Consider the following 72089-nt stretch of genomic DNA (forward strand, 5'->3'; position numbering starts at 1 on the left):
TCAGATCTGTGATACGTTCACCGGTTGATCTGATGCTCCGTAATTTGTATACACCGGTTGAACTCCTGGATTGACTGAGTTGAAGCTGAAACTTAGTAACGCCGGTTAAACCGATGGGTAAAGATCCATTGAGCGTCGGTTTAACCGGTGAAGCCAAAAACCCTCACTCAGCTCACTCTTCTATGCTAAGTCCAATAAACTTATAAAATTCGAATTAACTCAAGTTAATGGACTTGCATAGGCGACTTTACCCCTCAAAGCAAATAGGATAGCTCACTAGCTTAGATAATTTTTCTTTTCAAACACAAGGAAAAGCCGCAAGAGAGACAAAACGCCAAATAAAATGTATGAGCCATGTCATAGGAATATTGAAGAAGGAAAGCTTCAAACTCATCATGACATTGCTCACTAGGCAATAGCGCACCTAACACTTTACTCTTTTCACTTTTCATGAATTAAGATCTTGTATATGAAGCAAGTCTCATTTTCATCAAGTGATCTCCTTTGTGACCCTTACGCATGCAATGATAGTGCAAGCTACAACCACATGCGGAAGTAAGGCAAACATGAAGTGCACATCTATATGACAAGAAATGCATAGCAAGAATTTAAATTCTACTTGTCAAGTTTGAACCCACGGGAAGCTTCTTCATGATGAGCCTTTCTACAAGCCTAGAGGAAAACAAGTGGACCACCACCTCTAGCTATACCCTTGCTCATCACTATCTTACCATGGTTAGACAAGTGTCCTGTATGTATGCATTTTTCTATATGACATGGCAACTTACATGACGTTTGCCGCATCTAACACATTAAGCTCATTCCTTAGCCTAACAAAAGTACTCTCGTCTAAAGGTTTTGTGAAAATATCCGCCAATTGCTCCTCGGATCTCACACCTTGAAGGAAATGTCCCCCTTGGCTTCGTGATCACGCAAGAAGTGATGGCGAATATCAATGTGCTTTGTGCGAGAGTGTTGAACCGGATTCTTGGCAATTTTTACGGCACTTTCATTGTCACAAAGGAGTGGTATCCTATCTAGTTTCACACCAAAGTGCAAAAGGGTTTGCTTCATATATAGGATTTGGGCACAACATGCACCGGCCGCTATATATTCCGCTTCCGCGGTGGACAAAGCCACAGAATTTTGCTTCTTACTCGACCAAGAAACTAGAGAACGCCCAAGCAAGTGGCAACCCCCAGAGGTACTCTTGCGATCCACACGGTTTCCGGCAAAATCCGAATCCGAGTATCCCAAGAGATCTAAGCTAGCGCCTTTGGGGTACCACAAGCCTATGCTAGGGGTGTGCTTGAGATACCGAAGGATCCTATTCACAGCCGAAAGATGTGATTCCTTTGGGTTAGCTTGAAAGCGGGCACACAAGCACACACTAAACATTATATCGGGCCTAGATGCGGTAAGGTAAAGCAAAGACCCTATCATAGAACGATAGAGGGATTGATCAACCGGTTTACCATCCACATCCAAGTCGAGATGCCCATTGGTTGCCATGGGTGTCTTGATGGGCTTGCACTCATCCATCTTGAACTTCTTCAAGATATCTTTAGTATACTTTTCTTGATGGATGAATGTCCCTTCCTTCATTTGTTTGACTTGAAAACCAAGGAAGAAGGTCAATTCGCCAATCATGGACATCTCAAATTCCCTAGACATCATGGTGGCAAACTCATGGCTTAGTAAATCATTAGTTGAGCCAAAGATAATATCGTCAACATAAATTTGACAAATGAAAAGATCCCTGTTGACGTCTTTTGTGAACAAAGTGGTGTCCATCCTCCCGATCTTGAAGCCTTGCATGATTAGGAAGTCACGAAGCCTCTCATACCAAGCCCTTGGAGCTTGTTTGAGCCCATAGAGTGCCTTGTGCAACCTATAAACATGGTTAGGATTCCTCGGATCTTCAAACCCGGGAGGTTGCTCAACATAAACAAGTTCGTTGATAACGCCATTTAAGAATGCACTTTTCACATCCATTTGATATAACTTAATGTTATGATGTGAAGAGTAAGCAAGAAGTATACGGATAGCTTCAAGTCTTCTGGCCGGAGCAAAAGTTTCACCAAAATCCAAACCTTCGACTTGAGAAAACCCTTTTGCCACAAGTCTTGCTTTGTTGCGTACCACCACCCCATGTTCATCTTGCTTGTTTTGAAAGACCCACTTTGTGCCGATGATGTTCTTGTCTTTCGGAGGAGCTTCGAGGACCCAAACTTCATTGCGGGTGAAATTGTTCAATTCTTCTTGCATGGCCATCACCCAATCCGAGTCCTCAAGCGCTTCCTCTATGCTAGTGGGTTCAATATAAGAAACAAAAGAGTGATGTTCGCAAAATGAAGCATGCTTAGAGCGAGTTCTTACTCCTTTGGAAGGACTACCAATGATTTGATCAATTGGATGATCCTTGGAGATGCGAGCATGCTTCACTAGCGGTACTTGCGTGGATGCTTGTTGGGGTGGATCATGGGTGACTTGTGCTTGTGGTGGAACATTTTGCTCTTCTTGTTCTTGGACTTGGGGTGTTGGCGTTGACACATTTTCTTGAGGTAGTGGATCATCTTTTTCTTGATCTTCATCCACTTGGGGTGCCGTGGAGGTGCTTGGTGTAGATGAGGAAGATCCTCCCCCTTGATCATTGCCTTCATGCACCTCTTCCGGCTTGATATCCCCAATGGACATATTCTTCAAGGCTTCATCAATCTCTTCACCACCTACATTTTCATAGCCAACAACCTCCTCTTGGGAGCCATTAGATTCATCAAACTCCACATCACATGTTTCTTCAACTAACCCGGAGGTTTGATTGAATACTCTATATGCTTTGGAGTTTGATGCATAACCAAGAAAGAAACCTTCATCACATCTACTCTCAAACTTACCGAGCTTTTTCTTCTTATAGATGAAGCATTTGCAACCAAAGACTCGAAAGTAGGATATATTTGGTTTTCTCCCAGTGATGAGCTCATATGGAGTTTTCTTGAGGAGTCGGTGAGGATACACTCTGTTGGATGCATGACACGCCGTGTTGATTGCTTCCGCCCAAAACTTCTTGGACGTGCCATAATCATCCAACATTGCTCTTGCTAGGGTGATGAGTGTCTTGTTCTTTCTTTCCACCACTCATTTTGTTGAGGCGTGTAGGTGGCGGAAAACTCATGCTTGACTCCTTCATCGCACCATTCTTCAATCTTCATATTCTTGAACTCGGTGCCGTTGTCACTCCGGATCTTCACAATTGGGGAGTTGTACTCCCTTTGAGCTTTTCTAGCAAATGTCTTGAAGATCTCCGGAGTTTCACCCTTATCGCCTAGAAACATGACCCAAGTGTAGCGTGAAAAATCATCAACGATTACTAGGCAATAGAGGTTACCACCAATGCTCTTGTATGTAGTTGGACCAAAGAGATCCATGTGTAGTAGCTCGAGCGGCTTGGAGGTAGACAACATTGTCTTGATGGGATGATGTGTTGCAACTTGCTTCCCAGCTTGACATGCTTTGCATAACTTGTTCTTGTCAAAAGTGATGTCCTTCAAGCCGGTGATCATCCCTCTCTTGTGGGCTTTCTTGAGGTTGCTCATGCCAATATGAGCAATTCTTCTATGCCAAAGCCACCCAAGAGACGACTTGGTGAAGAGGCATGTCATGGTGCTTATTTGCTTTGAAGAGAAATCTACTAAATAGATGTTGCCATGCCTAAACCCCGTGAATACCAATGACTTGTCTTTTTCATGAGTTACTACAACACCATTCTTGTCAAAGGCACACGTTAGTCCAAGATCACATAATTGAGCAATAGAAATAAGATTAAAACTAAGTGCTTCTACAAACAAGATATTTGAAATGGATAAATCTTTTGAAATTGCTATTCTACCCAAACCTAAGACTTTCCCCCTTGAGTTATCACCATAGGTGACATGTTCATGATCGCCGGGGTCTTCAAGAGAGGTGAACATGCTATCATTGCCGGTCATGTGTTGAGAGCAACCGCTATCAAGTACCCAATGTTTTCCACCGGCTTTGTAGTTCACCTACACACATGAGAATTCACTTTTAAGTTTTAGGAACCCAAACAAGCTTTGGGCCTTGCACATGTGTGACAAGAGCTTTTGGGACCCAAATTTGCTTGGGGAGCTTCTTCTTTGACTCCTTAGCAATTTTGCCAATGAACTTGGCCTTCACCTTGCCCTTCACTTTACTCAAGAGAAAATGGTTATTTTGAAACATTGATGAGTAATTCTTGGGTAAATTAGGAAGAGGACGTGATGGTAAAGTGCACCCCCTAGTGTGGTGCCCGGTGACTTGGCAATGTTGGCAATATGAACCAACTTCCTTGATGAAGCTAATCGTGATCTCCGGAGAACGAGTAGTAGCCATGTTTAGCTCCGGAAATGAACCAAGACCTCTCTTCCCATAGTCACGAGCATTGTTGAAGAGAATCTCCTTGTGGATGTATTCTCCTCTTGAGAGTTTCTCCACACTACTCTTGAGGCTTGCCACTTGATCCATCAATTCCTTTTCCCTAGAAGGAGCAAGCTCGGGCACAATATTAGTGGCATTAGCATTAATGAGTAGGTCATCACATGAAGTAGAAGCATTGACCTTTTCAAAAGTTTCATGAGCAAATTTCTCAAGACTTGGGTCAATTGCTTCATAGGCAAATTCAAGTTCTTGATACTTGTGAGCCAACTCCCTATGCTCTTGTTTGAGCCTTTTGTGGCTCTCTTCAACTTGCTTAGCAAGTACAAGTGACTCATTGTGCTTTTTGAGTAAGTCATTGTGCTTACCAAGCAAGTCGGAGTGGGCAAGCTCTAACTTGGCATGAGTGCTCTCAAGAATTTTAACTTTGCCCTTTTCCCTCTTGATGACGGATGTATACTCATTAATGAGGTTAGTGAATTCATTAGGATCAAACTCTTCATCACTATCATCTTCACTATCTACCTCACATACCTTGGTGTTACCTTTTGCCATGAGGCACATAGGAGGCAGAGGTAGTGGTGGTTCTTCATTGGTGAGGGCGATGGTGACGATGTCTTCTTCATCACTTGAATCTTCGCTTGATGAGACATCGGTCACCCACTCTTGTTTTTCCACCAAGAAGCTTTTCTTGGTGTGCCCTTTCTTCTTTGGAAAGAGCTTGGTCTTCTTGTCATGGGTCTTCTTCTTCCCAAGTCTCTTGTTTTTGTTCTTCCTTTCTTCTTCATCATCATCGCTTGAATCATGGCGATGCTTGCTCTTGTTATCCTTGTTTCTTTTGTTCGGCTTGGGGCAATTTGGACGGATGTGACCTTTTTCTCCACAATTGTAGCAAATTTTGTTCTTGACATCCATTGGTCGGAACATTCCCTTTTTAGAGTCAAAGTTGAAACCCTTCTTATTGATCTTGTCATTCAAGCGTGTGAACTTTCTCATCATGAGAGCAAGTTCTCCATCATCTTCAACATCGGATGAGCTTTCATGATGATCATTTTCTTCATTGCTTGAGCTTGAATCTTGCTTGATCATCTTGAGCTTGCAGGATTTGTTTATCTTGGTCTTTAGAGCAATTGATTTGCTTGAATTGGCTCTTCGGACATACCAAGAATACTCATTTCATGAGCACGAATTTCCCCCACAAGTTCTCCCACTTCCATTGTGTCAAGATTCTCTTTTTGAAGCATAGCATTGATGATGTTATACTTGGGCTTCGGGAGGAGCATGAGAATCTTGCGATTTATGGAGGCACTGTCAATTTTGGATATTTTAAGTGCATTAGTGTCCTTGACAATGACATTCAAGTGAGAATACATATCATTGCAATTTTCATGAGCTAGCATTTTAAAGGAATCATACTTAGCTCTAAACAAGTGATATTTTTGCTCACGAACTTTAGTGGAACCTTCATGAATTTCAATGAGCTCCTTCCAAATATCACTTGCTAAGTCCATGCCATTAACTCTAGCAAAGACTTCCTCACTAATGGCTTCGAAAATTGCATTTCTAGCCTTGGCATTCCATTTTAATTGTTCAGTGGTGGGAGTTTCGGTGAACCCGGTCTTAGTTGCCAACCACACTTCGGGGGCAATCGCATCAAGGTATGCGGCCATGCGAACTTTCTAATAAGCAAAGTTCTTGCCCTCGAAGTGAGGCGGCGAACCACCCATCTTGGCCATAGCTCTAGACGGTGAAGCCTAATGATCCAAATGAGCAACGAGGTTCTGATACCAATTGTAAGGATCGATGGACCAAGAGGGGGGTGAATTGGGCCTTTTTCAATTTCTAAAGCAAAGTAAAGCAACCTTAACCTATGCAATGCTAGTAAGGCACCAATTCACCAACCGGATAACTTAGCTACCTACACAAGCTAGGAGAGATAAAAAGAGAAGTAAAGCCTAGCAAGGTAGAGCAAAGATATGATCTCTAAGTCAAGCACATGAATAAATTGCATGAAAGAAAATGCTTGAATAAAGAGAGTGGACAAAAAACGACCGGATTTTTCCCATGGTATCGATGTGTTGGCACACACCCCTAATCCACGTTGTGACACTCACAAAGAGTCTTGTCACCTCCCAAGTCACCGAGACGAGGGCGCTCACTAAGAGTCTCCGTTCACCATCCCGGCGTGGTGGAGATCAAGCCACGTACAAACTTCTTCTCCGGGCTCCCACAATCCTTGGCAAGCTCCGCGAGAAACACCTCGATCACCAAGATCGCCTAGGTGATGCCAATCACCAAGAGTAACAAGCTAAGGCCTTCACTTGAGCAAGAACCGATCACCAAGAACGGATGCACACAAGCTTCTCTCTACTCAAGTCCTTAATCTTGCTTCTTGATTGATTGAATGAACAAGTATGTGAAATGATGAAGCTCAAGGTGGCTCTTGACTATAGTATGAGTGTTTCGATGTTGCCTGGTGTCAAGAGTAGCAAAATGACCCATTGGAGGGGTATATATAGGCAGCTCACACGAATAGAGCCGTTGGAGAAAAGCTGCCAGAAAACTGCGTAGCGCCGGTTAATCCGACGTACCTCCAATAGTCATCGTCGGTTTAACCGATGAATGTAAACTGCCCCTTCTGAAAACTAGCCGTTACAACTTGGGCAGATTAACCGACTTATCATCGGTTTAACCGGTGAGTGTAGTTGTCCACTGATCAACTGAAAACCAAGTCTTTGGACAACTGCACCGACGTTAACTCAAACCTGTCGTCGGTTTAACCGGTGTATAGAGCTTGAAATACCCTGGAAAAACCAACTCTGGACTAATGCACCGACGTTAAATTCAAACACGTCGGTTTAACCGGTGTATTGACTTGTCCAGACTTTGGTGACTTCGTTTAACCGACGTATAGAAATTTGAGATCGTCGGTTAAACCGGTGTTAAAGATTTTTTCTGATTTTGCCTTTTCTGATTTGAGTCTTGAATGAAATCCAAATATTCTTGAGATATGAGTTGGAAACCGCTTATTTGAACTTCTAGAAACCTGAGTGACCATTGTGTGCATCCATTTTCAAATGACCATGTCCATGCTCAAGTTACTTAGCCTTAACCCCTCTTAATAGTGCGATCACTACAAAACTATAAAACCTATACTAACCTAAGTGTCCTTCTCAAACTTATGACACTTAGGACTAGAAAGATCCTTAGTCTTGACATATAATTGAGTTGAATGCCGAGATCGCTTTTTTGAATAACGAAAGTTAGGGGCCTCTTTTGACATATGACCAAATGAGCGATAATGATCTATTAAGCTGCACAAACTCATTAGTCACAATAATGGTTGTCATTAATCACCGAAACATACCTTGAGGGCCTAGATGCTTACATCCGCATGTCTAGAATCCTAGCAAGAAAATATCCCTCATTTTTTAGGTAATTGAAGTGGGATTGACGAATATTATGTAAAAAATAATACTGTTTATTAGTGTCGCATAAAACAAAATGGGGCGTAGCCAAGTGGTAAGGCAGCGGGTTTTGATCCCGTTACTTGGAGGTTCGAATCCTTCCGTCCCAGATTTTTTCTAATGAAGCGAAAGATAGAATCATATTGTGCTCTGCACAACACAAAAAAAAGTTTATTAAAGAGAATATTATCTCTTATGAACTCATAGATTAGATGGATTTCGAAGCATTCATTTTCTTTCTCAGAAAAAAATCAAGTGTCAAGTCCAGTCAAATTTAATATCTTTATTTTCTTGATTAATAAGGTAAAACGCTGTATAGAAAATGAGACCTATCCCTTTATGATCGAGATCTATTTTTGTTTTGTTGTATTATTAGTAGAAAAGAAGGGTCCTTCTTTGGTTAAGCAAAAATGATCTCGATCTGTGATTCTTTAAATATCCAGAATGATTCATTTCGGTAAGGTTAAGGTAAGAACTATTCGTTGGATAGAATGGATTAAAAAAAATAGTACTTTTCTTATTTTTTATTTTTAGTTCTTTCTTTTACCTATTTTAGTTTTTTCTTTTACCTAAAAGAAAGAATGCTATAAGTAAAAGCAAAGACCTTAATTTTACTTTACAAAAAAAAATTCTTTCTTTTGTTATTCGAGTTGAAGAAGTGTGAGAATTTTATAACTACCCCAAAACTACCAATCTTTTCATTGACATAGCTTATTCGGTTAATAGTTAATTGTTTTTGTTATAGAAAAATATATGAATTAATTAAATTAATTCAACTGGAGTTTGTGTAACATCCCAGTTTTCATCACTATTGAAAGAAATGCAAAACAACCCTCTAGTTCCTTCTCCACTAAGCAAGAGTGGGATATTTTCAAGGCAACCCTCTAGTTCCTTCTCCACTAAGTAAGAGTGGGATATTTTCTATGGAATACTCTAGAATTAGTAATAAGTAAAATTTTGAAAATGCTAGGATATTTTGGAATTCTCTAGAAGGGGGACACTTGTCCTAAAACCATGGCTTCCCTTGACCTATAAAAAGAGCCCCCCCCTTTGCCATGGCATCCACCCATGAGCAAGGTAGATAAGTTGTGGTAAGGCTAGGAGGGTGAGTGCTGGACTAGCCACTTAAAGGTGTGTGTTCCTTCGTGACTTTGTCGCTCCAATAAGTTAAGTGTTAGTCTCCTGGTTCAACTTGAGTACTTAGTATATAGGTTGTGATTCATCTGTTGGTAGGCTCCACCTCGCCATAAATCGGGGTCGTCGCACACAATGCCGGCCGAGATATTTTTCCCGCCGCGCAAACTGCCTCACCTCATTTATAAAGGAAGCCGACGCACCTCCCTGCCGTCCCCACCCGCGCTCGCTTTCGCTCGCGCACGCGCGACACGCCGGCCCCACGACGGGACCGCACACTGCCGTCGGCACCGCGCCGTGCCGCCCACCTCCGCGTCCCCACCCTGCCCACGCCGCTGCAGCGTCCTCGCCGGCTTTGCCGCCTCGACGCTCGCGCCTTCAGCGCTGCCACTGTTTGAGTTGACGGCGAGCTACCGCAGCCCACACCGTCGCCCGTCCCTGTGCGATGCCGCTGCTGCTCTCCTCGCCTATAAAAGGAGCGAGGCCGTGATGAACTCCATTATCAGCCCAAGCACACCGAACCGCTTCACTACGCTAGCTGAACCACTTCTCCCGAGCCCAGTTCACTCACGAGACAAAGCTCCAACAATTGACCCTTTTCCTCGAGCTGTTCCACGCCAAGGTGAGATGGCAAGCAGCTCCCCGACCATTACCTCCGCAATACTAATAAAGGCCCAAAACACCCACCACGCCGTGAGCACCTAATCCAAATCATTCTATTTAAACACCAACCAATATTGTAAACCCAAATCTCCTTCGTATCAACTCCTTTTCACATAACTCTTTTTCCTAAACTCTCCTCAAATCATATACTATCTATTCCTCCTATTTCATCTCCATTTGAGCTTATTTTATAGCTTGCTTGTGTTTGTTTGCCGGTTGTGCTGTTTCCGCCCGTAGATCACGGAGTGACCGAGGAGGAGCCGGCCAAGGAGTATGAAGGCCAGTACAGCGGGCCGGAGCCAGAAGACCCGTACCGCGAGCACGAAGCCGCCGCCGACGACGCGTACGTAAGCGAAGGCAAGTTTCATTGACCCCTACGTGAGCGGTTGCATCCATGTGAGGACGTCTAGTTGTAGCCCTGGTTTAGGATCGATTACATATATCGGTGCTTGAGTGATTGAGTGTGCTCATACATGCATATGAGTAGTTATGCATATCCAGAGTTGAGACAAGGATATGAAGGGATTTGGCTGAGGCTAGGGCACCTGGGTATGCTGGAGCCGGCGCTACCGTGGTGGTAGACTGGCAGGTGAGTGCTACCGTGGAGGTAGGCTCGAGTTAACATGTTGAGGGATGGTTGCTGCCCTGGTGAACCATAAGGACCGAGTTGTTTTGACATCTCACCTAGCTTACTTTAGTACGACCACAGGTTCCGTTATGGGCCGGACTTAGCCTAATCCCACTGTTTAGCCTGACGGTCGCAGGGATGGTTCACGGGTATAGACCATTGGGGTCAGGGCCCGAGGGTTTGTGCGGCCGGGCTGGGGGCGTGACCATGGCTGGGTGTCGGCTATGTCGGTTGTCCGTTCGGGCAGTCGAGATTGTGGGTACAGTGTACGACCTCTGCAGAGTGTATAATCCATTCGAATGGTCCGTGTCCACGGAATGGACAGGCTACGGTGTGGTCCTGACAACTAGTGAGCTACCTACTGTGGGATGTGTCGGGAAGAGTTGCATACCATAAGTTGCATTACTAATGCATTGTGCTTAATGTGCGTCGTGCATGTCATTCCCCTCCCGTAGGGTAAGGTGGAACTTGCTGAGTACTTTTGTACTCACCCGTTTATGACTTATTGCAGAGGATCCTGATTTCGTGCCTGAAGAATGTGAGTAGTTCGTGTCCTATACCTAAGTCTGGAGTGGTGCCGTTGCAGTAGAAGCCACCATGTCAGATGTAGAGTTTACCCTTGCGTTTATCACGGCTACTGTTGTATTCCTAGTTTATATTATTATTGTAATCGAACGTATTAAATAAAGCTATGTATGACTGTGGCACCACTTGTGTAATGTATTTTCACCAGAGACTGTTTTTCTAGAGTTTAAATACATGTTTAGCTCCGGTTGTTTAGACCGGGGGCGTTTCAAGTGGTATCAGAGCCATGCTTGGCTGTAGGACACGAACAGGTAGTAACGGTGACCGTAGGAGCCCTAGGATGGTCAATCCTTGAAACGCTATTACTCCTTAAAATTTTATCCTTATTATGCTAACCCTACCTTTGTAAGTTAGATGGCGGATGACTGGACCACCACCTACTGCATCAACGAAGATGGATTCCCCAGGGTGCTTTATGCTGCCACGGTGCGACTAGGTATTCCGGAATGACCGGAGTACGTGGGTCGCAAGTTCATGGAGCATGGCACCGAAAGCTGTGAGGTCACCATCCATATTGGCGCTTGTGACAAATACTTAGAGATGCAACCCTGGAGTGTCACCGCCACTGGAGCCTGTATGCCTGACACCATTCAACTTGCAGCTCGCAAGGCACTACGGTACCTATGCCAGATGTTCGAATGGCACTTGGGTTCCACTCCCATGAAGTACTTCCCACTGTTGGATCGGAGCCGTCCTACTTGGGCAGCGAGGATCCGCAACCTGGAAAGTCCCGCAGGGACAGAGAAGAACCCCACAGTTGTCGCTATGTCGGGCTATTTGCTTAGCCTCGACGATTTGTGCGACTAACTGCATCAGCGTGTGAGAAATTTAATCCAGCGTGCTGAGGGAGCGGAGTCCTGTTGGCATAAGGCTAAGCTGGCCTTAGCTCAGGCAGAAGCCCGAGCGGCTGAAGCTAAAAGCCGCCTCGCCGTGGCCGAAGAAAACCTTAGGGAGCAGGCAGACCACCATAGCCAGATTCTTAGAGGTGTCTACCTAGTGGATCATGCCAAGCGTAAGGGACACCATTCCAGGACTGCCGCTGAGTCGCCAATCTTGGAGGGGATCCCGCTGTACCCTTTGTCCCAACCGCGCAGGAGGATTTGCGAATCAGTGCCGCCCACGCCTCCCGCATCTCCCCGAGATCCTGGAAATAGTGATCCCGAAGACCGTGTTGTAGGGTCCAGTACTCGAGTCGTCCCGGCCGACCCTTAAAAGTTGAGCCGCGTCATTGTAATCCGTCGTGTCATGTATCCCTGCTTGTTTGAATGAATGCTTGTGTGGTGCTTGAATGATTCATTTGTGTTGTGTGCTATCATATATATGCAAATCTACCCTAGTAATAAATTAGGAGAGCCACCTAATCTTATCCCTCCTTGATCGCAGATGTCCCGTCGTTCGAGCCGAGTCCAGGGACTCCATGCTCAGGAAGACGGTGACGAGGTCAACCCGAGAAACCAGGCCCCTCTGAATGTAGCCCCAGAAGTGCCAGAAAATGGACACCTACCGCCGCTACCTCCCCGTGCCCCAGCACCCATTGATCTGGCAGCCATACTGCAGCAACAGAACCAACTCCTTCAAGTTCTTGTGACCACTCTCACAGCTCAAGCTCAAGGCAATCTTGGCAACAATAGACCTGCAATGCATCATGGCAATGGCAGCAGAATTGCAGATTTCAACCGCTTGCAGCCACCTAAGTTTGGGGGATCTGATAACCCTATTGAGGCAGATGATTGGCTGCGAGAGATTGAAATAAAGCTCGAAGTCGTCCATGCAGATGATAGAGACAAGGTTTTGCTCGCAGTACAACAGTTAAGGGGACCAGCCCTTGCTTGGTGGCAGAGTTACTGGGAAATAAATGAAAACGCTAACGAGATGGTATGGGCTGACTTTGTCAAGATTTTCAGAGAACATCACATTCCCAGCAGTGTCATGAAGCTCAAGAGGGATGAGTTCAGAAAGCTTCGTCAAGGTGGAATGAATGTGACGGAGTATCTTCATAAGTTCACAGAGTTGTCTCGTTATGCACCAGAGGATATCAATGACGATGAAAAGAAGCAAGAAGCTTTTCTTGGTGGGCTTAACCCTAAAATCAGGACCTTGGTTGAAGTCACCACCCACAGTGACTTTAATGCCATGATCAACAGGGCTATCACCACTGAGAGAAATAGGAAGTCAGAACTCAGTGAGCGCAAACGACGGTTTGAAAGCAAGAAACCCCAGCAGATGGAGAAGTTCCAGAAGACTCAGTATCCGGCTCACTCAGGCCAGAGGAGCCAGGGTGCAATCTCATTCAAAATGCACCCCGGTTCTTTCCAAAAGCCAGCCCAGTCAGCTCCTGTTATGCAGACCCAGAATACCTCCCGCACCCAACCGAATGGTGGAAGTCAAGTGACCAATGTGAAAGCCTGTTTCCACTGCCGCGAAGTCGGACACTACAGGGCCAACTGTCCGTATCTCAATCAGCCAGCCCCTTCTATTTTCTCCAACTCTGTTCAAGGACCAAAGCAGCCGACGGGAGCCAACCGTACAACACCAGCTAGGAGCTAGCAACAGTCCTTCGGCAAGGCAAAGGTGAACCATGTGCATGCTGAAGAGGCAGAGGATACACCAGGAGTGATTTTTGGTGAGTTTCTAGTCAAATCAACTCTAGCCTCAGTACTCTTTGATTCTGGAGCGTCGCATTCCTTTATATCCTCCCACTTTGTGGAAAAGCATGATATCCCTACTATAACCCTTAAGAGGCCGCTAATGACATGTTCACCTGGAGGTCATATACCTTGCCACTTAGGCGTCTTAGATATCCCTATAAACCTAAGTGGGGTAGTATTTCTTGCCAACCTAGTAGTCCTTGCTTCCAAAGGGATAGATGTCATACTCGGTATGGACTGGCTCACCAAGCACCGAGGAAACATAGCTTGTGCTGAGAGAGCAGTGACAGTCACCAACCACCAAGGGTCAACAGTCACATGCCTAATCCAGTCTAGCCTATCAGACTCCATGGTGAACCACATTCAAGCAGAATCCCCAGAAGATGTGCTAATAGTTCAGGAATTCGCAGATGTGTTTCCAGATGAATTACTCGGCATGCCTCCAGAAAGAGATGTAGAGTTCACTATTGACTTAGTCCCTGGAACCAAGCCTATAGCAAAGAATGCCTATCGGTTAGCAGCCCCAGAGCTTGCCGAGTTAAAGAAGCAGCTCGAAGAGCTTCAACAAAAGGGATTTATTAGACCTGCTGCTTCTCCATGGGGAGCCCCAGTGCTCTTTGTGAAGAAGAAAGATGGAAGCATGAGACTTTGTGTGGACTACCGTGACCTGAATGCAGTCACCATCAAGAACAAGTACCCTCTGCCTCGGATCGATGACCTGTTCGATCAGCTGAAGGGAGCTAAGTTCTTCTCCAAGATAGATCTGAGGTCAGGTTATCATCAGCCCAGAGTGCGACCAGAGGACATCCCTAAGACAGCCTTTAGGACCCGTTATGGCCAGTATGAGTTCACAATGATTCCTTTTGGTCTAACTAATGCCCCTGCCTTTTTCATGACCCTCATGAATAAGGTGTTTATGGAGGAGTTAGATCGGTTTGTCGTGGTATTCATAGACGACATACTGGTCTACTCTAAGAGTGCTGAGGAGCATGGACAACATCTTAGAGTTGTGCTGGGAAAGCTCAGAAAACACCAGTTGTATGCCAAGTTTAGTAAGTGTGAATTCTGGATGCAGAGAGTCAGTTTCCTGGGTCACGTCTTAACAGCTGAAGGTGTTGAAGTGGACCCAGAAAAGGTCAAGGCAGTATCAGAATGGAAGCCACCAACCTCAGCCTCAGAGATCAGGAGTTTCTTGGGATTAGCCGGCTATTACCGGAGATTAATAGAAGGTTTCTCTAAGATAGCCCGACCTATGACCGAGTTGCTCCGAAAGGACACAAAGTTTGTCTGGTCTGAAGCTTGCGAGGGAAGTTTTCAAGAGTTGAAGAGGCAACTAACTTCTGCCCCAGTGTTAGTCTTGCCAGATAATCAGAAGAGCTTTGTCATTTATTGCGACGCATCCCGACAAGGATTGGGCTGTGTGCTTATGCAAGAAGGAAGAGTTGTGGCTTATGCCTCAAGATAGTTGAGAGTACATGAGCAGAACTACCCCACCCATGATTTAGAGTTAGCCGCAGTGGTGCATTCTCTCAAGATTTGGAGACATTATCTAATCGGGAACAAGTGTGAAATCTACACGGATCATAAGAGCTTGAAGTACATTTTCACCCAATCAGATCTCAACCTTAGACAGAGAAGACCCATGATTTAGAGTTAGCCGCAGTGGTGCATTCTCTCAAGATTTGGAGACATTATCTAATCGGGAACAAGTGTGAAATCTACACGGATCATAAGAGCTTGAAGTACATTTTCACCCAATCAGATCTCAACCTTAGACAGAGAAGATGGTTGGAGTTGATCAAAGACTATGATTTGGGAATTCATTACCACCCTGGAAAAGCTAATGTGGTGGCTGATGCGCTCAGTCGTAAAGCGTATTGCCATCACCTAGTTACGCAAGCCCCAGAGCTGAGTGAAGAAATGAGGAAGATGAACCTAAGGGTTATACGCCGCTCCTGCAACCACAATCTTAGTGTTCATCCCATCCTGGATGACCAGATCAAGGAAGCTCAGATGGAGGATGAAAGATTGGTATGGATTAAAGATTGCAACAGTGAAGGCAAAGCCCTAGATTTCAGGATAGATAAGGATGGAGTCTTGTGGTTCAAGAAAAGATTATGTGTGCCTAAGCAAGGTCATTTTCGCAGGACCATCTTGGATGAAGCCCATAACTCCACTTATTCCATTCACCCCGGCACTACGAAAATGTACCTGGACCTTAAGGAGAAGTATTGGTGGAATGGTATGAAGGGGGATATTGCTCGATTCGTAGCTCATTGTGATGTGTGCAAAAGGGTTAAGGCAGAGCACCAGAAACCCAGTGGATTACTCCAACCGTTGCCAATTCCAGTATGGAAGTGGGATGAAGTTAGTATGGATTTTATCACCGGTCTACCAAGAACCTAGAGCGGCCATGACTCGGTTTGGGTAATTGTCGATCGACTTACTAAGGTGGCACACTTCATCCCAGTACGTACCAACTATGGAGGGGATAAATTAGCCAAGTTATATATTGAGCGTATTGTGAAGTTGCATGGAGTACCTAAGAGGATTGTGTCAGATAGAGGCACCCAGTTCACTTCGAGATTCTGGGGCAGGTTACATGAAGCACTTGGTACAAAGTTGGACTTCAGTTCAGCATATCATCCCCAGACCGATGGCCAGACCGAAAGAGTTAATCAGATCCTTGAAGACATGCTAAGAGCCTGTGTTCTTACTTATGGCAAAAATTGGGAAGACAGTTTGCCATATGCGGAGTTCTCTTACAACAACAGCTACCAGTCCAGTTTGAAGATGTCGCCGTTTGAAGCCCTCTACGGGAGGAAGTGCCGCACACCTCTCATATGGACTGAAGTCGGTGACCGCATTATTGAGGGCCCAGATTTTATTAAAGAAGCAGAAGACAAGATAGCAGAAATCAGAGAGAATCTAAAGGCAGCTCAGTCCCGCCAGAAAAGTTATGCCGATAAAAGAAGACGTACTCTCAGCTTTGAAGTTGGGGACTATGTGTACCTTAAAGTTTCCCAATCCGCGGCACACGCAGATTCCAGGTACAAGGAAAGTTGGCTCCACGTTACATTGGACCTTTCCCAATTATCAAGAAAGTGGGAGCGGTAGACTATAAGCTTCAGTTGCCAGCAGAGATGTCAGATGTACACGATGTATTCCACGTGTCCCAACTCAGAAAGTGTCTGCGAGTACTAGATGAACAAGTGGCCCCAGAAACAATCGACCTGCAGGATGATCTCAGATACCAAGAAGTACCAGTAAAAATTTTAGATACTGTGACGCGAAGAACCCGCAAGTCAGCAGTCAAAATTTGTCGAGTCCAGTGGAGTAGACATTCGGAAGCAGCTTCATCTTGGGAGAGAGAAGACGCACTCCGAGTCGAGTTCCCCAGTCTCTTTAGTGGTGAAGCTGAATCTCGGGGACGAGATTCAACCTAAGTGGGGTAGGTTTGTAACATCCCAGTTTTCATCACTATTGAAAGAAATGCAAAACAACCCTCTAGTTCCTTCTCCACTAAGCAAGAGTGAGATATTTTCAAGGCAACCCTCTAGTTCCTTCTCTACTAAGTAAGAGTGGGATATTTTCTATGGAATACTCTAGAATTAGTAATAAGTAAAATTTTGAAAATGCTAGGATATTTTGGAATTCTCTAGAAGGGGGACACTTGTCCTAAAACCATGGCTTCCCTTGACCTATAAATAGAGCCCCCCCTTTACCATGGCATCCACCCATGAGCAAGGTAGATAAGTTGTGGTAAGGCTAGGAGGGTGAGTGCTGGACTAGCCACTTAAAGGTGTGTGTTCCTTCGTGACTTTGTCGCTCCAATAAGGTAAGTGTTAGTCTCCTGGTTAAACTTGAGTACTTAGTATATAGGTTGTGATTCATCTGTTGGTAGGCTCCACCTTGCCATAAATCGGGGTCGTCGCACACAATGCCGGCCAAGATATTTTTCCCGCCGTGCAAACTGCCTCACCTCATTTATAAAGGAAGCCGACGCACCTCCCTGGCGTCCCCACCCACGCTCGCTTTTGCTCGCGCACGCGCGACACGCCGGCCCCATGACGGGACTGCGCACTGCCGTCGGCACCGCGCCGTGCCGTCCACCTCCGCGTCCCCACCCTGCCCACGCCGCTGCAGCGTCCTCGCCGGCTTTGCTGCCTCGACGCTCGCGCCTTCAGCGCTGCCACTGTTTGAGTTGACGGCGAGCTGCCGCAGCCCACGCCGTCGCCCGTCCCTATGCGACGCCGATGCTGCTCTCCTCGCCTATAAAAGGAGCGAGGTCGGGATGAACTCTATCATCAGCCCAAGCACACCGAACCGCTTCACTACGCTAGCTGAACCACTTCTCCCGAGCCCAGTTCACTCACGAGACAAAGCTCCAACAATTGACCCTTTTCCTCGAGCTGTTCCACGCCAAGGTGAGATGGCAAGCAGCTCCCCGACCATTACCTCCGCAATACTAATAAAGGCCCAAAACACCCACCACGCCGTGAGCACCTAATCCAAATCATTCTATTTAAACACCAACCAATATTGTAAACCCAATATCTCCTTCGTATCAACTCCTTTTCACATAACTCTTTTTCCTAAACTCTCCTCAAATCATATACTATCTATTCCTCCTATTTCATCTCTATTTGAGCTTATTTTATTGCTTGCTTGTGTTTGTTTGCCGGTTGTGCTGTTTCCGCCCGTAGATCACGGAGTGACCGAGGAGGAGCCGGCCAAGGAGTACGAAGGCCAGTACAGCGGGCCAGAGCCAGAAGACCCGTACCGCGAGCAGGAAGCCGCCGACGATGACGCGTACGTAAGCGAAGGCAAGTTTCATTGACCCCTACGTGAGTGGTTGCATCCATGTGAGGACGTCTAGTTGTAGCCCTGGTTTAGGATCGATTACATATATCGGTGCTTGAGTGATTGAGTGTGCTCATACATGCATATGAGTAGTTATGCATATCCAGAGTTGAGACTAGGATATGAAGGGATTTGGCTGAGGCTAGGGCAGCTGGGTATGCTGGAGCCGGCGCTACCGTGGTGGTAGACTGGCAGGTGAGTGCTACCGTGGAGGTAGGCTCGAGTTAACATGTTGAGGGATGGTTGCTGCCTTGGTGAACCATAAGGACCGAGTTGTTTTGACATCTCACCTAGCTTACTTTAGTACGACCACAGGTTCCGTTATGGGCCGGACTTAGCCTAATCCCACTGGTTAGCCTGACGGTCGTAGGGATGGTTCACGGGTATAGACCATTGGGGTCAGGGCCCGAGGGTTTGTGCGGCCGGGCTGGGGGCGTGACCACGGCTGGGTGTCGGCTATGTCGGTTGTCCGTTCGGGCAGTCGAGCTTGTGGGTACAGTGTACGACCTCTGCAGAGTGTATAATCCATTCAAATGGTCCATGTCCACGGAATGGACAGGCTACGGTGTGGTCCTGACAACTAGTGAGCTACCTACTGTGGGATGTGTCGGGAAGAGTTGCATACCATAAGTTGCATTACTAATGCATTGTGCTTAATGTGCGTCGTGCATGTCATTCCCCTCCCGTAGGGTGAGGTGGAACTTGCTGAGTACTTTTGTACTCACTCATTTATGACTTATTGCAGAGGATCTTGATTTCGTACCTGAGGAATGTGAGTAGTTCGTGCCCTATACCCAAGTCTGGAGTGGTGCCATTGCAGTTGAAGCCACCATGTCAGATGAAGAGTTTACCCTTGCGTTTATTACGGCTACTGTTGTATTCCTAGTTTATATTATTATTGTAATCGAACGTATTAAATAAAGCTATGTATGACTGTGGCACCACTTGTGTAATGTATTTTCACCAGAGACTGTTTTTCTGGTGTTTAAATACATGTTTAGCTCCGGTTGTTTAGACTGGGGGCGTTTCAGTTTGATAGTTTATTTGCTAGGGAAGAGTCGATCCTTCTCATTTCAGGATAGATCATCTTGAGTTATCTGTTGAGAATGGAAATTAAATAATAAATAAGTCTTAAGTTAAGCAAACTATTTTATTCCTCTTTTTTGAACTATGTTTCATTCATATGATAGAATATGAGTTTAAATATATTGGATCTTTGCAGAGTGTTCCCAGATAAATACTTATTTCTTTTATCCGTATTTCTCCATATATAGCAAGTTTGAATTAGTATACAAAAGCAATGACTATTCATGGTTCCTTACATATTGGATCAATTCTCGATACCATTTTGCAATGAAATTAGAGGAATGTTATGGTAAAACTTCGTTTAAAACGATGTGGTAGAAAGCAACGTGCGACTTGAAGGACATGATCGATTGTGGATTTTGCTATCCATCATTTTCCATAGTAATGAAAATGCTCTTGGCTCGACATAGTCTGTTCTATTCGTCCCGAACCAAATTTGCGCTGGGTTGTTTGTTAAGTAAATAGTACACGATGGAGCTCGAGAGGACAGAATTTCCTTTTTATAAGGGGAAAGAATCTAGGGTTAGTGAAAACTAATAAATTAGGCCAACTTTGTCAGTCTATCCTTAATATAGAAATCAAAAGGTTAAAATAAGAAAAAAGTCCAATTTTGGAAGATTGGAAAAACTTTTTCGATTAAAAGTTTATCTGAATCAATCGTTCATATTGGATTTCTATAGAAGAGTGAAATGTTTTATTGAAGGAAATAAGAAAAAAGAAAGGGTATGTTGCTACTCTTTTGAAAGAAAAAAGAATAGGAATTCCCGAAGTAATGTCTAAACCCAAGGATTTCACAAATCAAAGATAAAGGATTCCGGAACAAGTAAACACGATTTTCAACCGTCTCAACAATAGAATTAGATCAGAATAAGGAATAAAAGTAAATTTGTTTGAGATGAGATAAAGAAAAGAGTTTAGAGACGACTCAAAAAATTTCGAAGGGTTTTTCTTTTGAAGTCTGTCAGTCAAAATTAGCCAACTTGAGTCATGAGTATAAATGAAATTTGTTTTTTCTTTTCTTTAAGGAAATTAATGCAAGTCATAATCTCATGAGTATAAATGAAATTTGTTTTTTCTTTTCTTTAAGGAAATTAATGCAAGTCATAATCTAATTTCTATCTACTTGTATTATAGACAGAAATTGGAATCATTTTCTCGAGCCGTATGAGGAGAAAACCTCCTATATGTTTCTAGGGGAGGGGTTGTTTATCTACATCTATCCCAATAAGCTATCTATCGAATCGTTGCAATTGATGTTTGATCTCGAAGAGAAGGAAGAGATCTTCAAAAAGTGGGTTTTTATGATCCAATAAAAAATCAAACTTGTTTAAATGTTCCTGCTATTCTCTATTTCCTTGAAAAGGGTGCTCAACCTACAAGAACAGTTTATAATATTTTAAAGAAGGCAGAATTCTTTGAAGATAAAGAACGAACTTTGAGTTAATTGAAAAACTAAATGAATAAAAAAGTAGGAGATGGTCGCTACTATTAATTATTTAGACACAATTTGCCTCTTTCTTAGTCCTATTTTTTTTGCTGCATTTATGTCGTGCCAATCCAACAAAAGTCCTTATTTTATTTCCTTTTTGTATCTAATTGTATTGTATTTCCATTGACAAAGGTCTATTGAACAAATAGAATTTGTAGATAGCAGGGTCTCTTTATCGTCACTCCATATTAGGTATTTCTGTCTACACTTCGCTCAAATGATAGGGTTGCCCCCCTTGCATGTATTCTCATAGAGGATTTCCTTATTTAAAGAGATTGCCAAAAAAATGACAATTTTGCCATTGTGATTGGAACCGCTCCTTTTTTACCGTTAGTGAAATTTAACGGGATCAGTTCATTTTGGTATTTGATTGTTTTTAATGGGTGATAAAATCTTTCTTTTGATGTCTTGCTAATTCAATGTTTTGACAGGAGCGTCCGTCTAATTCCATCGATTTTTGGATTTCGATCGTGTCTAAGAGATCCTATTTTATCTGGGTTGCTAACTCAATGGTAGAGTACTCGGCTTTTAAGTGCGACTATGATCTTTTACACATTTGGATGAAGCAACAAATTCGTCCAGACTCTTGGTAGAGTCTAGAAGACCACGACTGATTCTCAAAGGTAATGAATGGAAAAAGTAGCATGTCGTAATAAAATCCATTTTTTTAATAAAAAATTCCGATTTTCTAGGTCTAGTGAATAAATGGATAGAGCCTGGCTCTAATTCTGATAAAATAAAAAGCAACGAGCTTAACTTCTTAATTGGAAGGATTCCCCGATCTAATTAGACGTTAAAAATATATTAGTGCCTGATGCGGGGAAAGGTTAGGTTTTCCTATGAGTGGACCCTTTACTTTTTTTTAGAAATCCTAATTATTCATGGATTGAAAATTGGATAAGATAAGAAGGATTTTGGGTTATACATATGGAAAAGCAAAAGTAGAAAAGAATGCAAAATAGAATAGAGGGAGTTTCAAATCCAATCAAAAAACCTATTTTGGTCTTAGTATGGATAAGGGATCCTCCAATGTTATATTATTCCACTATCAACCATAAATTGATTTGATAGATCCAATATTCATAATATTGAATTGATTCAGTATTATCAGAATGCAAGTCCTCCCCTTAAATTTATAGGATACCCCTTTTTCCTCTCTATGGGATTACATCCCGAGTTATTGTGAAAAAAAATAAAGAGATTATGGAAGTCAATATTCTTGCATTTATTGCTACTGCATTGTTCATTCTAGTTCCTACTGCCTTTTTACTTATTATTTATGTAAAAACAGCTAGCCAAAGTGATTAATTGGAATTCCAATTAATTATTGAAGAAATGAAAAAGGGATTAAAGAAAATAAAAATCCAAGTCTTAAATGAAAGGATCCGGTTGGAATCATAAAGTGTGGTAGAAAGAACTACATGTAGTTCTTTCTACCACACAGTTCTTTCTACCACACTTTAGATTCTTTCTATTATATTATCTTGAATCTACATAGAATCGATTAGTAGATTGAAATAGTAGTCTAATTCAACTGCTTTTTTCACCGCATCCATGGAGGAGGAGAAAAATAATACGCGAATAGAATATAAAAAAGTAAAAGGAAAAAACCTATGAATCTTTCATGCTTAAAAATGGCGCGATATGCTTCAATCGAGATCCTTAAAAAAAAGAACATAAAAATTTTTCTAAGAATAAGAAAATAGTATAAATGGAAAATGTGCGATATGTTGTGAATAGCTTCGTGTAAGAAAAGAAAGTTTCATTTTCTTATGTATAGAACTTTCTTTTTATTCACCACTTCTAGTAGAATAGAGATTCTAAATTACTATAATCGTCCTTTCTATTCTATTATACTGGAATAGAACATAGTAGAATAGAACGAATCTTTCTTACTTTCTTAAAAGAGTTTCTTACAAGAGTGAAACAAAACTAAAGAAAGAGAAAAAAAAGTTTGCCAAACTTATTAATGCAAAACGATCAATTAAAGAAAAGAGTTGATACTACTATTCGACTACTCAATCAATTGGTAGTATCCCTAGAGTCCACTCCTCCCCCGTACTACTAGCGAAAGAGAAAATGTAAAGACTACCACTAAAGCAGTCCAAGCGAGACTTACTATATCCATGCAAATTATGTCTCCTATTTCTATGAAGGAATTCTTCTACTATTGATAAATAATCATAGTGGAATCAAGGGTACATAGTCAAAAGGCCATTCTATTCTGCCCTAAGACTATGGATGAATCCGTTAAAGGAATTTACTCCTAACAAATTCTTATATGATTTCTGGTAGAATTGGAGAGCATTAAGTATAAATATGATACATAGCCCTTTCCCTAAAAAAGAGTAGGGGGATGTCCTGAATAGAAGACGCAGGAATAGAGAGATTTTTTCATCCGTTTGTTACCCTTTTATAAGCAAAGGGCGTAAGAATATACCATAAAATTAGGATAGATAAATATTTATTGGATACCTACCTTACCCATATTTATTTTTGACCTAAAGCCTACGCCCCGCTTTCTATCTTTCTATGAAAGAGTGAGGAGGCCCTATCCACAACCCCGAAATTTCTTTTTGATCAGCCTATTCAATCTAATTCTCGACAGAATTAGTAGCCTTTACTTTAGTGTATGTAGGTAGCATAAGATGTACGAAGTGTATGTAGTAAGATGTACCATAAAAAAATGTATGATAATTAGGAAGTCCTTCTATTATCTATTTTCTTTCTAGTTAATACGTGTGCTTGGGAGTCCTTGCAATTTGAATAAACCAAGATCTTACCATGACTGCAATTTTAGAGAGACGCGAAAGTACAAGCCTGTGGGGTCGCTTCTGCAACTGGATAACTAGCATTGAAAACCGTCTTTACATCGGATGGTTCGGTGTTTTGATGATCCCTACCTTATTGACCGCAACTTCCGTATTTATTATCGCCTTCATCGCTGCTCCTCCAGTAGATATTGATGGTATTCGTGAGCCTGTTTCTGGTTCTTTACTTTGTGGAAACAATATTATCTCTGGTGCTATTATTCCTACTTCTGCAGTGATCGGATTGCATTTTTACCCAATTTGGGAAGCTGCATGTGTTGATGAATGGTTATACAATGGCGGTCCTTATGAGCTAATTGTTCTACACTTCTTACTTGGTGTAGCTTGTTATATGGGTCGTGAGTGGGAACTTAGTTTCCGTCTGGGTACGCGCCCTTGGATTGCTGTTGCATATTCAGCTCCTGTTGCAGCTGCTACTGCTGTTTTCTTGATTTACCCTATTGGTCAAGGAAGTTTCTCTGATGGTATGCCTTTAGGAATATCTAGTACTTTCAACTTTATGATTGTATTCCAGGCAGAACACAACATCCTTATGCATCCATTTCACATGTTAGGTGTACCTGGTGTATTCGGCGGTTCCCTATTCAGTGCTATGCATGGTTCCTTGGAAACCTCTAGTTTGATCAGGGAAACCACTGAAAACGAGTCTGCTAATGAGGGTTACAAATTTGGTCAAGAAGAAGAGACTTATAACATTGTGGCTGCTCACGGTTATGTTGGTCGATTAATCTTCCAATATGCTAGTTTCAACAACTCTCGTTCTTTACACTTCTTCTTGGCTGCTTGGCCTGTAGTAGGGATCTGGTTCACTACTTTAGGTATTAGTACTATGGCATTCGACCTAAATGGTTTCAATTTCAACCAATTTGTAGTTGATAGCCAAGGTCGCGTTATTAATACTTGGGCTGATATCATCAACCGTGCTAATCTTGGTATGGAGGTAATGCACGAACGTAATGCTCACAACTTCCCTCTAGACCTAGCTGCTCTTGAAGTTCCATCTCTTAATGGATAAGGTTTTTCTAATAACATATAGGAATTTTTGAAGGAAGGAAAGCCGAAAATACCCAATATCTTGTTCCAACAGGATATTGGGTATTTCTTTGTTTATTCTAAATCTTTCTATTCTGAATTCACTTAACGACGAGATTTAGTATCCTTTCTTGCACTTTCATAACGAGTAGGCACGAATTCCCCCAATTTGCAACCTACCATATGATTTGTTATGTAAATAGGTATATGTTCCTTTCCATTATGAATTGCGAATGTATGGCCAACCATTGCGGGTAGAATGCTAGATGCCCGGGACCACGTTACTATTATTTCTTTCTCTTCCTTCATATTAACCTTTTCGATTTTTGCCAATAAATGATGAGCTACGAAAGGATTCATTTTTTTTCATGTCACAGCTGATTACTCCTTTTTTTATTTTAAAGAGTGGCATCCTATGTCCACTATCTCGATCGAGGTATGGAGGTCAGAATAAATAGAATAATGATGAATGGAAAAAAGAGAAAATCCTTTAGCTGGATAAGGGGCGGATGTAGCCAAGTGGATCAAGGCAGTGGATTGTGAATCCACCATGCGCGGGTTCAATTCGCGTCGTTCGCCCATCGCATTATTGCAAATTCCAAAAATGCAATTTCCCATACTCCTAGTTACGTATTTACTTACGGCGACGAAGAATAAAACTATCACTATATTTTTTCCTTTTCCTAGTTCTTCTTCCAAGCGCAGGATAACCCCAAGGGGTTGTGGGTTTTTTTCTACCAATGGGGGCTTTCCCTTCACCGCCCCCATGGGGGTGGTCCACAGGGTTCATAACTACCCCTCTTACTACGGGGCGTTTACCTAGCCAACACTTAGATCCGGCTCTACCCAAACTTTTTTGGTTCACCCCAACATTACCCACTTGTCCGACTGTTGCTAAGCAGTTTTGGGATACCAAACGGACCTCCCCAGATGGTAATCTTAAAGTGGCCAATTTACCCTCTTTTGCAATCAGTTTTGCTACAGCACCTGCTGCTCTAGCTAATTGCCCACCCCTTCCACGTGTGATTTCTATGTTATGTATGGCCGTGCCTAAGGGCATATTGGTTGAAGTAGATTATTCTTTTTTCTCAAAAACCCCTTCCCAAACTGTACAAGCTTCTTCCAAAGCATACGGCTTTCTAGATGTATATGACGATCTCTAGACAGATGGATCTTATATGAATCGTATGATGAAGTACCACATGAGTGGATATATAGAAAAGGAATCCAAATCTGCCGAATCGCTCATGTTATGATCTTCTACATCCTAGGTCTCCGTGTTCCGTGATCTGGCTTATGTTCTTCATGTAGCATTCAGATCGAATGACTCTATGAAATTACGTCAATACTTCCACATATTATGGGTAACGTAGAAGACATCCCTATTTTCACCGGGGGGTCTTAATTACCACTGCTTAGCTTTCAATTCGCCTCTGACCATCAAATTAGATGTGAATAACCCGTCCTCCTCTCTTTGAAATAAGGGGCGCTTCCGGTTCTGTGCGTGCTTCAAACAATTTTGTCTTCTCCATATTACCATATCTCTAGAGTCAATAATTTTCTATGAGGAACTACTGAACTCAATCACTTGCTGCCGTTACTCAACAGTTTTCTGTTGACGTCTATCCCGTAGAGGTAGTCAAATTGGATCAGTGATCGATTTCTAGGTTTCGTCGTAAACCTAATTGGTTACTTCCAATTACGTAAATCAATAGTTCAAACCGCGCACTCATACCTCGCATGCATGTACTCATACATATATAATACTTGTTGGAGTATATTTGTGATAATTTTCTAACTCTTTTGGTCCCCAAATCTGCACCTAATCAACTTGATGTGTTGCTATCCCGATTTTGCACTTTTCAACCTTGTGTCTCCAGTGGACTAGATATGTCTTTTCTTCTATAGAATGTTGCTCAAGTATCAATCATGCATTAGATCTTTACCTACGCGTTAGCCTCCCGCCGTTTCTCTTGAATATCATTCCTTTCTCACCCTTGATCACTAACCTATTTCAATTCTTGCTAGGATGAATTTGCGTTTGGGAACCGGAACGAACCATGCGAATGGCTCGGGTAGGAACAACAATAATAACAACAACAACATTCCCAACCCTCCCATCCGCCCCTCTCGCGGACGTGCTTGCCCAACAAACTCAACTCCTTGGGCAAATAGTCAACCGAGCAACATGGGCAATGCCGGTAATCAAGCTCCTAGGGAAGAGCATCAAGTTAACAAGTTTGGGGAATTCTTCCGCACCAACCCACCCTTCTTTCGTGGCTCCAAGGATCCTCTTGATGTAGAATTTTGGCTTAATACAATTGAAGAGAAGCTTGGTCTTATTCAATGTGAGCAACATGAGAAGGTTCTCTTTGCCACTCATCAGCTTCATGATGCCCTCGGGCTTGGTGGTGGAATTTGAGGGCTTCACGGCCCGAAAATTACCGCTTCACGTGGGAGGAGTTTCGGACGACATTTCGCTCCTTCCACATCCCCAAGGGCCTTATGGACATCAAGAAGGAGTTTCTCAATCTCACTCAAGGTCATCATGATGTAATGACATATGTCAATGTCTTCAATACTCTCTCCCAATATGCAACCGAAGCCACCGATGCCAAGAAGCGAGAGCGGTTTTATGATGGTCTCTCAGAGGAATTGCAAGACAAGCTCTCTACCACAAAGTTTGATGACTTCAATGGCTTGGTGAATATTGCTATCCGAGCCGAGCATAAGATGAAGAAGCTTGAAGCCAAGAACAAGCACCCCGCTCCTACCTCGGCGGGTGGTAGCTCTTCACGCCCACGTGTGGGGCCTCCTCCTCCACCTTGTGCGTCGGGTGCTCAACCTCTGTCACACCCGGTTTTGAAAAGGGAACCAAATGCATCTCATATGTGCGCTAGGATCAAGTTCCACACATATGATAGACAATACAAGTTCATATCCGAAACAATGTCATAACGAAAGAGAGTATCATAGTACTTTATTACATGACCGAAAGTCTTAATCTTAAATGAGTAAGTAAACGTTTATAACTAGCAGCGGACTTCAACTTCACAGGCAGATAATTGGGAGACATACGCCTAATACTCTTCAAAATCTTCAGGGAACTCCGGACAATTATCTTGTTCTGAGCAGCATTGGTTTTAATAAAGCAAACGTGAGTACACTTATGGTTGATACTCAGCAAGTGGAGTAAATTATATGACGTGCAAGGTCAAAATCAAGGATAAGCTGACATGGTTTGACTAGGATAAGCATTTTTAGTTGATCAAGTTTTATTTAGCAAGCATTAACTAAATGTAAGTATATATCAACCCTTAAATAAATAAAAGAGATAAGATAACAACATTATGAACAAGAACCTCAATTTAAATCATCTCTAAGTTCAATTATCATGTGAGGGTCCAAGCCGCTCTTAACCATGAGCACGGCTGATATATCAGTTTTCACTCTGCAGAGGTTGTACACTTTACCCACAATTCATGTTTTCCTTAATACCCGGGTTCGCAAGGCCCTTAAACACTTCCAAGGTGAGTGGCAGGGATTCACTACGAGACCTTTACAAAGATTCCCTAACTTATGACAATCCGCTAAGGTTTCAAGTCAAAGCGGTCATAACCTCCCTAATGAGGTAGTGCCTTAGCCAAGGACCACATATCATAAAGCCTCAAGAGGACCGAACTATACCCCAACGATGCAACCCCTGCTGCCCTTTCTAATTAATTAGCCAAGACCAGAGCCATGTAGTATTATGGTTGCACTATTTTCCTAGGTGGTTCTCCATGTTCCAATTAATGCAATGATCTAAATTATCACCATAAAAGTATTCCCGAACATGAGTAAACCAGGTTATCCAACCAAAGTCTAAGTAATAGCAACTAGCGTAGCTACAACATAAATATAACAACCCAGGTTTAATTAAGGAAGTTCAAAAGAAACTAGGCACATCCTTAGTTTGGAATCCATCATATTCTAGACACATACATGCATATAAAGTAAATGTGTGTATTTATAAAGTTATTAGTACTGGAATATGTCACATCCTAAAATATTTAGTTTTAGGATGTGAGTATCTTTTATAACGTGTTCATCTATCAATAGGGTTTCCCGAGAATTTTCATAATTTTTCTGGAAATCATTCTCTTTTCCGTAGAGCTAAATCCATTTATTGGAAAGTTCTAAAAATCTATCTCTCGAATTTCAAGTATTTTATTTGGATTCCTCGTGACCCAAATTACCTCCCGAGTTTTCCTCGAAATTTTGGGATTCTTCTAGATATATTTTTTGTGGTTTAAAATATTTATCTGGACTTTTCTAGATTTATTTTAAGCTTAAAAATATGTTCAGGAAAATATTTCTATTTTGATATCAAATTCTCATCGTAGTAGGACCGAGCCATATCTTTGTTGTACATCCTTTTAACCTTGTCCTCTCCGAATCCTTAAGATGCCCCATCGAGCTCCCGATTCTCTAACCTTTCTCCCCGATCAAGTCATGCTTGAAACGATGCCTCATGGCTCGTCTTCAGTGTTTTTTCGACGATGTTCGATCACCATTAGCTCCAACGACTCGGCCTGATCTCTCCCTTCTCTTTTCGCACTCTTGAATAACTCGTTCACGTTCAACCAGCACTGTCAGCATGCTTTCATGTTCAGCCTCCACCAGAACCTGTTTCGGCCATAACCGAACTCTCTCGCCACTCAAGTCTCGATGCGAGGTTGTTTCCTCCTTTCTTTACCTCTTCCTTCCTCTCCTTGCTCGCTAAATTGTGGGACCTGCTGGTCAGCCCAATCTCGTTCTCCCGTGGGCAATCTGGACTCAAAGACGAGTCCCAACCCGATGCGCCTCCTTGTCCCTGCTTGCCGAATCCTAGGTCTCCGCGCTCCTATAAATCCTGTGACCTTACTTTTCCCATGTTGCCTCTCTCCCCCGTGTGCCCCCTGCTACTGCTGCTGCCGCACCCCTTCTGCATCGCTGGCCCTAGGGCTCCGCGTTCCCTGCTGTTCATGCTTTTCCTCCCTCATGCACAGCCCTGCATCGCGGCCTCTTCTCTATTCTCCTGCAGCACCGCCGCCCAAGCCTCTATGCGCCCTCTCCTGCGCAACCCGAGCACCGCCGCGCCCTTCCCTCTGGCTCCTGCGTAGCCGGCGCCCTCCCCGTGTAAGTCGCCCTTGCTGCTTGAACCTGTGCGCCACCGCCAGGAGCATCGCCCTCCCCCACGTGCCCTGCGCCGCACGCCTGCTCCCCTGCATCACCGCGCTAGCCCTTCCACCGTTGCCTCGCCGCCCCTGCACCCTGCTCCTGTGCAACAGCGCCGCCTCTGCACACCTGAGCCCGCATCGTGCCCCTGCCCTACAGCCGCACCCTTCCCCCTGCGCCTCCTCCTGCATCGCCCCTGATGCCCAGCTCCGCTACCATGAACAGAGGTGCCGCCGCCCATAAACAGATCCGCCGCCACCTCTTCTCCGGCGAAATTCAACCACCATGATGCATCCCCGCGGTAAGTAAGATATGGAATCGAATCCCCTCGCCGTCCTCTTTCTTTTGCCCTACTCCCCGCTCTCTCCCGTGCCCGGAATCATCGAGAATTCGACCAACAGTAGCCGCCGGCCACCATGGGGGCTGTCTCGAGCTTTTTGCAACTTAACCCCCTGAAAATCTTGTAATTCTTGCAGATTTTCATGTGTGTTGTGAAATTTGCAGAAAACCCCCTAGATCTATTACATCTTTCCAATCCAGCCCCACCGTGGTATTTTTCAGATCTAACCCTAAACTTTTCCTAAGTTGCAAGCACTATTTTCTGTGTCTTGCAATTCTTTGCTGCTAGCCTCTAAAGTCTATAGTTAATTACGTATAGGTCCGTGCAACCTTGTTTCATGCGTAGTTTTCGCGTTTTAGATCCGTTTTGATCCGTTCTTTTGCGTTAGTCTTCTAAAATCCTAAGCTATTATTTTGTATCGTTGATGTTTTGTAGTTCCTATTTTTAAAATAAATATAGATTTAATTTGATTAATATCCTCTCATCTAGTTTTTCCAATTAAAATCCAATTAAGTCTTTACTCCGGTTTTCATAATTAATGTTAACTTCATTAATATCAAATTAAATGTGTTTATAATTTAATTTGTTTAGTTCAACATGAACCATAAAATTTGACGTTTAGATGCTCTCACTAGTTTCTTTCTAATTAATTGTTTAATTCGGATAATTCGTAGACAATTATATATAAAAAATTTGACTAAGTTGTACCTCGTCTTTATAAATGCAAACATAATATGAGTTAATTATAATTAGGGATATTCTCTTTTGAATATCTTTTACGTTAGTTTTCTAAATTAAAATAAATGAAAGCCTATAGTTCTTTTATTTCTTTTGTAATATAAATCTTCCAATAATTGTTTCTCTTCAACCCTAGCTCCGTTTTCTGTGTTTCTTGCGCTCTCGTGATCGTAGCAGCAAGCCCTATTCTTTTGTATGCTCTTTTAAAGCTTTCCTTTTGTTTGGTGTATCTGTTCTTAGTCATTCTTGTTTGTTTGCTTGCTTGTATGCTTGGGTTCGATGCTTGTGTAACGTTTGAAGGAGCGTGATCCAAGAGCTTTGAAGATTTAAAGTTTCAAGAATAAGAGTTGAAGACTCTGAGCAGCTATTCTCTTAAAGAAAGGCAAGTGTTTCCTTGATCATTTTTTTATCCTAATAATCACAAATCACAATAAATATAACTTTTTCTATATGCATGCATGTGTCCTAATTTTGATGGATCCTAATTAAGGATATGTCTATTCTTTATGATTATTCCTTATCAACCTGGGTTTTACCTTTATGTTGGGTAGTTATTGCTTAGTTGCTATAACTGGTTCTGGTTTGAGAATAATTTATAACCATGATGACGATGATGTTACACCTGTTTTATCCATGTTCATGCTCTTTGTGTTGTTAATCACAAGATCAAATATTTTAATCGGAACATCGAGTACCATCCAGGAAAATAGTGCAACCACAATACTATATGGCTCTGGTATTGGCTAATTAATTAGGAACTTTAGCTTGTGATGATCTTACCGAAAGGGCAAGAGGGGAGTGCGTTGATGGGGTATAGCCCGGTCCTCTTGGAGGCTTTGTTTATGGTCCTTAGCTAAGGTACCGCCTTATTAGGGAGGGTTATGACCACTACGGCCTGAAACCTTAGCGGATCATTGCAAGTTAGGGAATCTTTATAAAGGCCTTGTAGTGAATCTCTTGCCACTCACCTCGGAAGTGTTTAAGAGGCTAGCTACCTCGGGCAAATTGGGAGACATGAATTGTGGATAAAGTGTACAATCTCTGCAGAGTGAAAACTGATATATCAGCTTTGCTCACGGTTAAGAGCGGCTTGGGCCCTCACATGATAATTGAACTTGAAGATGAATTAAGTCGTGGACCATATTTATGGTTTTGGTTATGTTTCTGCTATATCTCGCCTATTTCTTTTAATGTGGATTTTGGTATGAACTTATACCTTAGTAATCATGTGCTAATAAAATTTGACCAACTAAAATTGCTTATCGCAGTAAGCCGGTCAGCCTTTCCTTGATTTTGGCCTTCATGTCATATAATTCCCAACACTTGCTTAGTACCAACCATAAATGTACTCACGCTTGTTATAATTGCTGCTCAGAGGAGAAAGTGATGTGAAGTCTTTTGAAGATGATGCTGAGTTCTAGGCCTACGCAACCCCCGGTCAATTGCCTGTGAAGTTTGGAGTCCTCGTTTTCAGGATAAGCTGTATAACTCTAATAATCTTTATAGTCTTTTAATTCTCTTTACGTGATATTGTTGCTGATTATTCACTGATGAAGTCACTATATGTATGGAACTTGATCCCGACATACATATAGTTATGCATTCGGTTTTATCCTTAAAAACCGGGTGTGACACTGGTGGTATAAGAGCTGTGTCGACCGTAGGACGCCAGCCTAGATAGCAATGGTCGTTTTCTAAGATCTATTTTGACATAAAAGTCATATTTTACCATATCCTTGACCCTCCTGTTGTTTATTCCTAGTCTTTCTTCTTTTATCTCATCCTTGATGCTGCTTTTATCTAACTCTATATCTTTTTCTTTTATCCCGTCCTTTCCATTGCTTTTACATCTCATAATTTTCTTGTCCACTTGTACTCTCATTGGCATTGGTTACCTTGTATCCATTGGTCCCAATTTACCTCCTCCTTGATTTCAAGTATGTTCACTTTGAAAATCCCTTTGCCGTCAATTCAAAAGTGATTTTCTACTCTCCTTTTGTTACAAATGCTAGATTGTCAGACCTTGTACCCTGAAGAATGGAAGTAACCGTCTACTACAAGAAGTCAAGCCAGAGAAACGGAAGACTACGTTGGACTCGCAAATGTTACACTCAAGAATTCAATGTTCTGCCAGACAAGCTGAGATAGATGCCTAACTCAAGAAAGCTGAAACTTTAGGATATGACCCATAGTTAGGAAGTTTCCCTTTTCAGTTGTGAAACGTTAGTTTCGGTTGTTTGATAGTTGGTTTTGGTGTGCTTTTAATGCTTGTTGTTTTGTTCTTGTTTGTTTAGACTCCTTATTTTTACTTGTTGATGTGTTGTGGGACTTGTGCCTGCAGCGACATCACTCAACCCTTAGTTATGTCATCAACACCGTCTTCTCAGTCGGAAGCAAAAGCCAGCGCAGCAGACCCAAATCTGTTTTCTCTTTTTTTCTTGATACCCATCTTGTTACCTTGTTGTCTCCTTTCTACCACCAGATTTTGTGAATCTCTCATGAACCCCACCTCCTTGGGAGCATGTGAAGAAGACCCAATCATGTCCCTCCTTTTCTTGTTACCCATCTTGTCATCTCGCTTTACTCCTTGTTAGAAACTCTTTGCCTTATCTCTCCTTTCTATCTCTAGACTTTGCGAATCTCTCGTCAACGCCTTCTGCTCAATCCAATCTCGCGGCAGCGGGCGGCGGTGGCTCATCGGGAAATTGCATAAACGCGACTCCAGCCACGGATTCGACTCAGGTTTGGCCTGGGAGAAAGAGAGCGAGGAGGGGAACACGTCTAAGGGGTTAAGACAAGGCACCCAGGGCCGGGGAAGGCAAACGATGGTGAGGCGCGGCCGCGGAGCTCCAGCGAGCAATCGTGCACGCGGGAAGGTGGGAAACCGAGGGGAAAAAGGCTGGCTACGATGACCACCTCCACACGGAGCTTCTGCGTGTCGTTCGCCCTTTCGACTTGACCATTGGCCCTTCGGTGTGCAACAGAGACATATTTGACCTCGATGTACGCATTTTCACAGAACTCCCAGAATTGGTTAGCCGTGAAGTTTAATCCCAGGTCCGTGATGATGGTATTCGGGAAGCCTAAGCGATGTAAGATATCAAAGATGAAATCAACAACCCGATCTGGTGTGAGCTTGGCTATCGGCTTGTACTCAATCCACTTGGTGAACTTGTCGATAGCACCAATACATGGGTGAAACCGCCTAGCGCCGTTGTGAAGGGCCCAATCATAGCTAGGCTCCAGCAGGCAAACGGCCAGGATGGCGGTATGGTGATGAGACTATGAGCCGGAACATGAGACTGCTTCCCAAAGAATTGGCAGTTTTGTCATCTCCGCACGAGGTCTTCAGCATCAGACACTGCAGTGGGCCACCAAAAACCAGCTCTGTATATTTTTCCCACCAGCGTTCTTGAAGCTGCGTGGTTGCCGCAAACGCCCTCATGTATCTCCCACAATATGTCGCAGCCGTCTTCTTTCGTGACGCACTTCATGAGCACCCCTGATCGTGCGCCGCGCCGATAGAGCTTGCTGTCGACCAGGATGAAACCATTGCTTCTGCGCATGACACAAGCTGCCTCTGCGCTTCTTGCGTCTACCCCTGCTAGAAGTTTTTGATCCCGGATGAAGTCGATATAAGCCTCTCTCTAGTCCTCCTCAAGCAGCATAACCTCCCGATCAGGCTGTTGAAGGCCATCATCAGTGGTTATCTGGGTTAAGGACTTAATGGATGGCTGTTTTAGCTCCTGGATGAAAACTCCCGCTGGAACCTATGCACACGGGTGGATCCTAGCTTGGACAGTATATCCGCGCCAACATTATGCTCCCGTACCACATGATGAATTTTGAGGCCGAAAAATTTATTCTCCAGCTTACGCACTTCCTGTACATAAGCGTCCATTGTCTTCTTGTTGCGGTCCCACTCTTTGTTGATTTGCTGAACGACAAGAAGAGAATCGCCATATACAAGTAGTCACTTGATCCCTAGTGATATCGCCAAACGTAGCCTGTGAAGCAAGGCTTCATACTCGGCTTCATTGTTGGATACCTCCCAAAGGATCTGAAAGACATACTTCAACTGTTCACCCCGTGGAGAAATAAATAGGACTCCAGCGCCGCCGCCGTCGAGCTTGAGAGATCCATCAAAATACATGGTCCAATGCTCTAGCTTGTCGACTGGAGTTGGAATTTGATTCTCTCTCCACTCAGCCATAAAATCGACTAGAGCTTGAGACTTGATTGCAGTGCGTGGCTTGAAGTCGACTGACAAAGCCCCCAGTTCCACTGCCCACTTCGATATACGCCCGGTGGCATCTTGATTATGAAGAATATCCGCCAAAGGGAAATCTGTAATCATAGTGATCTTGTACTCGTCGAAATAATGGCGCAACTTTCTTGAGGCCATCAGAATTGCATTTAAGAGTTTCTGAACTGTCGGGTACCGTACCTTGGATTCGGAGAGTACCTCGCTGACAAAATATACAGGCCTCTGCACTCCAAATGCATGGCCTTCCTCGCCTCGCTCGACTACAATAGCACTGCTGACAACATGAGTTGTTGCCGCGATGTAGAGTAGTAGATCTTCCCCCGGCAGTGGTGCTGTAAGGACGGCGGAGACTGAAGGTGATGTTTCAGATCTTGCAGGGCCCGCTCGGCCTCCTCCGTCCATTGGAACTTATCTTGGCATTTCAGGAGCTTGAAGAAGGGTAGTCCTCTCTCCCCGAGTCGGGAGATGAACTTGTTCAGGGCTGCCATGCATCCTGTTAGCTTCTGCACATTTTTGATTGTGGCCGGAGCCTCCATATCAGTGATGGCCGTGATCTTCATAGGATTGGCCTCAATTCCCCGGTTGCTGATGATGAACCCGAGCAACTTCCCTGATGGCACTCCGAAGACGCATTTGGTTGGGTTGAGCTTCCACCGAAATCTGTGCAGGCTGCTGAACGTTTCTTCCAAGTCTGCAATCAAGTCGTCAGAATTCATGGTCTTGATGACCACGTCATGCACGTAGGCTTCAATGTTCCAGTGCAGCTGATCAGCAAAGCATATCTGGATCGCGCGCTGATAAGTTGCTCCTGCATTTTCAACCTGAAGGACATAGTTTTGTAAGCGTATGTCCCATACGGGGTGATGAACGTGGTCTTGATTTGATCCTCCTCCGTGAGCGCAATCTGGTGATATCCCGAATAACAATCAAGAAAACAAAGAAGTACACAACCAGCCGTCGAGTCGACAACTTGATCAATGCGCGGCAGCCCAAAGTGATCTTTTGGGCAATGCTTGTTGAGATCAGTGTAGTCAACACACATTCTCCATTCATTATTCTTTTTTCTTACAGGAACGGGATTAGCTACCCACTCTGGATGGATCACTTCTTTGATGAAGCCAGCCGTGAGGAGTTTAGCTATTTCCCGTTTAATTGCCTCATGCTTGTCGTGAGCAAACCGTCGAAGGCGTTGCTTTTTGGGCACAGTGTTTGGGTGTACATTCAGACTATGCTTGATCAGCTCCCTGGGCACCCCTGGCATATCCGCTGGTTTCCACGCGAATATGTCTCGGTTAGCCCGAAGGAAACTGATGAGCGCGAGTTCCTATTTCTCACCTAAGCCCGCGCCGATGACGGCAATCTTAGATGAGTCACCCTCTTGGAGCTGGATCGTCTTGAGGGCCACGTCGTCAGTTGACTGGATGCTCGACTTGCTGGCCTTTCTCGAAGGGATCTCTAGCTCGGACTGGGAGAGATGCTGCACGGCCGTGAGTACTTTCCCTGAAGCATCTGGCACACGAGTAGTCGAAGCATACTGGATCGCCACCTGATTGCAATCATACAACTTCTTCAAGTCGCCTCGGAGAGTAAGTACTCCACTTAGTCCTGGCATCTTGAGAAGCAGATAAACGTTGTCGGAGGAATTCTCCAGCCGGGTGGCGGAAAGCACCCGCCTAATCCTAGTTAAGGATGGGTTTGGAGGAGACTTAGGAGCGCTCGATCGGTGGACAGATGAACGCAGGAACGACACGAAGATTTAGAGTGGTTCGGGCCGCCGGAGCGTAATACCCTACGTCCACTTTGGTGTTGTATTGGCTGCGTGAGCCTGAATGGAACGCAGCATAAGCTTGTGTGTGTGCAACCTGGGATGTGTCTGTTGAACCCTGTCTTCTAACGAGTGCACTCTCCCTTTTATAGTTCAAGGAAGGTGCTTACACTGTGCGGAGCCCCGACAGGTGGGCCCGGCCAACAGGAGCCTGCTCTATGTGATATGGAGATCTCCATCTCTAGCCCCCTATTGTAGCCTTCACGGTTGGGAAGATAATGTGCGTATCCACAACCTGGATACGGTTGTGTGCAGCCTTGTCTTGCACAGTGTTTTGTGTCAGTGTTGCCCAACAGTGAAGCCATGCTGTTACTGTTGGGATGTAACCTCCTGTCAGGCGGTGAAACAGCGCTGACCCGTTGCGTGCGCACTATTGCAGCGCACGCCTTGGCTCGCCTAATACAGGCCATCATCACGCGCGCAGCGCCGTGACGGGACTGTACGCAGTCCGCGCGCTGTGCACGGTGATACGACGCGCCGCCTTGGAAACAGGCGGGCTTACCGTGGTGTCAGCCTACCTGCCCCGTGTGTCAGCAGCAGGCCGCTCTTTTTGACTTGGGCGCGCCCGGCCCAGCTACCACATTAAATGCTGGTTGGTGGGCTGGAGACCCGCGAAGGGCCTCTAGCCGCAGGGACATGGCAGGGCCAGCCCCGCTCCCACCGCAGGACGGCACACGGCGGCGCCGGACCTGTGATGGTCCAGCCATCACACGTGGCGGCCCCGGACCTCCCTGGTCGGGGGCTACCCGAGAGCTCTCCAGCCTTCCTGGGGACGTGGGGGCCCCGGTTCTGGAATAGCACGGGGAGGGTCCGGAGACCACGGTCCCAGCTGTCAGATCCGGGCCGTATGCCACGTCCCCCAGAAGGCAAAAGGGGAGATTACGGATTGCGAGACGCCAAGGGCCTGGACACCCTAGCAGGAGGTACCCTGTCTGTATGTACCGACAAACGTAATGTGGCACTGCCATGAATTTGGCGAGTGCCGGACGACCCAATATAGCATGATAAGAAGATTCGAAGTTAGCCACTTTGAATTTAATGAACTCGGTGCGGTAGTTATCCCTTGTGCCGAAGGTGACTGGAAGAACTACCGTACCAAGTGGGTGCACCGAGTTACCTGGGATGATGCTATAGAAGGGGGATTTGCTCGAAACCAGCATGCCTGTGAAGTCCAGACCCATCTTCCTCAGAGTACTGGCGAAGATGAGGTTGAGACCACTCCCACCATCGATGAGCACCTTGGTGAGCCTGACCTCTGCCACCACTAGATCTAGGACCAAGGGGAACTTGCCGGGCTCCAAGAAGCTCATCCACTAATCGTCATGGGAGAACGAGATGGGGACCTCCGACCAACGGAGTGACCGTGGTACCGCCAGCTCGATGGACATGACCTCCCGGAGAAGCAGCTTCTGGTCCCGCCTGGAGCCGAAGTCTCCATCTCCCCCGAAGATGACATTGACGGTCTTCGAAGCATCCTGGAACTTCGTGTTGCGCCCTTGGTCCTCTTGGTCGTCATCCTCGGGTTCCTTGTCTGCTGGCTTCTTGTTCTTCTTGCCACCACCGGAGTTGCTGAATGTCCTCCGGAGGTGGTAGCAGTCGATGGCCGCGTGATTGGCACCTGGATGCCATGGGCATTTCTTCTGCAGGAGCTTCTCGAACTCCTCCTGCATCGTTGACTTCTTGCCGCGCGAAGGACGCTCGACGGCCGCGATGAGATCATCTGGCCTGCGTTTTCGGGGTGGACCGGAATAGTCCTGCTGGCTTTTGTCATTGTGGTTGTCGTTTGGACGCCTCAGATTGCTATCTTGGCGCCGCGGGAACCGCTCCCGCATCTTCTCCTCCAGTTCAGACCAGTTGTGCATCATGTCACAAAGGCCCGCAACAGTTTTCGGCCTTTTCCGCCCGAAGTCTCTGTAGATGCCTGGGTCGGTGATGCCGCTGTAGAAGCAGTCGATGATGTGGTCCTCCGAGATGTTCGTGATGGTAGCGCGAATGTCGAAGAAGCGACGTGTGTAGGATCGCAGGAGCTCATTACGTTCCTGCTTACACTGAGGAAGATCGTGACGAGTACCTGCGCGAGCGATCGTTGCCTGCAAGTTGTCGATGAAGACCTTCTTGAGCCATTCCCAAGAGTCGATCGAGTTGTTACTGAGGCTCTATCACACCCGATTTATAAGAACATAAATCGAGCAATCATATATGTGCCAGGATCAAGTCACGCATACATACAACAGAATCATCAAGATATCACAACACGTATCTTGAAATAAAAGCGTATAAATTATAAATGATTATCTTTATTACAAATGAATCAAGAATCAGTTCAAGGAATGTGGAAGCGTAAAATAAATACATGAAGAATAGGGCGCCACAGGGACGTCGGCTGGGAGACAACGCCTAGAAATCGTCAAGACCGCTGATGTAGTCCTCCACATCGCCTGGTACTGAGCAGCAGTCGAAGATATCCCAGAGAGAACAGAAGAATAGAGAGGGCAAGTGTGAGTACACAACTGGTACTCAACAAGTATAACACGAATTATGAGGCTCTAAGGTTAGCTGACTCAACTGCATTAGCTTTTATTCTTGGCAAATTTTATTAAAGCTATTTACTACAAGTGGATGAATTACCATAACCCAAGTTACATAATAATTAATCTAGATTAACCATGAGTCTACTGAAAACCAAACCAAACCACCAAAGATAAACCCCACTAATCAGACGGAGGGTCTGGGCCACTCATGACCGTGAGCACGGCTAGTATACCAGTTTTGCACTCTCGAGAGGTTGCACAACTTTACCCACAAGTCGTGAGCTACGCTAGTTGTTCATCACACTTCCTTAGGTGAGATGACTAGCGAGCGCACTACGAGACCGTTACAAAGGATCACGTTAGTAAGGTGTATCCGCTAAGGTTTCTGGATCCGCAACGATGGGGCCCACCTCACGGGGGTACAAGACACACAGCACAGACCAAGCCGGAGGAGCAGGGACCATTGAAGCTTACCACCCCTCTTGCCCCGCAAGTAAGTTACTCCCGAACCAAAATGACCTAATTACTCCCGAACCATGTTTCTAACAAAAACATATTTTAAGAGACGTGAGCCGCTCAAGCACGCAGCACAGAGGGCCACTCTCAGGATCAAGTTGCACATAACCATTAATCAAATTTAATTAAAAAGGACCTTATGTGTGAGAGCGCAGCACCTGGCACAACTAACCAAAATGCAACCCAAGGTAGTATATAAAGGATAATAGTGGCTAGGAAATCCTTATAGGCATACAGTATTAAATGCAGTATGAAATTGTATTTAAAAGTGATAGGATATTCATGTTATACTTGCCTTCCTCAAAGTTCTCCTACTGCTGCTCAAACTGCTCTGCAGAAAGGGGCTCCTGGTACTCGTCCAAAGGCTCAGCGTCTACTCATGATCGCGATGCCAAAACATGGTCCAGCACATACACATACATACAAACAAAGACAAAATATAAGAAACAGTACAACATTACATAAAAATAGCACACAAAACTATGATAGAACTGTTCTACACGTTACAACGATCGCGTGAGCGTCAAAACCAACTAAAACGGAGCTAAGACGTGAAATCTAGAGCTAAAACAGGGTCCAAGGACCTTTCTGTAAGAAAACAGGAAGTTCTAAGGGGTTCTGGGCTAAAACTAAGGACCTAAACGTAATTAAAGGCTAGATCTGGGGTCTAAACACTAAAAACTGGGCTGATCCGCAAATATTTTTGAACGGCGCCGGACTGCGGGTTGATTCCAGGAAAACCCGGGGGCTCTTTAACAAAATAGCCAGGACGAACCGATATCTTCTATTCTGGATCGTTGGATCGCGATCTGGCGGCTTTGATCTATGGCTCGGGCAAGCAGGCGCTCGGAGCGGCGGCGTGGTCGCCGGAGTCCGGTCTCCGCGATGGCACCTCGCCGGCGTTGGCCGATCTCGGTGCTCCGGGGATCAAAACAACTCGAGCCTGGGTCTAGGAGGTTCAGCGCGAGATGGTTAAACCACCTAGGGCTAAGGCGTGGCTCGGGAAGGCTCGGGGAGAAAGAATCGACGGTGGGGGCAGATCTGCACGACGGCGCATCGCCGGTGCGCGTGTTCCGGTCTAAGAGGGGGCTAAAGGTCTACGACATCTAGCGCAAAAGGACCAAGGTGACATGCTGAGGCTCACCGAGGGCCTGAACGGATCGGAGGAGCGGTGCAAGCTAGTCGGCGACGAGGGCCGAGCGGCGGAAACGGGCGGCGCTCGTGGGGAGAGCTGCTGCAGGGGTCTTCCGGGCTTCTGATCTCCACGGATCGGCTCGGGGTGTACCTGCGGAGGTGCCACTGGGGTCAGGGGGGTCCGGGGATCACCGGCGGCAAGGAATCGCACGAGCGGAACATCTCACCGGCAGCGACTCTCGATCAAATTCCGGCCACAGCCGGACTTAGGGTTGAGGGTGGAAGGCTCGGGAAGCTTCCCGACGGCGAGGTGGAGCTGCTGCGGGTCTTGGCCGGAGCTGGGGTGCGGCGGAGCGGCCGTTCCAAGGCGGTGCAGAGGGGGTTGACGTGGCAGAGCAAAGTGGGGGTGGTGCTAGGGTTTGAGAGCGCCGCCAAGGATGGGGATAGGGACGCAGGGGGGTTCGGGGTCATCAGATAAAGCCCGGCTGGGGATCCCGTCGTGCGGGCCCGGCGCTAGGGCTCGCCGGATGTTTCGGGCGGCCGGTGGGCGGGGAGAAGAAAGGAGAGGAGAGGTAAGGGGAGACACTGACGCGCGGGACTGGGCGACCAGAGAGGGAGAGAGGGCACGGCTCGGGCTGGCTGATGGGGCGGGCTGGGCCGATGTAGATCAGAGGCGGCCGATGGAAGCAGGGGGGACGACCGATGTGGATGGCCGATGGGCTGTTGGGCCGCGGGGGAAGGAGGGAGAGGAGGGCCGTGCGGAGGGAAAAGAGAGGGGGAATGGGCTTCGGCTTCTTTTCCCTAATCTCCTTCTCTTTTCTTTTTCAAGCTAACCCAATTCTATTTGATTTCAAATGAGATTTGAATTCAAACTTAACCATTCAAACAAACAAAAGAGATGCACCAGCATTAATGCACAAACATGTTGAACCTAAAATAAATTTTAATTCTTTGCATAATTTAATTAGGTTAAATGCAAACTAAGCACATTAAATCCTTAGAAAATTAATGGAGCCAAATTAATTCCATTATAAATCCTGGAATTTTGCATTAGGGTGTTACAAACCTACCCCCCTTACAGGAATCTCGTCCCGAGATTCGAATAGGCTAGCTAGCAAAGAGACCGGGGTATCTTTTCCTCAGCTCATCTTCTCGCTCCCAGGTAGCCTCATCGTCCGTGTGATGACTCCACTGAACACGGCACATCTTGGTCTTCTTGTTTCTAGTAACTCTCTCAAACATCTCTAGAATCTTCACCGGATGCTCGGTGTAGGTCAGGTCCTCTTGCACTTCCAACCCTTCCAATGGTGCTTGCTCTTCCGGCACTCTCAAGCATTTCTTTAGCTGAGATACATGGAAGACATCATGCACTCCTGAGAGACTGGGAGGTAACTCCAAACGGTATGCTACCTCACCCTTCCATTCCAACACCTTGAACGGACCGATGTATCGAGGGGCTAGCTTCCCTCTTATGTTAAACCTGCGGATTCCTCTCATTGGCGAGACCTTAAAGTACACATGATCACCCAATGCAAAGGTCAGATCTCGACGACGAACATCCGCGTAGCTCTTCTTACGAGTCTGTGCGACCCTCAGGTTCTCTCGCACCTGCTGTACCAACTGTTCTGCCTCCTCAACAATATCCGGACCGAACACCTGCCTCTCACCAATCTGATCCCAATACAGCGGAGTCCTGCACTTTCGACCGTACAAGGCCTCGAAAGGAGATTTCTTCAGACTGGCCTGATGGCTGTTGTTGTACGAAAACTCTGCATACGGCAGGTATTTATCCCAGCTGGTACCATACTGAATAGCACAGGCTCGAAGCATATCCTCCAACACTTGGTTGGTTCTCTCTGTCTGCCCATCTGTCTGAGGATGATAAGCGGTGCTGAAACGCAGCTTCGTATCAAACGAATCATGCAACTGCTCCCAGAACCGTGAAGTGAACTGAGATCCTCGGTCAGATATGATCTTCTTCGGAACACCATGCAGACAAACGATCCTGGAGATGTACAACTCTGCGAGTCTAGCACCGAAGTAAGTAGTGTTAACCGGAATGAAGTGGGCAACCTTCGTCAACCGATCCACTACTACCCATATGGAGTTGTACCCTTTCTGAGTACGAGGCAATCCAACGATGAAGTCCATAGTGATCTCCTCCCATTTCCACTCTGGAATCTTCAACGGCTGCAATAGACCTACTGGTCTCTGATGCTCTGCCTTGACACGCTGACAAGTGTCACAAATAGCCACGTACTCCGCAACGGAACGCTTCATTCCATACCACCAGAATCGTTCCTTGAGGTCATAATACATCTTCGTGCTGCCCGGATGAATGGAATACGCTGTATCATGAGCCTCACTCAAGATCAGCTTCCTGAGATCCTCTACATCTGGCACACATATCCGGCCCTTGTACCACAAGGTACCCTGATCGTCCTCTCGGAAATAAGGTGCTTTGCCAATCTTGAGCAGTTCACGGATCTCCTGCAGCTTCTTATCATCATTCTGATGCTGCCTGATCTCTGCCTCTAAAGTAGGTTCCGCCTCAAATGATGCACTCGAGGTGTGATGCAAGAAACCCAGACTCAACTGCTCAAACTTCTCGCATAACCCCTGAGGCATCTGAAAAGCCACGGCCATGTTAACATAGCTTTTCCTGCTCAGAGCATCTGCTACAACATTGGCGTTGCCCGGATGATAGTGGATCTCTAGGTCATAATCCTTGACCAACTCTAGCCATCTTCTCTGCCGCATGTTCAGCTCATTCTGAGTGAAAATGTACTTGAGGCTCTTGTGATCGGTGTAAATATCACACCTTTGCCCAAACAAGTAATGCCTCCATATCTTCAGAGCATGCACAACTGCGGCTAACTCTAGATCATGAGTGGGATAATTCAGCTCGTGCCGGCGCAACTGCCGCGAGGCATAAGCTATCACTCTGCCTTCCTGCATTAGGACGCAACCAAGACCATCTCTTGAAGCATCACAATATACTGTGAACCTCTTGCTCTGTTCTGGCAGAGTAAGGACTAGCGCCGTAGTCAACCTCTTCTTCAGCTCCTCGAAGGCCTTCTGGCGCTCATCAGTCCAAGAGAAATCCACACCCTTCTCCAGCAAGGAAGTCAAAGGCTTCGCAATCTTGGAGAAATTCTCAATGAACCTCCGATAATATCCTGCTAAGCCCAGAAAAGAGCGGGCTTCCTTCACTGTCTGCGGTACCACCCAACCAAGCACATCCTTCACCTTCCCGGGATCCATAGCAATACCTCCCTTGGAGATGACATGACCGAGGAATGGAACCTCGTCAATCCAGAATTTGCACTTGCTGAGCTTGGCATACAGCTTGTGCTCTCTGAGCCTCTGCAACACAAGCCTTAGATGTTTCTCATGCTCTGCTTCTAACTTGGAATATATCAGGATATCATCAATGAATATCACCACAAAGGTGTCCAAATAATCCATGAAAACCTTGTTCATCAGATGCATGAAGAAAGCCGGAGCATTGATCAAGCCAAAGGACATGACCGTATACTCGTATAGCCCATACTTGCAGGTGAATGCCGTCTTCGGAATATCCTCGGAACGAATCTTCAGCTGGTGATAACCTGAACACAGATCAATCTTCGAGAATACACAAGCACCTTGAAGCTGATCAAAGAGATCCTCAATACGAGGCAATGGATGCTTGTTCTTGATGGTGACTGCGTTCAGATCCCGATAATCGACGCACATTCTCGTTGCGCCATCCTTCTTCTCTACCAGCAATACACGAAAAGCCCAAGGAGAGAAACTGCGACGGATATAACCCTTGGCTAGCAACTCATCGATAGTCTTCTTAACTTCCTCATGCTCAACGGGTGCCATACGATAGGGGCACTTAGCAATCGGAGCTGTGCCAGGCAAGAGATCAATAGAAAACTCAATGTCGCGATCAGGCGGCATACTTGGCAAATCATTCGGAAAGACATCCGGGAATTTAGACACCACGCGAATACCATCCGTGGGTCTAGCCTCCATCTGATAAAGAATTCCAGAAGGCTCTGAAGCACTGACTGTGACCTCCTGTCCATCCGGTGCCGACAAGTGGATAGTCCTCTGAGCACAATCAATCCTGACACCCCATTTAACAAGGGTCTCCATTCCCAAGATCACATCGATACCCTTGGTGTCTAGCACCATGAGATTAGCACTGAACTCTACCCCCCTTATGACAACACTAACTTTGGCACAGAAGATATGAGACCTCAATTGCCCTCCCAGTGAAGATACTAACATGCCCCTCTTTAATGTGCTAGTATGAATGCCATGATGCTCAACAAAAGACCGAGTAATGAAGGAATGCGTAGCACCAGTATCGAAAAGCACTGTAGCAGGGTGAGTATTGACCATGAACGTACCAATAACCACGTTGGGAGCTTCGGCCGCTGACTCGGCCGTCACGTGGTTCACCCTGCCCTGGGATGGCGCCTTGGGCTGAACTGGGCACCCCTGCTGTCCAGACTGCGCCTTCCGGGGACAAGCATTGGCGTAGTGTCCCGGCTCGCCACAGTGAAAGCACACCCGTGGGAATGCTGGAGCCTGCTGTCCGGCAGGAGGAGTAGGCACTCCCTGCCGCGGAGCTGGTGGAGCCGGTGGAGCAGAGCGTGCCGGAGGTGCTGGAAGCCTCTGGCCCTATCCCGCCTACTGCTGCTGCTGAGGACGAGGCGGGTACTGCTGCTGTCGCTGCTGGTATTGCTGGATCTGCCTCTGCTGCTGCTGCGGGTACTGGTACCGAGGCCGGGTGTTGCTGCCAGACGCAGCAGGAACCATCTTCCTCTTCTTGTCCTCAATTTTCCGGCGCTTGCGCTCGGTGTTGAGGGCAGCTTCAACCAGCTGGTTGAAGTTGTCGAAGCGGTGGTTCATGAGCGCGTACTCCAGGTGATCGTCCAGTCCCTCCCTGAAGCGCTCCTGCTTATCGCCATCATTGGCGACCTCAGCGGGGGCATAGCGAGCAAGCTGGAGGAAACGATCACGGTACTCGGTCACCGTCATTGCTCCCTGAAATGATAAGCACCGGAAACAAGAGGATGGATTTTACTCAGCATTCCTTATTTCACGAAGAGAAACAAGGGTGGGCTTGAGGTCAAATAGGAATTCCGGAAAGATTTTACTCTAATTTACCTGCTTAAGCGCAAGGAACTCCTTATGCTTCATCTTCATCACTCTAGCAGGGATGTTGTGGTTCCTGAAACGCTCCCAAAACTGGACCCAAGTTAGGGCGTCACGGTCCCGAGCTGGGTAGGACTCCCTCCAGTCGAGAGCTGAGCCTTGCAGCTATTCTGCCGCGTACAGAACTCGCTCCCTGTCGTCGCACTGAGCGACATCCAACTGGCGCTCCACTGAACGAAGCCAGTCATCAGCCTGGAGTGGATCAGCCGCATGGGAGAACGTCGGCAGGTGACCCCTCAGAAAGTCCGCACGCCTGTCGCGGGGCTGCTGCGGTGAAGGAGGTGGCGGCTGAGCATGGATCTGCTGCAGCGTCTGAACAGTGTTGTTCAGAGTGGCCATCATCTGCATCTGGAGCTGGAAGAACTGCTCCGGGGTCAAAGGTGGAGGCATCAGCAGCGGTTGGTCGGTACTCTGGTTGTTCTGCCCCTGCTGGCCAGAACCGGTGCCAGGACTCCTGGTGTTCACCATCTGTTTGCAGCAGAACAAAGCTTATAAGTGGCAGATATTGTACGATTCTGGAAAGAAAACTCTAGCAGGATAAAATAGGGAGAAAAGAGTGTACAGTTTTACCCCCAACGATCTAACTCCCTTTTATTACTTAATTTAAGTCTGCATTAAAGTCGATTTGCATGAGCAAGTTTAACTTCTAAACTATGCAATCAACCAAAAATCCAAATCAAACACTTTGCACAATCACAAACATTCAATATTCACATCTTAGCTGAGTTTATCACACTACTCGACTAACACACTCGTTCTAGCGCACTTTCATCGGGATAGCCTAAACTTATGGGGTTAGACGAGTTCAGGCCAACGTCTACGGAAAAGATCAAACGAATTCTCAGAGAGGACAAGAGAGAGAGCGAGCAGATCAAGGTTTAAGGCTCAAGGAATAGAGGCAGAAATGATTTTGGGAGTTTTGCGGAAGCAAGGCAAAGGAAAAAGAAGTCCTAAATTCGGCCAGTTCTATCTAGGCTTCGTCCTACAGTCGACACGGCTCTGATACCAATTCTGTCACACCCGATTTATAAGAACATAAATCGAGCAATCATATATGCGCTAGGATCAAGTCACGCATACATACAACAGAATCATCAAGATATCAGAACACGTATCTCGAAATAAAAGCGTATAAATTATAAATGATTATCTTTATTACAACTGAATCAAGAATTAGTTCAAGGAATGCGGAAGCGTAAAATAAATACATGAAGAATAGGGCGCCACAGGGACGTCGGATGGGAGACAACGCCTAGAAATCGTCAAGACCGCTGATGTAGTCCTCCACGTCGCCTGGTACTGAGCAGCAGTCGAAGATATCCCAGAGAGAACAGAAGAATAGAGAGGGCAAGTGTGAGTACACAACTGGTACTCAACAAGTATAACACGAATTATGAGGCTCTAAGGTTAGCTGACTCATCTGCATTAGCTTTTATTCTTGGCAAATTTTATTAAAGCTATTTACTACAAGTGGATGAATTACCATAACCCAAGTTACATAATAATTAATCAAGATTAACCATGAGTCTACTGAAAACCAAACCAAACCGCCAAAGATAAACCCCACTAATCAGACGGAGGGTCTGGGCCGCTCATGACCGTGAGCACGGCTAGTATACCAGTTTTACACTCTCGAGAGGTTGCACAACTTTAAACACAAGTCGTGAGCTACGCTAGTTGTTCATCACACTTCCTTAGGTGAGATGACTAGCGAGCGCACTACGAGACCGTTACAAAGGATCACGTTAGTAAGGTGTAACCGCTAAGGTTTCTGCATCAGCAACGATGGGTCCCACCTCACGGGGGTACAAGACACACAGCACAGACCAAGCCGGAGGAGTAGGGACCATTGAAGCTTACCACCCCTCTTGCCCCGCAGGTAAGTTACTCCCGAACCAAAATGACCTAATTAGTAAGTTAAGATCATCCCATTCCAGTCTTGTGGTTGCGCGGTTGTCCCAGGTTGTCGCTCTATGAACCGGTCCTTATGGAGAGTGGCCAACCAAGCACTAAGCACCGTGTTGGCCCCCTAAACCATGTTTCTAAAAAAAACATATTTTAAGAGACGTGAGCCGCTCAAGCACGCAGCACAGAGGGCCACTCTCAGGATCAAGTTGCATATAACCATTAATCAAATTTAATTAAAAAGGAACATTATGTGTGAGAGCGCAGCACCTGGCACAACTAACCAAAATGCAACCCAAAGGTAGTATATAAAGGATAACAGTGGCTAGGAAATCCTTATAGGCATACAGTATTAAATGCAGTATGAAATTGTATTTAAAAGTGATAGGATATTCATGTTATACTTGCCTTCCTCAAAGTTCTACTGCTACTGCTCAAACTGCTCTGCAGAAAGGGGCTCCTGGTACTCATCCAAAGGCTCAGCGTCTACTAACGATCGCAACGCCAAAACATGGTCCAGCACATACACATACATGCAAACAAAGACAAAAGATAAGAAACAGTACAATTTTACATAAAAACAACACACAAAACTATGATAGAACTGTTCTACACGTTACAACGATCACGTGAGCGTGAAAACCAACTAAAACGGAGCTAAGACGCGAAATCTAGAGCTAAAATAGGGTCCAGGGACCTTTCTATAAGAAAACAGGAAGTTCTAAGGGGTTCTGGGCTAAAACAAGGGACCTAAACGTAATTAAAGGCTAGATCTGGGGTCTAAACACTAAAAACTGGGCTGATCCGCAAATATTTTTGAACGGCGCCGGAGTGCGTGTTGATTCCAAGAAAACCCAGGGGCTCTTTAACAAAATAGCCAGGACGAACCGATATCTTCTATTCTGGATTGTTGGATCGCGATCTGGCGGCTCTGATCTACGGCTCGGGCAAGCAGGCGCTCGGAGCGGCGGCGTGGTCGCCGGAGTCCGGTCTCCGCGACGGCGCCTCGCCGGCGTTGGCCGATCTCGGTGCTCCGGGGATCGAAACAACTCGAGCCTGCGTCTAGGAGGTTCAGCGCGTCATGGTTAAACCACCTAGGGCTAAGGCGTGGCTCGGGAAGGCTCGGGGAGAAAGAATCGACGGCGGGGGCAGATCTGCACGACGGCGCATCGCCGGCGCGCGCGTTCCGGTCTAAGAGGGGGCTAAAGGTCTACGACATCTAGCGCAAAAGGACCTAGGTGACATGCTGAGGCTCACCGAGGGCCTGAACGGATCGGAGGAGCGGTGCAAGCTGGTCGGCGACGAGGGCCGAGCGGCGGAAGCGGGCGGCGCTCATGGGGAGAGCTGCTGCAGGGGTCTTCCGGGCTTCTGATCTCCATGGATCGGCTTGGGGTGTACTTGCGGAGGTGCCACGGGGGTCAGGGGGTCCGAGGATCACCGGCGGCAAGGAATCGCACGAGCGGAACATCTCACCGGCGGCGACTCTCGATCAAATTCCGGCCACGGCCGGACTCGGGGTCGAGGGTGGAAGGCTCGGGAAGCTTCCCGACGGCGAGGTGGAGCTGCTGCGGGTCTTGGCCGGAGCTGGGGTGCGGCAGGGCGGCCGGTCCACGGGGGTGCAGAGGGGGGTGACGCGGCAGAGCAAAGTGGGGGTGGTGCTAGGGTTTGAGAGCACCGCCAAGGATGGGGATAGGGACGCAGGGGGGTTCGGGGTCGTTAGATAAAGCCCGTCCGGGGATCCCGTCGTGCGGGCCCGGCGCTAGGGCTCGCCGGAGGTTTCGGGCGGCCGGTGCGCGGGGAGGAGAAAGGAGAGGAGAGGTAAGGGTAGACACTGACGCGCGGGACCGGGCGACCAGAGAGGGAGAGAGGGCACGGCTTGGGCTGGCCGATGGAAGGCGGGGAGTGGCTGATGGGGCGGGCTGGGCCGATGTAGAGCGGAGGTGACCGATGGAAGCAGGGGGGACGGCCGATGTGGATGGCCGATGGGCTGTTGGGCCGCGGGGGAAGGAGGGAGAGGAGGGCCGTGCGGAGGGAAAAGAGAGGCGGAATGGGCTTCGGCCTCTTTTCCCTAATCTCCTTCTCTTTTCTTTTTCAAGCTAACCCAATTCTATTTGAATTCAAATGAGATTTGAATTCAAACTTAACCATTCAAATAAACAAAAGAGATGCACCAGCATTAATGCAGAAACATGTTGAACTAAAATAAATTTTAATTCTTTGCATAATTTAATTAGGTTAAATGCAAACTAAGCACATTAAATCCTTAGAAAATTAATGGAGCCAAATTAATTCCATTATAAATCCTGGAATTTTGCATTAGGGTGTTACAGGCTCTCCAGCCATGTGAGTAGCGTAGGGTCCATAGCCATCGGAAAGTAGACGACCTTGGTGATGTTGGAGCCCCTGCGACTTCAATGGCTGTGGAGTAGAAACATAGCCATTGCTGAGGAGCCTGCTTGCCATCATACTTGGTGATGCCAATCGGCTTGAAGCTCTCAGGGTACTTGTAGCTGCTGAACCGTGCGGAGAAAGCTGGGAAATGGTCATTGCACTCAATACCTTCAATCTCGACTTCCTCGCGAACCTTGCGCCTGGAGTCGATCACGGACCGCGCATCGCGGCCTTCAATAATGTGGTGGCGTAGGTCTTCTGGAGGAGGTCGATGATTGACCTATCGTGGGTTACCCCCTGGAGGTGGCTGCTGCCTCCCGCCAAGGGTCTGGCTCCCGTGAGCGTTGTCGTTGTTGTGATTGGGCTGAGGTCGAGGGCGACCGCTAGCCGTTCGGCTATGAGCCTGGCTCCGACTCTCGCCCACGCGCTCCTCCGTGATAGTAGACGCCGGGTTTTGCTGATCCAGCTTGATCCAGGCCCTCTGCACGTAAAGAAGTGCTCGACGCACATTCGGATCGTTACTGCGCTCGAGTATGGCCGTAACCCTGGCGATGTTGGCCACCGGAGTCCTGAAGCCCTGTTCGCTTACGGTGGCAAATTCAGGGTCAAGCTCGCGATGCATAGATCGCCTGCACTCGGTGACCCTCCTCCACCGGATTGTGCGGGCTCTGTTCTTGGCCCGTTGTGCCTCACGATCAGCGTCAGTTTCAGCACCGGTGTTGGCTATGACCTCATCTTTAGATACATCATCAAATTCTGCGATGGGGAAATCGCCATCGCCCTCGCCTTCTTCCGCCATTAGCACCTGGCGAGAGACGAGCTCATCAGAGCTCGCATCGACTAGTTCAGTTGACCCCTCCGCCATGGTGGCCAACGGCCTGCCCTCCTGGAAAGGCAAAGGCTTGAGGTGTGCCACAAGTCGATCATCGGCTTCGAGTAGATCAGAAAGGCTCATGCCTTTCCAATGCACAAAATGCCCCTCCGGTGTGGAGGTGATCATCAGATCACTAGCGCAAAAACAACCCGAAGCCCCCCGACATGCGGTGGCTTTGGGCCCTCCAAGTTGGAGCAGGAAATCCAAGTCCTTCTCTAACGCGGAGAGGGACTCGGAGAGGTCGGCCTCCAGAAGATCAGTGGCCAAATTGCGTGAACCGGGTCGGGATCGGCTACACGAATCCTTAGATTGGAATGAGTCCAACCCAAGGGAAGTTGCCGCAGCATCGGATGAAGTTGCGCCAGGAGCTGACTCCACCTCGATCTTTGAGCGGAAGCATGGATCGACAAGTCATCGAGATCATCAACGAACTTGTCGAGGTCGCTGCGAAGACCCGCCGTGGGAGTCTTTGGCTTCATGTCGATGAGGAATCGATGGAAATTGCCCGCACCATCTGCGATGCAGACCCACGAGCTGAAAACAAATGTCGCGCCCTGAGAGGGAACTGACCTGGTGAATTGGAAAGATGGCATCGAGCTCGCCGGTGGATCTTCGTCGCACTTCCCTACCTGGCGCGCCAGCTCTCGGTGTTTTAACGGCTGCCCACCGAGGGATATGCCCAAGGTGGAAAGTTTAGGTGAGGAGACGCCGAGATAAGGACCTCGAAGGTGCAAGGAACACAAAACTTAGACAGGTTCGGGCTGCGAGGCGCATAATACCCTACGTCCTGTATGGTAGTTTGTATTGCCTTGGGTGTAGAATGATCTGGATATCTTGTTTTGAGAGGGTCCCTATCCCACCTTATATATCCGGGAGGCCAGGGTTACAAGGATCCTAACCAACACCAGCCAAGGAATCGTACCAAAACATATCTCTCGAGTAGATTCCTTCCGTATCGGTTAGCCCTATCTCCTACTTAAACGGGATAAATAAGAGATAAACGAGATGAACAAGAGATAAGACGGACTTAATCTCTTAAACCTCTTTAAACTACATTATGTACATAGTCTCGTGGCCCCAGGCCTAACACTAGCCACATGCCGCGAAATATGGTAAGCGGTAAGCCTAGTAACCAATCGGTCCGAGGAGTGGACATACCCCCGACCACTCGTAATTTAGTTTTTTGCACACACACTGACGTGCGGGAGTACGTTCCGCACAGCGGATAGGAGTACGGTCATGTAGTCGTGCTACAGACGTATGTCCTGCACATTGGATGTGCGTATGGTCCTACAGTCGCTTGTGGTGGCACTGATCCACGAGTCGGAATGAAAGGCAAACGGTTGCTTCGGAACGATCATTAGATGTTCCAAGCATGTGAGTTAGGTTTACCCTTGCAAGGTTTTGAAACTCGATTCAGAATCATCTGTTTCTCGCGGAGATTGAGACTCCTTGATCCCTTTGCCACATAGAGTAATAAGAGCAACCTGATGATGATCAAAGAATGATGTTTGCTTAAAAAGTTCTACCATATTTGAGTAGCTATAGTTGCTTACTTAGAATGGATAAGCAACTAGAACTTGAAAGCTAAAAGTTGAAATTAAGGATCTACTCTTTGTTGCTTTTCAGCTGAAATTATACTCAGAACCATTACAAGCCTTCATAGTCTAGCTACATGGCTAAGTATACCATGAAACGGGTAAGCCTTGCTGAGTATTAGAATACTCAGTCTTGCAATGTAACTTTTGTTCCAGGTGATCCCCCTGAGGACTCTGCTCTGCCTGAACCCTGGCCCTATGCCCTTCCCGATGGTTGGTCCGTGGAATGAGATCCGTCCCCGGCCAACACAGGTCCTTCCGAATGATGATGAGCTTGAGCTTAGCTCAATATCCATTCCATGACGTCTGGTAGTGTCGCGTTGTATTTTCCGCTGCAGATACTCTAACTTTGAATGGTTTTGTATAAATTCGTACTAGTTAGGTCCTGCCACCATTTATGCTTGAATAATAATGTAATATTATGCCTGTGATGTAAAATTGTCGGTGTTTGTATATCTGGACTCGCCTTCGTGCGAGGTACCTTGTTTGATCCTGAGTAAGGTGGTTTTATCGGGACTTTACCCGACAAACCATGGGGTTACACTGTTTGAAGTGCGATTGAGTCCTTGCCGCCTTCCGAGAAAGAATCAGCACACTTGAGCCGGTGTAATTCAGGTTGGTTCTGCCACAAGGCCCCTCCGGACCGCCAATAGAATAGGTGTAGTATTTTTGTTGTTTTTGTACATATTGTAAATAATGCAATGTTCTGCATATGACAAGCAATAAAACTTAGCTGTTTCGCAAGAAAAACTTAGTTGTTTTTGTAGTTGCTTGTTCTGTCATGTGCTTTCCGGACTACAGAGGTCTCTGTCATGTGCTTTCCGGACCACCGAGGTCCCTTGGCCCCCTATGAGGTAGTCACAAAGGATTGGGACTAGCTACCATGAAAGCGAGGCTTAGTCCTACACATGACTTAGGATCGACGCTTAGTTATTGTTCCCACGGGGTCCCGGACCTTGCCGGCCAGAGTCCTTTGAGATGCTTAGTGAATCAGAGCACCAGGGCCTAGGCTTAAGGTCCGAAGGATTCCGGACTCCTGGGTCCATGGTTCTAGGTACTACGGTACTTATCTTAGGGAGGTAGAGCGTGTAGGCTTAGGGTACGGAACCAGGCTAAGCGGCTACACAACTCTGGACCCCGCAGAAGACAAGTACGTTTCCCCGAAGCCGGTCCCCAGAAGATCGGACCCTTTCTTCCCATGAAGGAATGGTCCTGGGCGAAGACACGACTCAGCAACCCAATTCGGGCCTCAAGCATAGCACACAGATAGAGGACCACGTGGGGTTAGGGTAAGCGGAAGATAAGAAAAGAAACTGAATTGCATAAACCTCAAAGGCAGACCGAGAATAAATTTTTCCTTGATAAGTGGGTACAGATAGAACGTGCGATGAACACCATGGGCCGGGTTTACGAGGGCGGACCTCCACCACCCTGGTCCACACAGGGGTGCTACCATATTACAAAGAAAAAAATTATTCTCGGCTAAGCCCCTAAGGATAAAACTTACGGAGGTGCTCAATGTTCCATAAGTTGGGTAGTTGCATGCCCTCCTCCGTAGCTAAGCGAATAGATCCAGGTCAGCACACCTTTGACACCTTGAAGGGGCCCTCCTAGTTGGGGGAGAGCTTGTGGAGCCCTTCTCGGTTCAGAATTCACCGTAGGACTAGGTCCCCAACCCGGAGCTCCCTACAATGCACAAACCGTTGATGGTAACGCCGGAGCGCTTGGTTGTATCGTGCATTTTGGACTGCTGCTCATCATCTTCGCTCGTCGATGAGGTCTACATCTTGTCGATGCTGCCGCTCCTGCTATTCCTTATCGAAAGCTTGGACTCGTAGTGAGCCCATGGTGATCTCTGGGGGAAGGCATGCTTCGGCCCCGTAGACCAGGAAGAAAGGGGTCTCCCCGGTCGCTCGGCTGGGTGTGGTTCGGTTCTTGGCTCCAAATTCAAGTGCTGCAATGACGAACAGTGGGATCAACTATACCTCTGGTTCTCTTGAGTTCGGCAAGACGACTTCGGTTCACACGTGAAAGTGCTTCGAAAGGCACCGGCTCCCAATGGTGAAATTCTTGCTGAAAGCACAGCTACGTGCTGGCACTCAATCAAGTAGTAGCGCTGGCACGTCACTCGGCTCCTCGGCTATTTCTCCTTAGGCGCATGTCTCAGCAACCCCATAGTACGCTTGGAAGCTGGTCAACCCACTTCGCACCATGCTTTTCAAGATCATTGTAGGTGCGAATCTTGAGCCCCCTAAGTATCTTAGCATTTGCCAGCTCCACTTGGCCATTGCTTCTGGGATGTGCCATAGAAGCGAAGCAGAGTTGGATGCTGATGTCCTCGCAATACTCTTGAAAGTGCTGGCTCTTGAACTGGGTCCCGTTGTTGGTGATAATTCGGTTAGGGACCCTGAGCCTGCACACAATTGACTTGAGGAACGTGATTGCTGATGCCTTGGTGATGTTGACCACGGGGATTGCTTCCGGCCACTTGGTGAACTTGTCGATGGCAACGTAGAGGTGCCGATTCCCGCCGATGGCCCTGGGGAAAGGTCCCAAGATATCCAACCCCCATACAACGAAAGGCCAAGAGGGTGGAATCATTTGTAGAGCTTGAGCTAGAGTGTGTGTCTGCTTTGCATGGAAGTGGCATGCTTTGCAGGACTTTACCAGCTTAGCTGCATCCTGGAGCGCTGTCGGCCAGTAAAAGCCATGCCAGAAGGCTTTACCGACCAGCGTGCGGGATGAAGAATGACTTCCGCACTCACCTCCATGGATCTCTGCGAGCAAGTTGCAGCCCTCTTCCTGGGTGATGCACCGCATGAGGATGCCATTGGCACCACAGCGGTAGAGATCCCCTTCTACCACCACGTATCGCTTAGCCAATCGCACTATGCACTCAGCAGATGCTTGGTCTTCAGGAAGGAAGTTGTCTTTCAGGTAGTCCTGGATCTCAGAGATCCATGCATCAAGACCCCCCTGAGAAACTGGGTGCGGCTCCTCGAGGTCTTCGGGACCCTTGAGGGTGCACACAACCCTTGGTGGACCCCACAGATGGAGCACCACCGGGACCGCTAGCTTCGAGGTGCTAGTCTGACCCCCTTCGCCCAGTTCGGCAGGTTGGGTGGATGGCTTCAACAGCCGTCTTTGGAAGACGCCCTCTGGCATGGATGCCTGAGTTGATGTCCTCGTGGAGAGTGCATCTGCCGCTGAGTTGCCCTCACGTGGAACGTGTTGCAGTTCCAGTGCATCGAAGTCCTTCTCCAGCTTCCTCACGTGGATGAGGCATGCTGCGAGCTAGGGATTGATGCAACAACACCACCCCCCCGGGACCTGCCTGATGACGAGCTGGGAGTCTCCCTTGACCAGGAGCTCCCGGACCCCCAGGGATAGAGCCACCATTAGTCCGAAGATCAGGGCCTCATATTCCGCCATGTTGTTGGTGGCCTCAAAGTCGAGGAGCACCATATATTTCACTTGTTCGCCACTTGGATCGATGAGGACCACGCCAGCTCCAGCCTTCTTGCTATGTGTGGACCCATCGAAGAAGAGTGTCCAGTGGGGTTCGGTGAACATCGGAGCCCTGACTTCTAGAGGTGGGGGGTCTGAACCGTTGTCCGGACCCCTAGGGATGCTTGGTGTAGGGGTCCACTCCGCAACGAAGTCGGCGAGGACCTGGCTTTTGATGGCGTGGCGGGGCTGGAAGTCGAGTTGAAATCCAGCGAGCTCAGTAGCCCACTTGGCAATGTTGCCCGTGGCGTTGGAGTTGTGGAGGATGGCCCTCAATGGGTAAGAGGTCACTACCATAATTTTGAGGGCCTGGAAATAATGGCGGAGCTTCTGGGATGCAATGAGTATAGCATAAAGGAGCTTATGCGTCTCAGGATACCTGGCCTTTGCTTCATGTAGGACCTCGCTGACGTAGTAGACCGGCTTTTGGATGGTCTTGACTTTGGCAACAGAGCTGGGCCCTTCTCGTTGAGTTGGGGACACAACGGACCCGAGGTCTTCTGATTCTTTCCCAGGTCGGGACCTGGCCGGACCCCCCGAAGCAAGGTTGGTTGTCACATTGGTGGAGGTCGGACCTCCACTTCCTACAGGGGGGACCACAGGGGCCCCCTGCAAGAGTTGCTCGGACCTCTCAGCGACCAGCACCATGCTGATCACTTCAGCCATCGCTGCAAAGGTATAGAAATAGCGTCTCACCTGGGTCCGGAGCCACTAGGACCGGCAGAGAGGTGAGGTACTGCTTCATCTCCTGGAAGGCTTGCTCTGCCTCCTCAGTCCATGTGAATGGACCGGACCCCCTCATCAACTTGAAGAAGGGGAGAGCCCTTTCCGCCAGCCTTGAGATGAAGCGGCTGAGGGCTGCAATGGACCTCGTCAACCTCTACACGTCCTTGAGACGTGCAGGGGGTCTCATAGCTTCGATTGCCCGGATCTTATCCGGGTTCGCCTCGGTCCCCCGGTGTGACACTAGAAAACCGAGGAGCTTCCCCACCGAAACGCCAAAGACATATTTCTCGGGGTTAAGCTTCATGGAGGTCGCGCGTATTTTGTCGAAGACTGGAGCTAAATTTTCTAGAAGGGAATTCGATTCTCTAGTCTTGACAACAATGTCATCAACATACACCTCAACTATGTCTCTAACCAAATCACCTAATGTAATGTTCATTGCACGAGCAAAGGTGGGTAAAGCATTAAGCAGTCTATATGGCATTACAACATAGCAATAAAGACCATCCATTACAAAAGCTGTATGCTTCCTATCTGCCTTAGCCATTTTGATTTGATGAAAACCAGAATAGGCATCCATAAAGGATAGCAAGTCACACCCGAAGGTGGAATCTACAATCTGATCTATACATGGAAGTGGATAGGGGTCTTTTGGACATGCCTTATTGAGGTTGGTGTAGTCGATGCACATCTGAAGCTTCCCGTTGGCCTTCGGGACGATGACCGGATTTGCCAACCACACAGGGTGGTGGACCTCTTCGATGAAGCCAGCCTGCAGCAGCTTACGGACCTCTTCACGGATGAAGTTCTGCCGCTCGATGGACTGCTTGCGTGGCTTCTGCCGCACCGGCCTAGCGTCGAGGTGGATCTTCAGATGGTGCTCAATCACCTCCATGGGGATTCCGGGCATCTGAGACGGTTCCCAGGCGAACACGTCGACATTTGCCCGGAGGAAGGCGATGAGCGCGCTTTCCTATTTCTCTCCCAGGTTCCCCGAGCTTTGCAAAAAGCCGAAGACTACATCGAAAGTACTCGAGAAGCCTGCAGTACTCAGCTATGAAGAGCTCGGGGGCTTGTCAGACCCGGGGCCACGGGGCTGTGCACATAATGTAGTTTAAACAGGGTTAAGAGATAAAACCTGTCTTATCTCTTATTTAACTTGTTTTCTACTTGTTTGAGTAGGAGATAAAGCTAGTCGGTACAGAAAGAATCTACTCAAGATATATTTTGGTACGATTCCTTGGCTAGTGTCGGTTAGGATTTATGTAACCCTGACCTCCCGGATATATAAGGGGGGCAGGGACCCCCTCAAAATAGATCATTCTACACCCAAGGGAATACAAACCACCATACAGGACATAGGGTATTACGCACCTCACGGTCCGAACCTGTCTAAATCTTGTGTTCCTTGCACCTTCGAGTTCCTGATCTCGGCGTCTCCTCACCTAAATTTACCACCTTGGGTATACCCTTCGGTGGGCAGCTGGTAAAATACCGACAACAACATATTCTAGTATTTAAAAGATCAAGTTAGCTCTATCCCAACATGCAATTAAACATGAAGCATGCTCAATCAAGCATTATCCCTGTCCAAAATGAAGCACCAGCATCCTCCTCCACGTCTTATCGAGCAAGGTTAGCATCCTCCTCCATTCCCACTCTAGAATATTATGTACACTTGCATTGAAGTCTAACTATCTACCATCTCACCATAGTCAATCCTCTAAACCATCAACTAACAAAAGGGGGGGAAAACTACATTAGGATCACAAGGATCAGCAAGGTACTCTTTATAAGTGTTGTATTTCACATTTTAACTACATGAATAAAAATTATTTCAGAACTAGATTTTAATTTTTTACATTAATTTTGTATAGATGCAAGTCAAGAAGTGGCTCCAATCCACTTGAGCCACTTAGCATTGATTACCAAGGCTCCAATGAGCAAGTGCATGCTCCACTAGCTTCTAGAACCAAGGCTAAAGCTCCTGTGAGGGTGAAGGCAAAAAGGAAAAGAAAGGACGATCGACCTAGCTAAAGAGACTTCAAAGCAGTCAATAGTGCCTCTTGACAGCCCTGCAATGGGCACAAGAAGCAAAAAAATAAGATGATGTTAGCCCTACAATGAGCGCAAGAGGGAGAAGAAGGCTCAGTTTGTGAACTTGTGATTTAATGTGAAACTTTTATTTTCAACATGTCTGCCATGTTGATATTTTGGACTAAATGGCCACAACCATTTGTCAAACTTGTGACAAAAATGTAATATGCGTGCACTTTGCAATGTTAAACTTGTGTAAGCTAATATACGTGCACTTTGCAATGTTGAACTTATGTAAGCTATGAAGTATTGCTGATTAGAGGTTGCATGTGGAAAATATTTTAAGTGTTGACCTTATTGCAATTATAGGTTTCTTGTTAACATTGTAGCATGTGTTGAAATATGCACTTGCTGCTGGGAAATATGATCAAAATGTTGACATCCAACAAATATTAATTTCTATAGTATGTGTGTAAATTATGCATAATTTGGACTTAATCTTTACAAAAGTTTGCTCCCTCATGAGTGTGGCCGATATAGGAAAATGACAAGAAGACTAGATTTATGGTGAATAGTGGGCTTCATGCTGATCAGTTGGCTTCATTCTGATTTCAATGGTAAATTGGTCTTTTCACAGTCCACTTCACGGAGTTTGGGCACCAAACTGACAGCAGTGTCATTGGAGGAACAAAACTAAATTCAGGGTCAAATGAGGCAGCAAAATTTTTTCAAGGCCAAGGAAGGAATTGAGCTATTTTCTGATGTTATATAAGGAATTTTCTCAAATAAAATAGATTACATCATGAAAACTGCATCACACGTCGATACGCAGACCGATTACAACAAAATAACAGCCTCAACCCGGCTGTAATAACTTATGACACGCAGGCCACACGAATTATTACACACAAATCATTACATGATTTTGAGGCTATGCCTTCACATCATTCTCTGCAAAAATGAGTCAAGCGTTTCTACAAATTGACATAACGCGTATTTTCGCAATGCACAATTAGCCCCATCAGCCGGTGACGGATAGGACGGATTTTCACACATTGTTAACAATTAACAAACACGGCATTTTCCACCAGCATAGCCGAAAACGCAGCATACCATCCACTACACTACACGAACTCACAACCCCGTGGTCAGCCACGTGACGCTCGTGCGCCGTCATAATTTGACGGCCAGTTAGCCAATCACATAATTGAGGAAGCAAGAACAGAGTAAAGCGGTCCGATTTGCATATATCGCTATCTAGTAAAACGGTTCGTTCTACAACTAAAAGCGCAAATTTTTAGATAAAAAGTCAGAACAACGCAAGCACGGCTCTGGTGCCACTGTTAGGAAACATGGGACACTACACTAGCGCAAACAACAATTATCCATATTTGCACAAAATTACTTGTGGGTCGAGAATCATGGATCTTATATCTTCCCATCACGTGGCGTAGTGAAAGATTTGAAGAAGCGTGAGTAGTCGATATAGTCGATGTTGGGGAGGTAGTCGTACGGCCTGACGTAGCGCGCAATCGAGCAGCACCTCTACTCTACCGAAGTCAACACATCCGGAGAGATGAACGGCACGACGGAGTGTGCTAGCACTCAACGACGCGCTCCGATGGACAGTAGCAACTCGCAGCAGTCACGCCGGGCAACCACGCACAACAGCCCGGCGGCCAGCACGTCCAGACGTGGTGGCGGCCTGCACCTCACGGTGGCTAGAGTTTAATTAGGGTTAATTAGCTCTCTGGCCGGTGATTAGGATTTATAACCCTTCTGATGGGCCATCCGCATGTGCTAGCTAGTGGGCCGGACTTGATGCTCACGGCACAAGTCCAACACTTCCAACTTCACATGCATGCTTTGAATCCAGGCTTTTGTATTTCGGGTGTACGGTCAGTTCTACATACTGATTTGAATAGAGGATCCAATGCTTTCTATACGCGTGTATCTTCTGTACTATCATCCTGAGTGGAAAAATTATCCTCTTTGCTTCGTATGTGCTAGTGGGCAGTTCATTTGGCCTTGGCAACTTGTCATTCCTTGCCTTCAATCTCAGAAGTTGAAGCATGAAGTGCAACAATGTGTAGTCCTTATCACAGCTTCGATACAACTTCTCTAGGCCTCCAATAAAACCTTAAATTTTCGTTTCTTTGTTTGAGTATTGATCTCAGCTGTCGAAGTTTCGTACCCTGAAACATCTAATCCAAATTCATTTTATTTATGACCTCATCGTTGGATGGCATGTCATCATTGTCCTTATACTTGTGGTGACGATTATATACTGTTTGAGACATTAATCCATAAAATAAAACTATATGTTAGTACTAGCAATCTAGCAGTTTTAGCCATGAACACAAGTAATAATGAGGCTCATTTATACAGCCAGTTTTTGTTGCAACCAACGGTACTAATATGCTTTGTACTATTGGTTCTTTGGCCCATGATTTACGCCGTTGCACACCTAAAATCGACGATAATGCTTGTTTCTTCACCATCAGTATAAGCCATTTTTGTAGTGGTGAATTTTCCCTACACCTTTTGGAAGCAGACAATGAAACTAGAACAACAAACTGGTAGTCCTCATCGATCAGGTATATGTACAAAACGGCGAATAGCTCGTTTACTTTATTTATCTTAGTAATTATAGACTCAGGAATACAACACATCACTCGTACAATACGCATTACAGAATATTATTACGGGGGTTTGTATCCAAATCACTGGATTCATGTCAAATATATAGTGTAGTAGTAGTCAGATATCCATCATGTCCAGCACGAGAGGCGCGTCCCCTTTGTCGACGGTGAATGCCTTGAGCATCTTCCCCGCCGCCGTGGTGACCTGCGCCACGTACGTGCCATGGAAGCCCCTGAACTTGAACTGTCCATCGCCATCTAGGCGGCCGCGCGCATCGGAGGTCCACTCCCTCCGGAGCTCAATGAACCTCTGGCCGGCGTCGTTAACGGTGCCGTCGGCGTTGACGAGGGCGGCGTCTTGGCGCCACATGTGTCCCTGCATGAAGCCCCAGAGCACGACGCCCTGCACGGCCGGGTGCGCGTACGCCTCGCGGAGCACCACCTCGAGGTCGTCGGCGCGAAGGGCCTCGTCGGGCTCGCCGACGTCGAGCTCGGTGATCCAGACGGGCAGGTCGGTGGCGGAGAGCTTGTCCAGGGCGTCGCAGATGACCACCCCGACCGGATTGGTGACGTGGCCCTGCAGGCCGATGCCGCCGACCTGCGCGCCGCCGCGCTGCAGGCCGCGGATGAGGTCGATGTACTTGTCGGGCGTGGCGTTGGGATCGTTGCCGCACTCGACGTTGTAGTCGTTGACGAAGAGCGCGGCACCCGGGTCAAGCTGCGCGGCCTCGCGGAACATGAGTGCCGCGACGTCGTCCCCGAGGCGGTCGCGGAAGAAGCGCCCGTGCAGCATCTCGTTGTTGACGTCGTAGTGCGGGAACCTCCCCGCATAGCGGCCCAGGAGGCCGCGGATGCGCTGCTGCACGGCCGCCATCAGCTGGTCGCGGTCGCCGCCGATGTCCTTGATCCACTGCTGCACGTCGCCGTCGACGGCCCAGAAGATGCAGTGGCCCCGCGCGGGCTTGCCGGTGCGGTCGCAGAAGTCGAGCAGGCGGTCGGCGTCGGCGTAGTTGAGCTGGCCGCGCTGCGCCTCCGTCCAGTACCACTTGAGCTCGTTCTCGAAGACGGCCCAGTCCAAGTGGTTGGTGAAGAAGTCCACGAAGGCGGGGTTCTGAATCACCTCGCCGTTGATGCAGCTGCCCAGCGGGAAGCCGTTGTCCAGCTGCACCACGCGCACGGACGCCCCCGGCGCCCCGCCCAACTTGAGAACCACGTCACGCTTGCGCACCTGCAACCAGCATGTCAATGTCAATTTGATTTATAATTAGTTGAACAGTAGAAATGGAAAGAACACATCAGATACATTTCAACGTAGTAAGTAACAACGCATGCATGCTCACCTTGTCCGTCTTGTCCTTGAGGTGCCTGAAGCGCGCTTTGCGGTCCGTAGCTATGATCCGAAGGTCCATGACCTTCACGTCGACGCCGGCAGGCGGCCCATGCACGTGAACCGCCGCGCTGCGAGGGTTCTCCCTGAGCCGGAACGCGCCCTTGATCTCCGCCCACCTGCCCGGCTGGGGGCAGACCGCGCCGCCGTCGACGACGCAGCTCCCGTCGTCCACGCGGATGCTGACACGAATGGGGTGGCCTCGCTGCTGCTTTCCATCCTCCTCCGCTACTTCTCCAGAAGCGACGCTGATCCAGCCGGCGACACGGTAGGTTACGCGGGGCTTGAGCGCGCCCGGGGTGATCACCTGGCACAGGCCGTCCTCCTCGTCAGCGCGGCCCGCGGCGACGACGTACCGGCCGCTGGGCCTGTGGCCGTGCCCGACAGCCGCCGTGGGGAGCCTCGCCGGATCCTCGTGGTGTAGAGACAGAGCCGTGCCCGTGCCAGAGGGAGCCCAACCGATGGCGTTCACCTCAAACACGACATTGTCCTTGTCAAATGAACGAAGCAACAGTGTGACACAACTAGGTATAAGATCGCGGTCGCAGTACTGTACAGGAGAAAGAAGTGACAGTAGTGCCATGGAGGTTACATACGTACCTGGTGAGTGCTGGCCATGGCTACGTTGGCGATGACCGACGAGGCAGCTAGAGGAAATGATGGTCGCCCGGGAGTTCAATTTGGTGTATTGGGAGGGACAGGGAGCTTGTTTGCTTTTCGGGATTGTTTTTCCTTGTAGTGTGGTGAGGTTGAGGAGAGGGATCGAGGCAGCTGCCTTATTTATAGCTAGGCATTCGATCGGCCGTCATGTTGTGGCAGAAAAAACAATATAGTGCTAGTTGCTTGCAAGAATGCGTAGCATAAAGGAACTGACGTACCTCAAGAACAAACTGCAAGCAACTAGCAGGGAGTTATGCTATGAACATGCATGTCTCTACCTCTCACTGCCTTCTCTCCCTCTTCATTCCTTTCACAAATTTTCGAGTTACCGTGAAGCAACTACATCACCGGGTTGCATTCCCACTGTCCAGATGATATTAGGCTCCAAATTATATTAATTGTTGGATAGCACAACCAATTATAACAAACAAATCAAGTTTTCTTTATTTTGACTGTAACAAGTGCACATGCAGTTTGCGAGGACTGAGTGGTGCATATTATCTTGATTTTTAGCTTCATGATTGGAGTATGTCTGAGTGGTGCGATACGTTTGTTGAGAGGCTTGGTGTTAGGTTGTTGCGAATTGCTCAATCTGAGCTTTCATCTTTTTTTTAATATAATCGGCAGCTCTTCTACCCGATTTATTTAAAAATAAAGTGAACATGCGTACGATCAAGAACTAGATGGAAAAAAAATAACAACTGCTAGCTATGAACTTGAGTAAGTAGTAGTAGTAAAGCTTTGGTCCTGGATATACATATCGCGATCGAGCATGCTGATCGAGTATCAGGCAATGGATCGAGTATGTACAGAGTAGGCTTCAATTGGCCCGATTGCAAGTTGCCGCCGCCACCGGCACTCCATTGGCTCCAGACATATATGATGCACTTGGCTGAGGCGTGGGGCGTCACCAAATTAAAAATCCATGCATGGCTTCAAGCCACGGATAGCGGCGAAAAGCAAAAGCACACAGCATATATATGTGACTGTGTGGTGCGTATCTACACATGGAGATGCACCGGAACGTCGCTTTCCCCGTGCTGACGTGCATTATTGGCCAGAAATTATAGGCCGCGTGGTTCGACACCAGGCCGTGTACAAAGGCCAACCGGCGGGCGAGGCGGGAACTTTGATTAACCCGGATTATAGGCTAACTTGGCATCCAAACACAAGTTCACTCAGTCTTGGCCATGCCACGTAGGCAAATCAGGGTCGTAATCCTGCTTAGGGGTTAATTTAATCCGGTAACCAGTTTAGTTAGGAGGTATGACATAAAAAGTTAATAGGTGACGGAATTAAATGAGTTTTTCCCCAAATTTATCTATAGCTTGGGGATACAAGCAATAGCAAAAATTGGAATTATTTAAATTTTATTATTTATAGACTGGATAAATTATTAATTTAAGATCCAATTATCACTACAGTTCATAAATACAAGCATGGAGTGATACGTAGATATCATCCCACGTTCCTACTATGAATCAGGGTGATCTTCCTAGTTTTAGGATTGATTTGGCCTTAGAGTCGTTAAATCTGGTGTACTACCACCATGACTATATTTGTGTTGCTTCGCCTCCCTCTGGTGTACGTCTCCGGCCTCTCCTCTTGCTCGCTCCGGACACCCTAGCTCCCTAATCCCCTCCTTCGCTCCACACTGAGAAATCCGAGCAGCACCAGTACGGAGCCAAAATTTATTCAAGAATATGCATGACCAGCACATAGGCGTGCAGATATGCATATGTCGCCACCACTAGTTAGCTTTTGCTTTTAGCCGTTATCCCTTCCTTGAAGCGATACATTTTCAGATTAAGAAAAATCCGGCCTCGACCATTCACATGCGAAGGTCCGCAGCCAGCCAACACAAACGCAGTATGCAGACTGCTTAGCATACGCTAAACCAAAACAGCTGAACTCAAGATTATCTCAACAGGCGCTTAGCAAAGCTAACAAGCCACTCGGTTCCTGAAGTTCCATCCCCTCCTGGAGAACAGATCCAGCACGTACTCCTTCTAATTGCCGACAATTGTTCTTCAAGTGATTCTTCTCTTCCTCTTTAGATACATAGCTGCGACAAGAACCTTATCCAGTACGTCCCCCTGAGATAACCTGCAAATACGAGTTAGTAAGCATTCAATTGAACACTGCATCATTCGGACTCAACCAAATTGCCTAGCACAATGCTGCTGCTTCTACCAAAAGTTGTTTTCTAAGCATCAGAGAAAAACATCTCAGCTAAGAACCCAACATGTCTAATCCTTCACCATCTCAGCAGCATCCAGCATCCTTCCATAACTGACACCCGAAGGAAACCCCCGAAGCATTAGCCCCTGCGTCGCCCAAGGGGCGACTCGGGCGGCGCTGTCAGATCCGGGACTACGGAACTGTGTACATAACGTAGTTCATACATAAATAGAGGATAGGATATGTCGTATACCTTATCTGTATTGTATTCTACTCGCATGCGAAGTAGAACTAGCCGATACAGAAGCAAACTGCTCGAGTTGTACTCGAGTACGATTCCTAAGCTAGTGTCGGACTAGGATTCATGTAACCGTGTCCCTCCAGATATATAAGGACGGGCAGGGACACTCTCAAAACACATCAACACCCAAGACAATACAAACCACCAAACAAGACGTAGGGTATTACGCACATCGCGGCCCGAACCTGTCTAAACCTTGTGTTGCTTGCACCTTCGAGTTCCTGATCTCGGCGTCACCCTATCTAAAACTTACCACCTCAGGTATACTCCTCGGTGGGCAGGCGGTAAAACACCGATAGCTGGCGCGCCAGGTAGGGGTGCGCATCGAAGATCCACCGGCGAACTTGATGGCATCGTTCAAGTTCACCAGTGTTGTGCCCCCCCATGGCATGACGTTCGTTTTCAGCTCGTGGGTCTGCATCGCAGACGGCGCGAGCGATTTTTATCGCTTCACCATCGACGTCATGAAGCCGAAATATCTCGCAGCAAATTTTCATAGCGAGCTCGATGAGTTCGTTGACAATCTCGACGACTTGTCGACCCATGGCTCTGCCAAGAAGACCGAGGAGGAGTCCGTTTTCAACGCGACTCCGCCCCGTGCTGCAACAACCATGCTCGGATCGGACTCGCTCCAATTTGAGAATTTGCGTAACCGATCACGACTCGGTCTACGCAATTCGGCCACTGAACATCAGGAGGCCAACAATTCCGAGTCTCTCTCCACATTGGAAAAGGACTTGGACTATTTACTCCAAATCGGAAAATCCGAAGCCACCGCATGTCGGGGGCTACGGGTTGCCTTGGTGACAATGGTCTGATGATCACCTCCACTCCAGAGGGCTGTTTCGTGCATTGGAAAGGTATGAAACTCTCCGATCTAGTCGAAGACGAAGACCGACTCGTGGCACACACTACAAGAATTCCTTTAATCTATGACGGATTTCCAATGACGTTTATCGGAAACGTCACAATCGTAGTAACATCTATGACGATTTATGAATTTCATCACAGATTTACAAATGGCCCATACAACCTTCTATTTGGGCCCAGTTTTTATGACAAATCCTTAAAATCATCACAGATCACTACAAGAAATATGGTGATCTATGACGAAAATTTTATGATATTTTAATGGAGCGTCACAATTGCACACAATCTATGACAAATTTGAAGGTATGGACCCTGGGCCCGGAACTTTGTAACGTTTTATTGAATTCATCATAATTGAGCCCACAAAACATGACGTTTTAACATTAATGTCATAAAAAATCATCATAGTTATTTTAACTATATGTTTTGACATTTTCATTTTTAATTCAAGTTTTTTCTTCTCTTATTTGATGCTTACGTGGCAGCCTAGTCAGCGCACATGAAAAGCAAACTAAAAACCTCAAACCAAATTTCAACATTCTACTAAGTCCTATTCCGCTCCCTATCCTCCCGTGGTACATGCATATGTGATTGAATAAAAAAAGTGATTGGAAAAAATTTGAATTTGGCGTTAAACCTATCCTCCCGCAGTATGCATATGTGATTGGGAAAAAAATTGGTGTGCGAAAAAAAGGTTAGTGTTAAATAAAAAGTGGAAACAAGGAGAGCGCAGATACCACCACACACCACTTTGGCAAAATAACGGCGCCACCAGGATTCGAACCATGGTCTTGAGGCTCCAAAACGCAGGTGTTACCAGTACGCTGCGCCTCTGTTTGTGACTAAGCGAGTTATTATATGATTTTATCTAACTACTGCGAAAATAGATCTGCTAAGAGAAAAATAGTGAGGCAATAGGGAATTGAACCGTGGCCTGAGCATTAGACGCGCAAAACATTAACCAACTGGGCTGCATCTTATGTTCTGACATTGACTGGTATTTGTTTATTTATACAAGTATCGCGTATTGTAATTCCGAGAAAAAAGAGATGCATTGAGTAGTGGGGATTCGACCACGATTCACGGAGATAAGAAAAGGGTGCCCTACTAGCGCGCCAGGACTTCGCTTGTGAAAATAATGGGTAACAAAACACTCATATAGTCATTTTTAACGTAGTCTGCAATGAAGAACAGATGTTTGATTCATATTTTTCTTTTTAATCTGCAATTAAATTTTATAATTGGTATTTCTCCCTCATAAGAACTCCAAATTTGATGGTTCTTTTTTCTCAGCTTTTATAAAATCATGATCTTTCATGTAATGGCATTTGTTTATGTTAATTACTATTTCCTGGATCTTTTTCATAGGCTTGTTTTCTTCCACCTAAATTGAAAGTAGAAAAAATATGTTCTTTCATAAAAATTGGTAATGTAAATTCATATTTTGTAATGATATGGTGATAATAAGGTTGTGTCTAAATTTGAGGTGCATACGAGTTCAAAAATATGATGAGGTATTCAAATCTCAAAGTTTTGACTTGAATTACAGGATATTTTGTGAGAGATGTATCCATTATGAACAATGTATACTTCAAACATCATAAAATTTTAAAACAAATTTATGTCAAGATTATACATTCATAAAATGATTCTATAACAATTTACAGAATTTTTCAGTGAAGTTTTAGATATTATTATCATTAGTTTATAATAAAGTTGCAAGTAGAAGTTTGACTTATCCCTAGTAAACATTTGAAATTTTCAACTATTTTCATGATATGAGCTATAATAGAACAGAGAAACTTAAAATATATTTTTAAGGGATTTTTTGGATATTATTCTCATTATTTTATATTAAAGTTGCATATAAACTTGCAGAAATTCAATTTAAACAATTAAAAATAGTAAATAAGTTGTAAAATTATCGATACTTGTAGAAGAAAATTTATATAAAGTTTACTATATATAAAAAATATATTGGTGTCTATAAGATAACTATTTGAACATGTTACTTTACAATAGTGTTATAAAATAAAAAAAGAAAAAGAAAAACATTTGACAGACAAAGTATGAGAAAGCCCGTTCAGCCCAACAATTTCTGTCCATTCATATCTGATCCAACGGCTATCATCAATTTCTCATAGTATAAATACGTTGCCCCGAGTTCCAAACCCAAGCTCTTCTCTTCGTCCATCTAGCTCCTTTCGCACCCCCTGCGGCCGCACCAGTTTCAGTAGTTTCCATCACAAATACAAATATTGTCCTCTGATTAATATTTGACAATGTGCTCTTTTCATGTTAGGATGAAATGGAACAAGGGACAAACAGTGAGAAGAGATTGGAAATTTGAAGGCAAATGCTAGAATATTTGATGTTTTTGTTGGGAAAGTATACAGAGCTGGTTTTTGGTGGTTCCGGTGGAAGTCCGGCCACGAGAAGTGGCCTGGGAGCGTCAGTGAGGTGAGGGGAAGCTTCCCAGGGGGTTGTAGTGGGCAATGGGAGGCGGACGGCGGCGGCCCACGGCGAACAGAGAGTCGCCGGAGTGGAGGAAGGGGGCGGTGGTGGTGTTTAGCGGTTTGGGGCGAGTGGAGAGCAAAAGAGAGAGTGGAATGGAAAGAGAGGGAGCTGGTGACGCTCTTGAGCCAGAAAAGAGGGGGCGAGGGGGAGGGGGGTGTGCGCGGGCAGCTGCTGCAGCGGCGAGGTGGCGAATTGTAGAACCGCGGGGTGGCGTGGCACGCGCGCGAGAGGGCCAGGGAGGAGAAGCTTGGGCGATGCTCGGGCTGGGGGCGACGCATGGAGGCGAAGGCAGCAGGAGGTGGCGCCGGGGAGGATCTGGTGCGGCGGTGAGCGGCGCTGACGGCCAGTGGCAGAGGAGCAGAGGGCAGAGCAGGGGAGCAGAGGGACGCCAGAGGAAGAAGAAGAGGGAAGGGGGTCCGAGGGGTCTCTTTAGAATTTTCAAAAATCTCAGGCACCTCACTGCAAACTGAATTTTCCCACTGATCTAAAGCTCTAATGAAGAAATGACCAAAATAGAAGTTGTAGAGTTTTTCAAATCCCACAACTTTGCTTTAGGGCTCAAGTTCAGAAACCTAAAGTATACAGCTTTATTTTACAACTTTGCACTCAATTCAAACTTAATAAAGTTTTTGTCCTTAATAAGGTGAATTTTATGTAGTGTTGGACTTAACTGGAAATATTTATGACTGGTCATGATGACTTGCATTTTTACATTTTAGCCCTTAGTAACATTGAAAGTTACTTTTATAATTCAACTACTTGCATAAAAGGACTTGTACTTTTGTAAAATTACATAAATACCCTAATTTTCATGATTTTGCCCAAATTTCACACCATTCAAAACATACAAAATATTTTTCCTATTGGCTTGCTATAATTAACACCTAGGTTGTCACATCTATCAATCGACTTCAAGCCACGCACTGCAATTAAGTCTCAAGCTCTAGTCGATTTTATGGCCGAGTGGAGAGAGAACCAAATTCCAACTCCAGTCGACAAGCCAGAGCACTGGACCAAACTTACATCGACTTCATCCGGGACCAAAGACTACCAGTGGGGATAGACGCAAAAAGCGTAGCGGCGGCTCGTGTCATGCGCAGAAGCAAAGGTTTTGTCCTAGTCAACAATAAACTCTACCGACGTGGCGCACGATCAGGTGTACTCATGAAGTGCGTCACGGGAGAGGACGGCTACGACATATTGCGGGAGATACATGAGGGCGTATGCAGCAACCACGCAGCTTCAAGAACGCTAGTTGGGAAAGCATACAAAGCTGGTTTTTGGTGGCCCACCGCAGTGTCAGATGCTGAGGACCTGGTGCGGAGATGCCAGAACTGCCAATTTTTTGGCAAGCAATCTCACGTCCCAGCCCACAATCTTATCACCATACTACCATCTTAGCCGTTTGTCTGCTGGAGCCTTGATATGATCAGGCCATTCACAACGGCACCAAGTGGTTTCACCCACGTATTGGTGGCAATTGACAAGTTTACCAAGTGGATTGAGTACAAGCCGATAACCAAGCTCACACCGGACAGAGTTGTTGATTTCATATCCGACATCCTGCAATGCTTCGGCTTCCCGAATACCATCATCACGGACCTGGAATCAAATTTCACGGCTAACCAGTTCTGGGAGTTCTGTGAAAATGCGTGCATCGATGTCAAATACATCTCTGTTGCACACCCAAGAGCCAATGGTCAAGTCCAGAGGGCGAACGGCATGATAATCGATGGCCTCAAGAAAAGACTCTATGATGAAAACAGCAAGAAAGGCGGAAAGTGGATACACGAGTTGCCACATGTCGTCTGGGGGCTCAGGACTCAGCCGTCCAAAGCCACAGGACAAACACTGTTCTTTCTTGTCTAC

The 72089-nt window shown here is 46.4% G+C and overlaps 1 protein-coding gene and 1 non-coding gene across 2 annotated transcripts; one reads left to right on the top strand and one right to left on the bottom strand.

Annotated features, from left to right (window-relative positions):
• Positions 1–7939: 7939 nt before the first annotated feature.
• TRNAQ-UUG lies at positions 7940–8011 on the top strand. Its single transcript has one exon. It is a non-coding gene; the product is annotated as a tRNA-Gln (tRNA).
• A 54315-nt stretch (positions 8012–62326) lies between these two features.
• LOC112877384 (anti-sigma-I factor RsgI6-like) lies at positions 62327–64430 on the bottom strand. The gene is made up of 3 exons (XM_025941681.1): positions 64292–64430; positions 63645–64181; positions 62327–63532 (listed from the first exon to the last, which is right to left on the bottom strand). The coding sequence occupies exons 1-3, from the start codon at positions 64307–64309 to the stop codon at positions 62423–62425; spliced, it is 1665 nt and encodes a 554-aa protein (XP_025797466.1). The 5' UTR covers positions 64310–64430; the 3' UTR covers positions 62327–62422.
• Positions 64431–72089: the final 7659 nt, after the last annotated feature.

Source organism: Panicum hallii, chromosome 9 (genome assembly GCF_002211085.1).
Source record: "Panicum hallii strain FIL2 chromosome 9, PHallii_v3.1, whole genome shotgun sequence".
Classification (NCBI taxonomy): Eukaryota; Viridiplantae; Streptophyta; class Magnoliopsida; order Poales; family Poaceae; genus Panicum; species Panicum hallii.

Bases quoted from the DNA above. Each gene is read 5' to 3' on its own strand.
- LOC112877384 (XM_025941681.1), bottom strand. The intron at 63,533-63,644 runs GTGAGCATGCAT...TGCTGGTTGCAG, and splicing joins TCAAGGACAAGACGGACAAG to GTGCGCAAGCGTGACGTGGT.